The sequence below is a fragment of the Notamacropus eugenii genome, chromosome X (assembly GCF_028372415.1).
Source record: "Notamacropus eugenii isolate mMacEug1 chromosome X, mMacEug1.pri_v2, whole genome shotgun sequence".
Lineage (NCBI taxonomy): Eukaryota > Metazoa > Chordata > Mammalia > Diprotodontia > Macropodidae > Notamacropus > Notamacropus eugenii.
In genome coordinates, this window is record NC_092879.1 from 43,821,608 (window position 1) to 43,893,696 (window position 72,089).

The window sequence follows — 72,089 nt, forward strand, 5'->3', positions numbered from 1 at the left end:
GGGGTCTGTGAACCAGGATAAGGGAACATTACACTTTTCTTTTCACTTACCTTTGGTTTCCTTTATGATCTTTGGTATTTTATTTTATTCATTTACAAACATGACTCCAAAAAGAGGTCCCTAGGCTGTGCCAGAAAGTCAGAGGTGTCCAGGATGTATAAAGGGTTAAGGCCCACCTCCTTCCCTGTCTTAGACCACAAGACAACTATTGAGAGGGAAGACCTGTCCTTATCCACAGTGGAAGGTTATTGAAAGGGGACTTGAAGACAACCACACAGCCACCCCTGCTGCTTCTCCTGCTGTTGAAAGCCAGAGGGGAGACTGCAGGTACTCCTCTAAGTCACAGGGGAAGGAGTTTCTATTTGGAGGGAATGGCTCTGCAGATGGAGAGGACAGCAGCTATATTAGCCACCTTGAACTAGCTCAAAAGACTCCCAAACAGGATTGTCTTTATTTACCTTTTTTAAACTTTCATTTCATTTCATTTCATTTCCATTAATGAGGTATTTATTTTCTTTCCCTCCCACCCTCTCTGAATAAGAATAATCACTGGCATTAGGTAGTACCCATTATGTGCCAGTCATCATGCTAAATACTCTTTACAAATATTATCTCATTTGGTCCTCACAACAACCCTGCAAGGCAGGTGCTGTTAATATTCCCATTTTGCAGATGAGGAAACTGAGGCAAACAGAGGTTAAGTGACTTGCTCTGGGTTAGATGAGGCACATTTGAATTTGGATTTTTCTAATTCTAGGTCCAGCACTGGATCTATGGCGCCACCTAGAGGCCTCTCTGATTGAGAAGGGAAAAAAAAAAACCCTGTAAAAAAGGATATCTAATCAAACAAAACAAATTCCCACATCGACGGAGTCCCAGAATACGGGTCTCATTGTGCATCTTGAATCCATTGTCTCTGTCAGGAGGAACTCGATTTTTCCTTTGATGTGGTATTCACCGACTTCAAGGCTCAAGTTTGACTTCTCAACTTAGGTTTTGGTTTCCTAGGAGCAGCCTACCCTAACACCTAGCTCCCCTCTAGCACAGATAAACCACATGGCTGCGATTGCCTTTATATCTTGTTTTGTCACCCACTTAGAAATGCTTTGCAAGTAATCATGATGATGATGATGGCAATAATAACCACCTTATGTATATATATATATATATAAAATATTTTATTTCTCCTCAAATAATGTTAAAACAATTTTTGAAAACACTTTTTAAAAGTTTTGAGGGGAAAGGAGATGGAGAGAGGAGGGGAAGGGGGAAAATGGAGGAGAGAAGAGGGAAGGGGAGGGGAAAAGAGAAGAAGAGAGGGAAGAAAAGAGAAGAAAGAAGAGGAAAATAGAGGAGAGGGGAAGGGAGGAAGGGGGGGAAAGGAAAGGAGAGGGGAGGGCAGGGGAGGAGAGGAGAAGGGATGGGGAGAGAAGAGGAGAGAGGTGAAGAAAAGAGAAGAAAGAAGAGGAAGAAAGAGGAGAGAAGGGAAGGGAAGGGAAGGGAAGAGAAGGGGAGGGCAGAGGAAAAAAGAGAAAGAAAAGAAAAACTTCCTAACAATTCGCACTGTCTGAAAGTGAAAGGGATCGCCTCAGGAGGTTGATGAATGGTCAGTCCCTCTGGAGCTCTCTAAACATAGGCTGGAAGGGCACTCATTGGCTGTGCTGCGGAGTGTATAAGTGTTCATGTGTGAATTGGACCAAATCAGTCAGTTAACAAACATTTATTAAGCACTTACTATGTGCTAAGCATTGGGGATACAAAGAAAGCCAGAAACATGGTCCCTGCTCTCAAAGAGCTCACATTCTAATGAGGAGAAAGGGAGAAGGGAGAAAAACCTGCCGCAGGCAGCAGGTACATGCAGCCTATCTATCCAGTGTAAGTGAGCCCTCATCTCTGAGGGAAGGCATTAATAAATGGGAGAGTCGGGAAAGGCCTCCTGTAGAAGGTAGGATCTGAGATGGGGCTTTCCAGATGAGCTCTCTTCTCCCTCTGAGATTCTGGGAAATTAGTCATTCTCCCCTCTAGGCCTGAAGGCCCCTTTTCAGTTGCCTTGCTTTTCTCCCACCCCAAACCATTCCAGAAATGGCCTCTGAGATTGAGCGGAGGGCCTGTAGGACCCAGGCAAAGCCTCTTTCCAGCAGAGGGTTATGTGGATTTTTTCACAGACTTCTGAATGTCTTGTTGGATGCAGAAAAGATCTGGGGCCTGCCTCAGAGGACTCCAACACTGAGGACCAAGGGATGGAGGCCCACAGGTGGGGGTCTGGTCTTTCTCCGAAAGTTGCCCATTTCCCCTCCGCTTTCTCCAGGCTGTGATAGTGCCACATTACCTCATGGTTTGGGCCACTTGGGGTCCCAAAAGGAAGCTTTTCATTTCCCTGACACAAAGGCCTTGCAGCTTTCTACACTTAGTTTTAACTCTGCCCCAAGACCCTGCTTTGGGGAGAATTGCTAATGGCCCCACTCTGCCCAAGTCAGCAAGTGGGACCCCACATTGGGTGCCAACTTGATAGAAACACTCTTGACATTAAAAAGGTATCAAGGAAAATTGATTACAGCAGAATTCAGAGGAATTGAATACTTTGGCCAAGGTGGACCCCTACCCTCTTTTCAGGAGGAGGGAGCACTGAATACAGAAGCGAGATGAGCTATATACTGTTCATTCAAGACAGATCCTCCCACCAGGAGATGGATTGATCCATTCTATTAGGTCACCATCTTCTCTGCATGTCCATTACGTAACTCCTCGTTAGTGTGATTCCTCCTCCCAAACATGCTCTAACATAGGACCCATGATCAGAAAATGGAGGGATCATTTTATGCTCAGTATGTCTGCTTATACACATGAGGTTTGTTGCGAAGAAAAGCCTTCTCCAGGTAACTCTAGGTCATTTTTCTTGGCTAGTTCCAGCTAGCTGTAGATTTGTATCTTTATCAAAAACTTTGTAATTTTCTGAAGGCCACTGTCTGTCTTTTGATTGGTTGAGTCCACCTGTAGTCTGCTGGCCTTCTTATTATCTAACTTATTCTCAGTGACTTCATCAATTAACAATAACTTACTGGAAACTTAACTTTTTCTTTCTCTCATACCCTTGTGAGAGCACTTAGGGCAGACCAGGTAGTTTCATGAGGATGGGGGAAGGGGGTCGCTGTCACCAACACTTTCTTCTCAAAATTTGGCTTTTAATTAGGGTAAACAACTTTTCTGGAAACTGATGGGGAAGTGGGGTTTGGGGCTCTCTGTCTTTTAATGGCACATCCTCCTCCACAGAAATTCTGCCTTGGTGCCTTATTATGACACCTATCCTGAGGTACTTAGGTTAGACCACAGCAGCAGGCCTGGCAAGTCCTACCAACCCAATCAAATACTCACTAGGAGTCTGCTTGCCATAGCCTGCATGTGTGTTGTCTAAGCTCAGAGAGGCCCACCACCAAAAGACAGAGTGAGAAGTAGTGGACTTTTCTGTCCACAACAATTCATGCAGGACTTCTAACAGGGAGAGGGGCTGCAATCTGCATTAGGGAAAGGGATATCTCACACATGAAATCACATAGACTTCAAGTAGAATTATATAAACTAAAAGTAAAGGCATTTCTTTCATCCTTCTTACAAGACAATTCTGGAGAAAGAGAGATGAGTCTTGACAAATCCATGAAGAGAGAAAGAGACAGGAACAATGAGACAGAGACAGAGATAGTGAACGAGAGAGAAAGGGGAGGAGAGATAGAGACAGAGAAAAGGGGGAGAGTGAAACAGAGACAGAGGGGGAGAGAGAAAGAGAGAGACAGATACACAAAGAGAATGACACAGGGAGGGAAGAAGAGACAGAGAGAGGAGAGGGAAAGAGAGAGGAAGATGGAGAGAGATAGAGACAGGAGAGAGACAGAGGATGGAGAGGGAAGGGAGAGAGACAGACAGATACACAAAGAGGATGACACAGGGAGGAAGAGAGAAGGAGGAGGAGAGAGAAAGGGAAAGAAAGAGAGGGATAGACAGAGAGGAGAGAGAGACAGAGAAAGGATGGAGAAGGAAGGGGGAGGGGGAGAGAGACAGAAACAGGGATAGACAGAGGTAGAGAAAGAATGAGAGCACCTAAGAACCAACGAGACCTGGGTTCAAGACCTACTTTTGACACAAATTATATCATCTCTCTTCCAGATGACTTGGATTCCCACTTTCTCCCAGTCACCCTCTCATTTCTACCATTGGATTTATTGTGAATTCTGTTATTTTATTCTGCAACAGTTCATGCAAATGTTCCCATTTTTCCCTGAATTCAGCCTTTTGTTCCATTTCTTGTGATGCAATAATAATTCACTGCATTTGCATCCCACAGCTTTTTTCCCCTCAATCATTCTCAATTGATGGACATCATGTGGTTTTTTCTATTAAGCGTGTCTCTCAAATTATTCTATCTTCTTTTATGATAACATGATTACTAAGTGCTATTATAATAAAGTAAGTAGTGCTATTAAAAGGCCCAATCCATGCAAGAAACGAAAGGACAGTAATGAGAAACTCAGAGGAGAAAATTGCTGCCTATAACAAGGTCCCACCCCTACACCAGTCATAGTGAATCTAAAGAGATACAAATGACACTCCAAACCAAGTTTCCAGCCCCTTGAGCTGTAGAGAGGAGAACCAGGTTAGCTTGGAGCCTCCACAGGCCTCTGCTTCTGCTACTGCTTAGGCTTTGTTATGGTTCTCTCCTTTTCCCTCGACTGTCCAACTTCATGATGAATCAACTCTTGCTCCTTTCATTTCCTACCACTGAGTCACTCCTACATGCCTTGTGTTTGGCTTCTAGTACTATTATTTCACTGAAATGGCTCAGAGGATTTTCTTTTTGTATTTTATTTTTTATTTCCCCCAGTTACATGTAAAAAAACCAATTTTTAACATTTGCCTTCAAAACTCTTGAGTTCCAAATTCTCTCCCTTCCTCCCTCCTCATATCCCCACATTGAGAAGACAAGAAATTTGATACCCAATTCACTTTGGAGCTCATAGACTGGAGAACAAGTCCCCACCAACGTAGAACAGAGTGAATGTAATTACTAAATAGTAATCGTTTTTCTTTTACCCAGGAACCTTGAGGGTCTTCCCCTCCCAGTTTGATTCCTTTTTTATTAAAGAGGCCAATCCTTGAGCAGCTACTTAAAGAAGCCTATTCATTGAATGGGTGCATCTCACTCAAAGTGAGAATGTGATAAGACCTTAGCCTGAAAAGGCCAGGGTCTCACATTGCATCCTGGACCATCTCCAGTTGTTCTGATTAATATCAGACCACCGGACTCAGATGGCTCTGGAAGAGAAAGTGGGGCTGGTGACCTGCACAGCCCTCCCTCACTCAGAACAAAGTCAAGTGCAAGTCACATCATTATTTCTCTGATGGCATGGTCTTCTTCAGCAACGAAGGATGAACATACTTATAAATATCATATTTCAAAGCACTTTAAAAATCCTGTAATTAGGCATAGAGATTTAGTCTTCTACAAGTGAAACAGCTTGAGGATTTATGGATGGTTCTAAAGGTGTGGACACTGTGACCTCAGGGACTTCAAAGGTGTTGGTAAGCATTTACCGAGAACATTTTAAAAGCAGCCCAGACCTTAGAGTGAGGCTCAGGATTGTGTAGCTGGGACACTGAGTCCTACAGCTATGCTTCACTTAAAGACAGGGAGGAGATCAGTCTAGGTCTAAGGAGGAGACATTTAGTTTCTTAAAGCATCAACACCAGATGCTCAACAACTATCCTGGGAAGACTTGTATGAACTGATGCAGAGTGGTCAGCAGAACCAGGAGAACAACTTCTATAATAACTGCAAAGCGAAACGATTGGTAAAGACTTAAGAAGGCTGGTGAATGGGATGAGTAAGCACCACTTCCAGAGGACAAATGATGAAACATGTCTCCTGACAGAGAGATAGATGATGGACTCAAGGGACACAGTAAAGCAGATATTTTCAGCCCTGGCCAACACAGAGATTTGTTTTGTTTAACCACACATATTTGCTGCAAGGGTTTGTTTTTTTCTCCCTTTTTCCCCCAATAGAAGGGCAGAGATGGGAGAGAGAGGGGAACTAGTGATAGGATTAGCAAAAGAAAGAAAGAGGGTCATTTAGGCATTTAAAAAATACACAGAAAAGAAGGGGAAATTCAGAAGGATACAGACCAACATGACCACTTTGAAAATTCTATGTTAATTCATTATATATGTTAAAGGAAAAGCACACAGTAAAATCTTTTTCTGTTCTATATAAAAATGTTCATTTTATTTGGTGTTTGATAAGTTTAATGTAATTTTTCTTAAATGGTCCTGGTAAAATAAAAAATAAATTAAAAATGATCCTGAGTTCAGAGTAGTCTGGAGGGATAGGATGATACTGGTTTAGGATCTGAAGGTTATAACAAGGTTGTTTAAAAAATGACTTGCTAAAAAGGACATTAATTATAGTTCAAATAACCCTTACCTGTAAGAAAACCACATGATCTGTATGGAACATAATATAAAGGAATATGAGGACCACAGACGAGCAAGAGGCATCATGGCATAGTGAAGAGAGTACTAGAGGCAGGGAGCTCTGGGTTCAAATCCTGCCTCTGATACTTACTAGTTGTGTGAACCTAAGCAAGTCATTTAACTCAGTCTGAGATTCCTCATCTTTAAAATGAGAAGGTTGGATTCCATGGACTCTGTGGTTCCTTCCGGCTCTCAATCTATGCTCCTACTACAAATGAGTATAGAACTGCATGGGTACTTATAAATAGAGGTCTCTCCTCAGAAGTTTTTCTTTTGAGGGGAAATGTTTTTATATCACTGTCACTTTCCAACAACTTTCCTGCCCTTCCCCCGATAGAACCCCTTCTCTTCTTTGTAACAAAAGAATACAATTAAGCAAAAAAAATTCAACACCTGTCATGTTCAAAAATGTATGCTTCATTCAGTACCTATTGTCCACCTCCTCTCTTCCAAAAGGCAGAAGAGATGCAGTACTCACAGGGTGTTTCTTTTTCAAGATACATCTCTCACCACAAAAAAATATGATGCTAAGATGCGTGCTAAGATTCCGTCCATTCCTTTCATACACTTGAAACAAGGATGCTCAAAATTAAGCCAACCATTCTTACACACACACACACAGCGGCAGCAGACAATAGCAGAAAAAAAGTTAAGCATGTCCCCTAGACTGTTTTATTTTCTTTTAAATTTTTATTACTTCTATATAACATTTGTTTCTGAACACACCCCTCTGCCGAGTAAGTCAGTCCTTTATAACAAAGCATAAAAAATTCTGGTAAGCAACACTAACCAACACACATATAGTATTCCATACCCGTTGGCCCCACCTCTTTTAATGGAAGGAGATAAGTACGTTCTCTCAACTCCTCTCGAGGATCACGCTTGTTCATTATAATTACACAGTATTTTTAAAAATTCTTTCCATTGACATCATTATAATCATTGAGAACGTGGTTTTCAGAGTTCTGTTCATCTCCTTTTGCTTCAGTTATATAAATTTTTCCATATGTCTCTGAATTCTTCATATTCTTCATTACTCATGGTGCCATTTTATTCCATTACATTCGTATTAGTCAAGAAGCATTTACTAAGCGCTTACTATGTGCCAGGTAGTACCACAATTTCTTTACCTATTCCCTAATTAAAGGATATCTTTGTTTCCAAGGTTTGCTATCGCAAAAAAAAAAGGGTGCTATGAATATTTGGAGCACATGGGACCTTTCTTTCTGTCTTTGACCTCCTTGGCCTACCAATGGCATCTCTGGGTCAAATGTAGGGATGGGGAACCTACAGCCTCGAGGCCACATGTGTCCCTCTAGGTCCTCAAGTGTGGCCCCTGGCCAGACTTCACAGAACAAAACTTCACAGAACAAAACTTCACAGAATCGAAACTTCACAGAACAAATTCCCTTAAAAGGATCTGTTCTGTGAAACTTGGACTCAAGCCAAAAAGCCACATCCACCTGTGGGGTCTCACAGCCACCGGTTACCCACTCCTGATAGACACTGTTGTCACCTTTTTTCTTTTAAGCATGATTCCAATCTGCTTTCTTGGAAGGGTCTGACTACTTCACAACAATGCATGTCTTCCAGCAGACCCTCCAACATTGACTATTTTCATCCACTGTCTTCCTTACCAGTTTTCAGGGTGAGAGGTGAAATCTCAGTTTGTTTTTATTTGCATTTCTTTTATTGCTAGTGATTTGGGGTAATTTTTCATATGCTTGTTAATAGTTCAAAATTCTTCCTTTGAGAATTTTTTATTCATGTCCTGGGTGCCCCCAGATCTCTAAGTACAGAAACTTCAAAACAATTTCAGCACTTAAATCATTACTACAATGCTGAGAAAATGCCAAACATCAAAGTAAACTAATTAAAAAAGAAAAAACAAGTACGTCATCATTACCTAATGTTTATTTTTTTAAAATGACCTTTCTCCAAGTCAGAGGATCATATTTATAATCACCCCATGCTACAGTAACCTTAAAATGCTTATTTGATGTTGGCTTCTTAAGCAGCCCCCACCCTCACCTTGCAAAGTGTCCTCTGGACTTTAAAGAAGTCAGGCAGGATCTTCAAGTTGGGTAGGAGCAGGACCATACCGCGGATGGGTTTTGGCAGGGCAAAAAGAGTTCCACTGAATCCCAACTGGGTACAATGGGTAGTCTCTTTCTTTTTTTTTTTTTTTTTTTGTCTAAAAACTCTCCCAGTCTCTTACAATTTCATGTAGCTTCCTAGAATGAAAGGTTGTCCTTCTACATGAATGTGAACTCTTTCACCTTTAATGAGACTCCAAAATATAAAAACCATGAATAGACTTCCAATTGAAATTGCCTTTTCTCCCCATATGCAAATTTAGTGATTGGGACAACCTTGTTACTTAATACACTACATATGAATTTGTATATAAGCATTCTGTGGTAAGAAGATTACAGCCATGATAAAAAAATAAAAAGCCCCCTCAGGTCCCCTGACTTTTCTCTGGACAGAATGCATTGAAATAATGATATTCAAGAGTGTCCAGGAAGACTGTTATTACCTGAAACCACATTGGTCAAGAAGAGTGAACCTGAGTCAGGTCTCAGTTTGTGTTTCTATTTCTGCACTGCATGCTTGGTATTTCCATGGCAATGTGGGCCTCCTGGTCTGGACTAAGGTTCTGAAATGTCTCTCTCTAAAGATAAACCATGCATCAGGTCTGTTAAGGGAGGCTCCATGAATCCATTTGACTTAGATTAGACTAAGATCAGCACATGGAATAAACACAAAATTATTCAACGTACTGAACCCGACAGCTGCTCAAGAAAAACATGGAGCTTGTATCCTTTGTTCTAGAGCCATAAAGAGCCAATCAAAGTGCCTGACTATGGTATACTTTGTCTAAATTTAGCAGATATACATATCTATACAAACATTTTAGTAGCAGCAGAGGTCATCCATCCCTCTAACTAAATCTGGCTGCAAAACCAACTAGATGTCAAAGATCCATCTATATCCTTCTGATTCAGCATTATGTCATTGGCATTAAGATGAACCAGGTGAACAGAGCTGAACATCATTATACAGAATGGGAAACTGAGGCCCAGAGAGATGAAACAACTTAATGTGGTGTAATTCAGGCCTGGAGGTGGGAGTGGGGGTAGGAAAGACCTCAGGTGTCCATGCTGTTCTGACTCAGTTCTGGTCAGTGAGTTATGATTAAAAAAGAAAGTGATACTATCTGCTAGTTTCTATCTAAAATGAAGCTGAGATACATAACTCCTGTTCTGAAGTTCTGAAGTCTCTTAAAAGATCACAATTTGTAAATAAAATTCAATTATTTGGGGGATGTATCTGTGACAATTTCCTGAGTATGACTTTTCCTGTCTTTTTTTAAAGTAGACTTTTATCACTATCATTATTAGTAATTGTTTCTTGTGAGAAACGATGAGGAAATATCCTTCCTTTCTTTCACTGGAGAAGTGGAGGATTATGGGTGCAGTCTGTTGCATACTCTGTTAGAACTTGGTCGCTGTACCAGCTGATTTTACTTAATTATTTTTCTTTACAAGGAAAGGCTCACTGCCTGGATCTGGGGGTGGGCAGTGGGGTGGGTAATACATCCAAAAATGGCTGTGATGTGAAAGCAAAAAGCATCATTTCCCTCCTTTCATTGGAGAACTGGAGGACTCTGAGTTTGGAATGTGACATACAATATTAAATACAGTGGTTAGCTACAAGAGACTCTGGATTTGGGTGGGAGGAGGAGAAAGTAGAGTCCGTCTAGAAATCATTGTGGTATAAAAAACAAGGCATAAACAAAACTTTTTTAAATCATCAATATAATTTTTTAAAAAATTTAATTTTCATTTTTAAAATTTTGAGTTCCAAATTCTCTCCCTCCCTTTGAAAGGGCAAGCATTAGGATCCCCAGCATCCAAATAACATTTTTGAAAGTTTTATCAACGTCAAAAGATGATTTTATTAATCTCGTTTCTAGGACACCTGTGACATATATATTTGCTGAAACTGTGCTATCATGTTGACCAAAACCCTTAGCATCTTCCTCAAAAGGAGGCTTCTGAGGAAATAATTCTTTATATCCATGCACTGGCAAGACAGATGCTGAAATCAGTAAGCCATAGCTAGAGTGTTCTAAAGGAGATATAATTAAACAAGCTAATGTTCTGTCCTAAATTGGGAAGTAGGCCTTTAAAGGGTATAAGCCAAGCAAAGCAGCAGAGAAAGATGCCTGAGAAACTCTGTGGGTTTTTTAGCGGGGGAAGAAACCATTTCCATAACCTCAACAGTTGACAAATGTTTTTAGAACTGATTAATGGTGGAAATAAAAGGGTGACTGTATGCAGTGTGGACTTATATGAAAGGTAAAGTTCAATTCTGTCTCTAAACCAAGAGAAAACCCAGTGGAGTCATCTTCAGGGCTTTTTTGGTCCTGAATTACCCACAGAGAGGTATCTTAGTTAAACAAACATCCTCCTTGTGCTACTGTTAGACAGGCAAAGTGGTCCTATTAGCACTAATTTAGACCTGAAAGGGTTCTTGAAAGTCATCCAGTTCAATTCCATTATTTTACAGAATGGGAAACTGAGGCCCATAGAGATGAAACAACCCAATGTGGTATAATTCAATTCAACATTTATTAAGTACCTACAGTGTGCCAGGTACTGTTCTAAGCACTGGGGATACAAAGACAAAAAAACAAACAGCCCCTGCCCCCAAGGAGCGTACATTCTACTGGGAGGAGATAATATGGACACAGATAAATATGAAGTATATATATACAAAGTAATTTTAGGAAAGGGGAGAGTGCTAATAACTGGGGGCATCAGGAAAGGCCTCAGGTGGCACCTGAGTTGTGCTTAGAAGGAAGCTTGGGATTCCAAGAGGTGAAGGTGAGAAGGGAGTGCATTCTAGACATGGGGGACAGCGGATGCAAAGGCTTAGAGGTGGGAAATGAAACCTTGTGCCAGTGTCACTAGAATGGAGAGTACATTTAAAAAGCATCCAAAGCTCTACAAGTTTGCATGTGGTTGGGAATTTATGGGAGGATATAGACAGAAGCTGCGCAGTCCAAGAACATGTGAAAGGAGTGTGTTCTGTACGATAGCAGGATGATAAGGCAAGGGAAACTTATAGGGATAAGGTAGTAATCTATCAGTCAAGCAAATAAGGGGCTGGGAGTACCTTACCCCAAGGCTGGAGCCAAATGGGGTTGCTGCAGGGATATCTATCAAGTGAAACAAATTTCCAGGACAGCCGGGTCCTGTCTAAATAGGGACAATCTAAAGTAGATGTCATCCTTAGAATTAGCACTAGCTGCTTAAAGAAAGGAAACCAAAACACACACACACACACACACACACACACACACACACACACACACATGCAGGCCCTGAATAAAACAACTATTTGGATATAGAGAATTACATATACATGAACCACTGTATAAATTGAGAGAAGGGGGTACTCAGCTTTCTGAGTAAGATGGGGTTCCAGGGAAATAGACTGCCTAAAAAATCAACAAAGGTCATTCTTTATTCATTGTTCTGCCCAAGGGTCAAGTGTGAGATAATAAATTTATTCTGTATTAAGTAGGGCATAATTTTCCTTATTAGAGAATATAGTAATAAGTCAATGTTTATTTAAAATAATAATAATAAATGGATAACAGATCATAGTAAGAAAGAAAATAACCAGGCTTTTGCTATCAATCATAATATAATGGCCAATATTTCATTAATGGAAAAATAGCAATGATCTTCTTGGGGGTGGGGAGGGAATCACTCATTGTCATAAAGTCTAACCCCAATGAAATTGACCATATTTCATTTTTTCCCTGCAATAACAATTTTGTAACAGCATTCCTGCTCATTGTGGAGAGGGGAGTGTCAAAGTGTGTTGGGAAAAGTAATGAGATTTAAGTAGAACCATGAAATATTCACTTTAAGGGATCATCAGATATAGTTCCTTCATTTTACACATAGGGAAACTGAGGCTTAGAAAAGTGAAATGACTTGATCCAAGTACACATGGCTAATAAGTGTCTGAGGTGGGATTTGCACTCACCTTCCCTAACTCCAAATCTAGTCCTCTTTATACCATCCCACACTGACTCATTTCCTCTTTGTGGGCTTAAGTATCCTCATCGGTAAGATGAAAAGGTTGGACTCAATGACCTTGAAGGTCCCTTCCACCCTTAACTCTATAATCCATTAGAATATGAGTTTCTTAAGGGCAGGGACTGGTATGTTTGCCTTTCTTTGCATCACTACTAGCCTAGCACCATTGCCTGGCACATAGTAAGTGCTTAATAAAATGCCTGTGGAGAAACTGACTTAAGAGCTTAAATCTGCATTTAAGCTTCTGGATCAAATTTGGGAAAATGTGCCAGCTTTCAGTGACTCCAAGCTTCGCTCTGAAATGAAACCCCATCTTCTTAATACCGATGCATTCTGATAGTGAAGCATGTAATCAATCAATCTCCAAGAAATCAGAATTGAGGGTCAACCAAAGGGGAATGGAGAGACAGACACAGAGTGGGTATAAATGGGTCACAGCACATTGTGAGCGATGAATTACATGCACAAAGCTGTGTAAAAGATGAAATGAAAGAGATGGAGAATTGGAAAAGGAGATGGGCTGAGTATCCAGCAAGAAGGAGGGATAAGTGATGGTGTTGCCTAATGTGGAGAGCCAGCGTGTTGGATGGACCCCGTTTAGATTGGCGGAGGCACCTGGACAAGAGTCATGCATTGGAGCTCTGCAATACCGGAGAATGCATCCATCCACAAGATCCATAAGAGACAATATTTTAAGGAGTAAATCTTTCCTTCTGTAATTACATTCCAGCTTGGACAGAAAGAACCCATCCATTTTTGGACAAGGCTCACTCATCCTAAAGCTGGCTAGTAGCTCATGGTAGGGAAGAAATTTTGACTAAAAAAACAACAACAACCACTGCACCATGTAGCAAACACATTACTTTGGTTGGTTAGAAATGAAAGCCAATGAAGTATGAAGTGATTACACAGACTGATAGCCAGTGTGGCTTTTCCTTCTTCCAATTATATAGGAGATAAAGACAAGAATTATAAGGAAGCCAAGGGCCACACCCACTGCGACTGGAATAAGAAAGTTCAGGTCAGAGTCAGCAAAGCATTCTTGGGCTGTTGAAAAAGAACAAACAGAAAGCAAGGAAAGGACATTAGTAAAAAACCTAAGCATTTGAGCAATTAACGCAGGAAGAAATATGCTGAGATTAATCTTTAACAACCTTGCAGCCTTTCCCTTTTTCTCAAATCAGGTCGTTCCATTTGCTCCTGTTCTTATATCACACACACACACACACACACACACACACACACACACACACACACACACACACACACACACACACACACCCCCCCCCCTAATCTCCATCCTGGTTGATTGTGTTCCATTTCCCACCTCCTGCATCCACCCCGCCCTACCCCTCTTTCCAAACCAAATCAAAAACCACACAACCCAACAAGTCCCACCACAGCCAGTCTCCACTATACAGAAAGGATGATTTCAAGTGGCCATGCATACTAAAGCTTTGCTTAGCTCACATTGGTCAGCGTCCTGTTTCTGACCACAGACACTGAAGAAGACTCATCACCTACACTCCATTTCCTTACCCACCATGGCCCCCACCAAAATACAACATAGGGACAACATGAGGGTTCAAAATAAGAGCTCCTGTAAGAAAGAAACTTGAAAAAGACAAGACAGGTTTATTTACACAAGGATTGCTACTCTGACCAGTTTTGACCACGTGGCTACTGGGTGAATGTATCCAGCCACGTTGGATTGCTGACTTGGTTGATTTCACACTCCTCAGTGGGGCACTGAAGGCCCTCCACAATCTGACAATTTTGCCTTCTGGGACTTATTTTATGCTACTTCCTCTCTTGTATTTTACATTTTAGCCAAATTCGGCAATGTGATGTAACGGAGACAGTATAGACTTGGAGTCAGGAAAACCTGAGTTCAAATCCTGCCTCAATCACTAGCTGTGTGATCCTGAGTAAGTCGCTTAACCAGCTTCTCTGTGCCTCAGTTTCCTCATCTGTTAGTGTTGGACTCAACCTCTGATGTGCCTTAACACTCTAGATCTAGGATTCTATGACTATCAGCCATTTTTTTGAATTTGTCCTGTCCTATCTCATATCTCCCCATCTCCAGCTGCTGACATCTTTTTCTTCTTCAAGGCCTAACTCAGGGAATACCTCCTCCATGAAGTCCGCCCTAATTCCTATCAGCTAAAATCAAAATCTTCCTCATTATCTTCCTATCTTATGAAGCACTTTGGTATGGTGGGCAGTGTGCCCACTATGAAATCAGGAAGACCCGAGTTCCAAAACCTGCCTCAGAAATTTAACAGCTGTGTGACTTCAGGCAAATTACTTAACCTCCCTGTGCCTCAGTTTTCTCATCTGTAAAAGAAGGATAATAGTAGTACCTTCCTCACAATGTTGTGAGGATGATGTATATAAAGCAATTTGCAGACCTTAAAAAGTGATTATTATAATAACACATCTATTTTGAGTTTAAAACCTTGAAAGGGCTGTGGTGCTTTTCATCTTTGTATAGCCAATACAGGGCACAGATCGTATGTGTAGTAACCACTCGATAAATGTCATAGGATACATAGATACTTTCAGTAATAAAACAGACTCTGGCATGCCGTATGTCATGCTTGAAGCCCAGCCAAAAAGTACCTACACGGCACTGTCAGCAGGCAATGTCCTATGGGAGAAGAGGCCAGTGTTCCAACTAGGCCCCAGTGTGTTAACATTATACAAAGCCGCCAGACCCTGTAGCACTTTGTAGTGATTATTGTGCTGGCAAGAAAGGCAACGTGCCCAATTCTGCTTTTATCATGTAAAAGCAAAAACTAGTGGATCATCTTCCTTGAGTGATTCTTAACCTTAACTACCCCCAACCAAACACAGGACAAGTATGGTGAGACAAGCTGGCAGGACAAGCTCCCAGAGAGCTGCTTCTTGCCACTCTCTAGGCAGCCCATTACATTTTTGGACAGCCTCAACCGTGAGGAAGCTTGCCCTGACACAAAACCTCAGTGGACCTCTTTGCAGCAACCCTTCCCTGCTCCCATTTCTGAACTTTACGGCCCAGCACCGAGGAGACACTTTACTAATTGCTTATCGAGGGCCATTCCAGTCCTAAATGGTCATGTCACACAGAATGTAAGGAGGGTTCCAAAGAGGGGGTGATTGACTTCTGTTGCTTTATCTCATTCATCACAGGGTTGGACCAGATGGCCCTTGAGGTCCCTGGCAGGGATCTAGACCCTAGGCCAAAGGTCATTAACATGGCAGCAGTGAACTCAGGTTTTTTTTTGATAACCATATTTCAATATAATAGGTTTCCTTTGCTAAAAAATTTTGAGAAATATAAATGGTTGTTGAACTCAATTTCAGCCAAATATCAATAACGTAACTAAGAAAAAAAAACAGGGACACATAAGTTGGTTTATACATGGGCAATAAACTTGCCACCCCTGCTCCTTGCTATTTTAAACTCACAGTCTCCACTTGTATTTTAATTAGAAAGGCAGATGCTAAAGGACTCTGTCTGGGTTTGCAGTGTGAATCTCAATAAATTATTAAAAGGAATTATAGGACCTCCTGCCCTTCATTAAGGCCAAATGAGATGCCAAACCAATAATCAGTTAGTAAAATGATAATTCTTTACTGCTAGTGTCTCAGAAAACTAAACAAAAAAGATCAAATATCTACAATTTTCTGAAAACAGGCCAGTATCTTTCCACTTACTAAAATGGATATTAATAAAATGGTAAAGCAAGTCAATTTGTGTCTCTTCCCAATTCAACACCCTGCTGCTCATCAAACACATACATCTACTCTCTTTGAAAGAGAAAATTCATATATTCCAAGCCCTGACCTCCCCCCCCTTCTTTTTATAGAAGAGGAAGTCAAGTCCCTGAGGAGAAAGACACTTGGCCAACCTCATGCTGTACAGTGGGCCAAATTTGGAGGCTGCTTCCTAATTCAATGGCCTGCCTATCACACTGTGTTGCCTCTTGCAGTCAGGGAATAGTGAAAAAGGGGACATTTTCCAGCCCATTTTAGCATCAGGAGCTTCTAGCTACACCTGGCCAACGCCCAACCCTGCCTATATCTTGCATCTTTAAGCAGCTAGAGTATGGCTGCTAGGTTTGGGGATGGTGGGGAGAGAGTCTCCCTCCAGAAGCTGCTTGGTGCCCAAGGAAAACAAGCAACCTTGAACAAAATTTAATCTGCTAGAGATCACTCAAGTAAATGGAAAGAAATACAATTATCACAGAATGCCAGGGCTAGAAGAGACCTCTACCATCATCTCAGGCAATCCTCCCAATTAACTACCTGACAAGTGTACTTATCTTCCCATCTCATAGGAAGACCTTTGGGGGCCTGATCCCACTACATTCCCCCCACCCCATGACAGTCCTTTCCACTTTTGGACAACCCTGTTAGGAAGTTTTCCCTGACACAAAGTCTAATTTTTACTCTTCTCAGCTTCAGCTCCCTGTTCCTGATTCTTCTGCTCCCTGGATCCAAGTAGCAAATCTATTCCCTCTTGTTTGTGATGGCCTTTCAAATTCTCCAAGACAGCTCTCATCACTTATGCAGATTAAATCTTCCCAGTCCTTCACCTGATCCTTATATAGCATGGTCTCAAGGCATTCCACCGTCCTCCAGCTCAGACTTTATTTGGCCTCCTTGGTGGGATTTCTCCTGGACAAGATGGTAAGGCTAGCTTCATCCTTACTAGGGTTATCTCCTTGTTAACCTAGAACAATCTCAGCTGCTATTTCTTTAAGATCCTGAGATTTTCAAAACTTTGACATTTCAAATGAGGCAGAGAGTGGTTCAATTGCCCTCATTTTAGAGGGGGCAAAAGAGAGGCTCAAAGCAGTTGAGAGACTTTCCTAGGTCACACAACTAATAAAAAGAAAGTTCCCAAGTCCAAGTTTGGTATTCCCAGTCACCCCCCACTTCCTGACAGCTGTCTCTGTTAAACAAAGGCAACCAGTATAATGGTCCTGTATTCCTTTGAATGCCAGCTGGTCTTAGGACCAGCATCTCTTATTTACTCAATGGAAACCCAAAGGTTGATGATATCTGATAGGCACTTGGGCCACATCAGCAATATTTATTGTAATGAACAGTATACAGAAGGCATGGTGATAAAGCTTTAATCACAAGTGTTTAGACATCAGAACATCAAAATGCTGGCAGGAAAACAAGTCCATCATTTTATTTACACACAAGTACATATTTTATTCAAATGGTGCCCACGTTCATAATAGGTTAAGGCACTTGAACTTCTGGTCAAAGCTTGGCTAAGATTGCAGAAGGGTTCCTTTCAGTGTTGAATGTAGACAAACTGCAGAACTCGAGCTCTTAGCTAAGGGCCAGTGAAGGCACAATTCTGATTTGCAGTTTTACAAACAGTACAGCTTTCACTGGAAATGTTCCCTTTTAAAATGCTAGGTCTGTTATTTATCCCTAAAAATAACTTGAACTAATAATCACTTAAGAAACCACTTTATTTTGATTATGTGGCAAACATGCTGCTACACCGGAGCAGGGTCAGTCCCGGTGCTAAAAGTGCTCATAGTTGATACTGTGGCATCTGTGAAAAATGTAAGCCAACAGCAACAGTATAAGTAATACTCCCAATGATGTTCCTACTGCTGTGGGCAGAGCGTAGTGGTCAGGGTCATGGTCTGTGCGGCATTCTTCAGCTAGATGGGGAAAAAGGGCAAATTGGAGACAAAAAGAAATAACTGAAAACCAATCAAAATTAAGATTAAATGAAAAGTTGTCAAATCATGTCAGAATACTCAATTTCTTTTTAACTTTAATTTTAAAAATAGGTTTTATTGATGTCTTTTGGTTTGTGGGGTTTTTGCGCTCCCCCTTCTTTTAAACAACAGTTTAAATACAGGACCCTACTCTGCCCCCACTTTTTTTCACTGCAAACAACACAGATACAGCCACTATGTTGGTCGCTTGCTGTCTTAGTTCCTCTCCCTGTCTCTCTCTGGAGAAGAGGGAAGTGTTTTATCACCTCTTCTTGGGTTTTCCTGACCTCATTATGGAATAAATTGTTTCAACATAAGTGAATTTTCTCAGATAACCAAGTGAAACATAGACCTATAAGCAGCACATCTTTTAAAAAAAATTGTCTACATTGGATTGGAAATTTTCCACAATGCATTTATCCTCTTCCCTGCCTTATTAAAAGGAAAACTGACAGTAACCGAACTTTTTTGGGAGGTTATCTTTTATCATGAATACCAAGTACTGTCCTGGGTTGTAACACAACAATGCCCATAGGGACCACTGAGGTCTTCAGGACCCCTGTACTAAATGGCACCTGATTACTATACAGTGGGAATTCCTGCCTCCTTCTATATTAGGTTGTCAAATGCCAGTTTTCCCGGCCTTCAGTTTGTTTCTAACAACCCTTCCAGTCACTTCTAATCTGCTTCATCTTGAAAACCAAATAACAAAGTTTGTTAGAATTATCAAAAAAACTAGAAGCAATCAGTGTCATCTACTTCACTCCTAGAAATCAAGTGTGTGTGACCTTGAAAACTGCCTTCCTTCTCGTCTATATCCAGATAAACTATGGGTGTCAGAAGAGTGAAATGCTGTTGAGCCCCGTATCTTCTCTACTCCTTCCCTTACCCAAATTCGCACTCAGCAGCTTGCTACCATCTACCTATACATTGTTTTCCTGTCATAAAGCACCAGACTTGAGTTGTGATACAATCTGAATTCTTTTGCTTTGGTGGCAAAATGAGGTGCCAAACTGGAGTCTGGCTCATATTAATCTTCCTCCAAAATTAGATATTTTTTACTCATAATGACACCTAATTTAATAAATATTACCAATTTGGTTTTCATCAAAAGCCATAAATGAGTAAAGTGAATCAAAAAGGTAATTCAGGCAACAAGGCATCAAGAAAGAACTTCGTCGCCTACTTCAAATGCTCTCAACTAGTAGAAAAAACTAATTTCGAGTAGCTCTTGACTCAAGGGAAAATACTTCATTAGAATCTGATATTTTATTAGACATGATTCAAATTTACTTTTGTACTTCTATAAGCAATGGAAAGGTCATGATTTTAACAAGACTGCAACCTAAATCAAAGTTAATTTCATTCTGAAAGTCTCTGGACGACCCGTCACCTAGGGAGGGCTTAACACCACCTAGTGTTGAAAAGAAAAAAAATTATTTTGGGATTAATTTTAAAATCACAAAAGCAGCACAGATTTCTCTGTTTCCAAAAAGCAAAGTTATAGGGCAAAGGTGAATAGAATGTTATTAGAAAAGGTCCAACAGAATACCTGGGCAAGGCAGAAAAATTTTGCAGCTGAGATTTAAAGACAACTTTTAACTAGATTCTTCAAACTGTTATTCCTAAAATGCTAGACAATTAAAGAATACTTCAAATCAAGTTTCAACATGACTGCTGTGATGCAAACCTACACTTGGAATATGCTTTTTGCTCAACTAGAAGAAGGGACCATTCTGTTCTGAATTTGTTACAGAGCCCCAAATCCCCTCAAACCAATTACAAGCCCATCTCTGATACCAAGCTCTCCTTGAGAAAATAGCATTAAAAATTACATTTTGGTGTGATAGTTTCACATATATTATTATCAGCCTGTTCTTAGGACATCTGTCCTATCACTTAAACTGGAAAAAAAATAACTTGATACCAGTTCAGTTCTATCCTGGTACCTAAGAAGAAAATTGCATTTTATTGATGGATGCAAACAGTTCATGATAAAGAAAGCAAGAGGGCTGAAATGTCCTTCTTAGAGAAAGATGAAGAGATGAGATATTGGAATAATCAATTTGTGAAACAGTAAGAGATTGAAGATGCTGCCTTGTCTTGTTGCATCATGTTAGAAAACAAAGGATAAGTCACTAGATATCTAGTTAGGGTTTAGAATGCTCAAGTGTTTGGCTGGTTCATAGTTACTCAGTTGTTTCAGTCATGTCTGACTCTTCATGACCCATTTGGGGTTTTCCTGGCAAAGATACTGGAGTGACTTGCTATTTCCTTCTCTAGCTCATTTTACAGATAACAAAACTGAGGCCAACAGAGTTAAGTGATTTGCCCAGGGTCACACAGCTAGTTAAGTGTCTGAGGCCAGATTTGAACTAAGGAAGATGATGCTCTCCACTGTACTGCCTAGCTGCCCTGTGGGGGATTCATACTTCAATGAAAATAAAATATCCCACAAAGCCCAAGGAAAATCAAAGACTCAGAGTTGGAAGGGGGAGCAAAGAGATCATTTATTTAGTCCAGTCTCTCATTTTGCAGGAGGGGAAACTGAGGACCCGAGCGGGCAAAGTGATTTATCCAAAGTCAAACAGTTGGTTGGTACAGAGTCAGTAGTCACAATGATCAACACTTCATAAAAGGCTTGGTTATAGCAAAATGGAGAAAATTAAATCAATTGAGTTATGGAGAAAATGTCTCTCGTGATCAAATGATCTATCAAGATAATAATTTTCTTATCTCAAACTTAGAGGGTTCCATTATTTTAAAAAGAAGTGAGAAGTGAATTATAATTATATGTGCAATACAGAAATGAAGACTACTTAAGGAGAGCACCTGTGGTTCCAACCCACCTTGAGCTTCTGAGCAAGTGGTTCTCCTTTGACACTAAAGACCCATACTCAAATCTTTGAACTCAGAAGAGAGGCTAGGTAAACTCAGAAGATCTACCTTTGGCCTAAGGTGTACACAAACTCTAGACACTGGAAGAAAAACACAGTTTGCAGTTTGTCCAGTTGTAGACCAACACAGCTAACCCTTGAAAGAGCCTTTGGCTTTTGATAAACCTAAGTGGTGGAGTAGAGAATGCAGAACAGTACCAGCACCTCTTGGGTTTTGAAAAGGTTCACAAGATGATAGGCTCAGAGATTTGGGATCACAGATTTAGAGCTGGAAGGAACTTTCATGGTTATCTAGTCCAAAGGCAAAAAATTCAATGCCAAGAAGCCTACTCACTCCCAGGGTTCCTCACACCCTAGCCTCCCCCCTCTTCCCCCAATACACATCTTGCCACCAACAAATTCTCCCTGCTTTGTAACTTTATCCATTGGTATAAGGAACGTAGAAACTCCCTTCACCAGGCAACTCACCAATAACATGATGAAAGCATGAATGGGAAGGGGGTGAGGGAAAGGAAGTGGGAGCCAGGGACAAAATAATTTGATCTCACTTCCACTAACAGAGTGTCCAAGTTTCTCCTTTAGAAAGAAAATTACACAGTGTGAGAAATCTTGGCTTGAACCATTTAAACAAAATGTGACCAAGTTTCCTTAAGAAAGAAAAAAAAGTTTTATTTTGTAAAGCAATATGTGGATTAAATTGACAGTGGTTCAAACAATTTTAAGCAGAAACACATGAGCAAATATTGACATAGACCAGTTTTTCCTCTTGTAAACTCTCTTTTAACTACTGGTAAGTTATCATGAAGGTATTTACTATCCTCGGATTTGGCATTCAGTTCAACCTTGTGGTGTGAATGAGCCTCACACAAGGTGTAAAGGACGCACAGCTATACAAAATAACAGCCAAAACAGCTATATATAAACCAATCCACATAAAAGAAGCGTGTCAATGAAACTGCAAATCAGCCCTTCTACAAAACAGTGGTAATTAGAGGTATTTTTAAAATACAAGGCAGGTATATAATCTGGAGATCGAAATCTTGGTTCAACTGTGTTGAGTTCCATGCCTCACTCCTGTGCTCCCAATTTACAAGAGCTTCAGTTTGGAATTGAAGGCCCTAAGCCTTTTGTGCATTATCTTTCCTTATTGTGCCACCAATACTAAAACCTAATTGGAAACTAAGAACTCTCGATAGCCTTTCCAGATTTCTTTTCATGCTCAACAAATGACGAAAGTAGTCATCTACAATCTTTGCTACCAAGTTTATAATTCATCTTTAGGAAGTGTTTGAACACCATGGTCCTATGGCTCTGTACAGCCCTCAGCTAAGTACCAAGCCAATTCTGTACCAGCTGAGTGAAAGCACCAAATAACCAAAGGCAGAGGGCTGGTGAACAATAGCCATCATTCCAACAGGTTTGTTAGAGCTAGACCAAATACGCATGGGCATTGTGTAGGTGTCTGGGAAAATCTCTCATTCTCAAGTTCTTTCTCACTCTCTCTCAAATCTCCTCTCTCAATCTGTTCCTCAGTCTCAAACTCTCAGTCTCCTAATCTCTCAATCTCTCCCTACTCCCTCTCCATAGACAGAAGGTCCAAAAAGTTTGTGCTGTTTTCATCTACTTAAAACTGCACAGACTTTTGGGTATATATAGTGTATATATAGTGCAGTCAAGATTTGTGGCATGTAAGTGCCCACCCGTATCACAATTTACAATGACTGGATTGCAAAAAAATCAAAATCTCCATGATAATAGTAGTTTATCAGCATCATCAAAGTGTCTCCTTCCCTCTTCTAGAAAACAAAACAAGGAAAAAGGATGCTCTGCTTTGACCATCAACTTATATCCTCTCTGCCACCCACCAAACCCCAATGTTTTGCTCTACCCCAAAGCATCTGTTCCACCCAAATCATTCTTCATAACCATTAGGTGCTGCCTATGAAAGGATAACGAGCACATCTTGCCACAAGGCACACAAGGCAGTACAAAATAGACCAACGGACCCTGCCATCAGAAACAACCACAATGCAAGTTCTAATTAGCACAGAACCATTTCAATGGGGGAAAGGAAGAGCAGTAAAAAAAAAAAAAAGTCAGGCAGCAAGTCATGCCGGCTCAGAAAGAGAGATGAGAGCATTTTGGGAACGAGCATTGCTCCAAGAAGACAGTGACATTCGGGCCCTGCACAGAACACTATACATACACAGATAAGTGCCCTTCATCATCTAGATGTCAAACTAATTAATCAACTGGGCATTCCCTTTTTCAACCCAATACCAGCAAGGATGCTCTAATAGTCAAAAAGAAACTTCTGTTAGTTTTATGACTGCAGATACAAGAAGTCAGTCTACAGAGAGTTCACCAATGAATATCATGACAGTCTGTGAGCTAAAGGACTTAGAAATGTAATTGAAAGCATTCAGTTGGGATTCTGTGCTTTCAACACTATCCAGTAGTTTGTTTGTTTAAAACCAAAGAGAAGCCACAGTAATAAAGGGAGAAGTGGGAGGGGAGGGAGGGAAAGTGGGAAGAGGAGAAAAAGACATTTTTCTGTAACTCTGGGCTTCACAGCTACAGCAAACAAACACATTCAAGATGCTTTAAAGGGAGCATCCAGTACTAAGAACGAGAAACCACTTGGCACTGGCCAAATCCATTCTCAAGTACTTCTAAGAGCAAGACGGACAGAATTAGCAAAGGTTGCGTTAAGTTTGTCTTCCAAACAGGTCATTGTAAAAACACAGAAGAAGCAAGTACAAATTTCAGTGGGAAGGGGAAGGGGAGAAGGAAAAATGCCCCAGCTTGCTATGTGTACGTAATTTCTTTTATTATTAAACATTTTCCTTATCTCTTGTCATAGGAGTATAAAACTCAAATGCTGAAATAGTAAAAAGAGCACAAAAATGAGATCTTTAATCCATTTGGTTATGAATCTCTCTCTCTCTGCCTCCCTCCCTCCCTCTCCCTTTTTTTGGGGGTAAGGGGAATTGAAGAATGGAGACCCAATGAGTTTACTACTTAGTTGGGAAAGTAAAGCCACATGACCATGCATTTGATTTTGTGTTTTTTTTTATTGTTGCTGTTTCATTTGCTGTTGTTGTTTCTGGTTTCAATTCCCACATCTCCACATCCCCTAGGTTCTAGGGTATTTTAATTGAATGGTGTTTAATTTTGGAACTTGCACTTGCTTCATCAAACGGTAAACAGTGACTCCGTTTACAAGGTCTGATATCCAGCACGGATTTTTCTTCTGCCAATTATGTAAGCAACCATTATAATGACAATCAAGCCTGCAAGCCCGACACCAACTATCACTGGTATTACAATGTTGTCATCATCCAGTGAGTACTCCAGGGCTGTAGACAGAAAAAGTGTACGACAAATGGTAAATACAAGCAAAATCCTTCATTCATCTGTAACTGATAATACTTAAAAAAAAATTTGCTTAGTTTTCAAAAGGCAAGTTGTTTTAAGCAAGCAACTTTTTGAGCCAGATGAAAGTCCCAGAGAATGGGAGATGACCCCAAGTAAGGAGTTGGCAAACACAGGCCCAAGACCCACCCTCAAGGTCATCTTTACAGGAAATGAATGGGGCCCACAGAACCGGAATGGAAGCTGGATGGGAGGGTGAATGTCTCCAGATGGAGTCACTTTTCCTTGAGGTTGGGTGACTTGGGGACTCCAGAGGAGGTGAAGAAAGTGATACTCCCTCCCAACTCACAGATGGGAGCCACATCCCTCAACTGTTTACTTGGGATCAGGGCTGGAAATTGCCAGAAGTGTTGGACCAGAGCAGCTTAGGCTGCCAGGTCTCGTCTTTCCCACAGAAACAAACAACGGACTATACCACAAATACCCAGGAGTCAAAAAGATGGGCTGTTTCATCCTACTCCCCAAGTCACAGAGAAAAGTTCTGGCTTCAGAGGCTCCTAGATCAAGAGCTAGATAGGACTTAAGGAGCCGTTTAGTTCAATACTCTCATGTTACAGGTGAGGAAACAGAGGCCCACAGAAAAGAATTGACTTGCCCAAGGTTACACCATAGGATCACAAAACTATAGCAGCGGGAAGGGACCTCAGAGGACAGTTAGTCCAACTACCTCATTTTATAGAGGAGGAAACTGAGGCCCAGGGGAAGAGAAGTAAATTGCTGAAGATGACACAGGTAGTCGAATAGAGCTAAGACTCGTACTTAGGGCTTTTGCCTCCAAATCTAGGACTCTCTTCTACCATATACCACACTGCTCCTTCTGTGATCAATGCACATTCCCCATTTTCCACCCCAGTTCCTACATCTTGCCCTACTTGTCCAAGCATACCTGGTGTGATTTTAGGTACCTGTGGACAAGAGTCTGTGAATGGATTAATATAGCATGGTATATCAGTTTACCAGGTTGTATGGTTAAAAAAAAGATGGGTATTCTTAAACCTTTGCACATGCAAGGCCAGAGTTCCAAATGAGAAGAAAACAGCTCATTTCTATTATAAATAATTGAGGAATAAACACATTTGAATAGATTCAAACCCTCAATGGAAATCTGAAACCAAAAGCAAGGTTAGTAACACAGGTCAGAAAACAATACCCAAAATGAAGTTCTCAAAGAATCCAAACCATCGAAGGACTGACAAGAGGGAAAAAATTAATTTCAGAAGTAAACATTTAGGTTGCAGTGATGTGAAAAGCTTAATTTTCACAGAATGAAATTAAAATCAAAATTCAACCCCATTACAAAATCACTGAATGGCATGGCTAGTTTTATTTGCAATATACTCTAAGGCTTATGGGTTGTATTTAACTATGAGAATTCTGTATGCAGAAGATGGGAATAACTGATATGGTCTATTTATCCCTGGTTGCAAAACAAAACTAAATAGAGAGAAAAGGCATTTTAGTGAAAGAAACATGTGCATGACTTAGAATTTGCCATAGTGAATAATCCCACAATGCTATTAATGTTACTTTTTTTTTTAATACGTCTATAAAGCTGACATTGCTTTTAGGATCACTATATGTAAGAATATGCTGTTTAGCACTGGGGGCACTCCCCAAAGCTTCCCTGTGCCCAGGCACACATCATTTCAAATCCTGTGCTTTGTTGAAGTGGGCAAGATAGTGCAAATTTACCATATTTTTCAAAGACCTCCAGTTAAACTGGTCACTTGAAGTTTGAAAAATAAAACTAAAAACTGGATTTCTCAATCGTATAGGTATTATAAGGAATGAAGGGAGATTTAAGCTATCCCTTTCTGTTGTCCTTAGTTATCATGTTGTTATCACATACTAAAACTTGTCCTCAAAAAAGGGGAGGCGGTGGGCTAGCCCTAGGGTCAGCAAACCATGGCCTATGGACAAATCCGGCCTATTGCCTGTTCAGTTTTTACATTTTGAAATCCAATTAAATTTTATTTTAAAATGTAAAAACCATTCTTAGCTCACAGACTGTACAAAAACAGACCTGCGTAGTTTGCCAACCTGTAGTCTAACCCGTTAACTAAGCTGACTAAAGACGCTCTCCTTTTTCTCAATCATTTTCTTCTTTGTGTTTAGCTCTTCTTGATAGTTTGACTGAGTCCGAGCAAAGTGAGTACAAATTTCAGTCCTGTCTGCAGTTTGACCTTTGCCTGAGACCCAGAAGAGTGCCTGCTTTCTCTGTGAGACTACTGGGTTCACGGCTTCTGTGATAACGTGTCCACAGAAGAAAGTTTGAACAAAATCTGGCTTATTCTTACCTGTAGAATACTTTCCTTTCACCACATTGAACGGCTGCACCCTTAGATCAAAAGTATTTATCTGAAAGGTGTCAGAAACTGCAACGACATCTTCTTTGTTGCACATGTAAGAGCTTCCTATTGGGGCGTCCCAATAGCTAAGGTTGTTATTTGCGGCAACGAAATCTTTAAAGAAAGATAAAAGTTAATTATTTCTTTAAATATCAACTTAGAGCTTATGGAAGGTCTTAAGATTCTCACTTAAATGTGCTAGCTCGGGACTCACAGAACTGCTTTTCATAATTTATTATTTGTGATAGCTATTGGGTTTACTAAATATCTTTAATATTCTCCTCAGAATCATAGACCTGGAGCTGGAAGGGACCCCGAGGGCCATTTTTTTCAAACCCCCTCATTTTACAAAGGAGAAAACTGAGGCCCATAAAGGGGAAGGGACTTGCTCAAGGGCACATAAAATAAGAGAGTTAGAGATGGAACACGGAGCCTCATAGGTCATCTAGTCCGACCCTCTCATTTTACAGAGGAGGAAACTGAGGCCCAGGGAAGGGAAGGGATTTGCCCAAGATCAGACATGGAATCACAAAGCTGGAGATGGAAGGAATCTCAAGGGCTGTCTAGTTCAAGCACCTCATTTTACTGAAGGGGGAACTGAGACCCAGTAAAGTGAAGTGCCTTGCCTAAGGCGGGTCCTCTGACTCAAAGTCTGATGCCCTTGTCACTCCACCACTCTTAGCTTTTAGACTTTAGTCCAAATGTGTCTGATCCTTTTGAGCCATATTATGAGATAATATTTGTAAAAAGTGGTTAGCACAATGCCTGGCACATAGTAGGTATCATAGAAATGCTTATTCCCTTCCTCTTCCTCTTCCCTACTTTGAAAGGACTTACTACTCTGCTTATCTTGGAGTTCCATCCATAAACTTTAATTAAGCAAGATTCCAAATTTTAGATATGACTTCATTTCCAACAATAAACTAGCCTTTGGTCTCAAGGGAAACATTAGAAGAACTTGAAATAGTTAAGTATTTGCTAAATATAGCTAACCCAAGGTCAAGTGCCAGGTTCCTAGTAACCCTCAGTTATCCTCTCCCTCTGGAGCCCCCCTCCCCTCCCCAAATTGGGAGGACCCAGCTTGGCTTACCAGAACCGTTTACAAAAGTCAAGCTGACATTCACCCCTTTCAGATAGAACCGGCTGCCATTTTTCTGTTTGAAGAAAGCTTTCAGTTAAACAATACATAGAAGCATCTCACAACTGTCTATAGAGAACATTAAACATCCAGAGGGAAAGAGACAGGCCAAGGCCCAAGGTAACGGAGCAGGTTAAAGCCAAGCACAGATCAATATTGTTGAAGAAAAACAGAAACTGATGGGTGGAAATGTGTGGTGAGGTAGGCCACTACAGCAGTGGAGTGGGGCACCCCCCCCACCAACATGAGATCCTGAATCCATGGGACCAATTGGATATAAGGACAGGGAGTGGGTCTAGGATTTTATTGGCCTGAGAAACTTTCAGCTGAAGAAATACCTTCTACCAATGTAGGTTGGAAACTTCTCTGCAATTTTTAGGCTTCCAGAGTTACCTAGGACATTGAGAGGTGATTCGCCCAGGGTCGCATAACAGGTGTATATCAGAGGCAAGACTTGAACCTGGGTCTTTTTGGCTCTCTATCTACTACCCCATGCTATCTCTCCTAAGAGACCTCAAAAGAAGTACCAAAGCCTTTTCATCCATATTCCTACTCCTTTCTCACCACAGTTTCGATCACATGGCCCTAGGCCACTTAAGATTCCCTAGATAATTCTAATTAGCATTATAGGGTAAATAAATAGGATTAAAAAAACACAACACCATTCTTTCCTTTATGGAGCTAAATGAATTAAGTCTGAAGGTGGTATAGACCACAAATAGGTCTTATGGTGTGGATATAACTGTGGGGTTTTTAAATGTTATTGCATTATTCAAAGGGCTTTATTGGGAGTGGTTTTTTTTAAATTTTTTTTTTATACCAAAATGGTTTTAAACTTCATTTTCCTAGGACAGTCAGTTCTGATTGTTGTAAGAAGCCATACGTACTTTAAACATATGGTAACACTGGACAAATCAAGCAAAAATTCACTCAAAAAAATTTTTATAATAAAACCCTAATGACTGTCCTGTTATCAGACCCAAAGAATATACCTTTTACACCTGGCCCATCAAGCTTAGTTCTATGTGTGTTAACAAAAAAAAAGCAAAACTAAACATCATAGGAAAACAATATTTAAAGGTAAGTTTAAAAATACTTGATCTACTTTAAATCACAACAGACATGAAAATGAATCTAGAGGTAGCCTATATAACTTTACACAAATGAGTCAACATGGCCAGGGCCACCAATGCTAAGCTTAATGAGTAATTTTGAATACAATTAATATAGTCAAAGATAAGCCAAATCACGAGGACAAATTTCAATAAAGGGAGAAAAGGTATATTCTTATCCAACTGATTCCTATCTAATTTAATAGTTAATCTACGATGAGTCCTCAGACTAGTTTACAAACAACCATCACTCTGTTGGGGAAGGCTGGAAGGCTACAGATTAGAGCTCCAATAAGAACCAATTTGTGGAGTGGAGTGGGGGGCTTGGTCAGAATCCGGGATGTCTTCTGGAACTCTGGCAAGTCAGCCACTGAGTCTTAGACAGTTGCCTAGGTCACGGAGAGGTTAAGGGACTTGACCACAGTCATTCTGGTATGTGTCAGAGACAGCACTAGAACCCACTTCTTCCTGACTCCAAGATCAGCGCTACATTAGATTAGCTCTACAAAAGTGGGAACAGTGGCCTTAAAAATAACCCCTAATCTGAAAACTGCTCTTCTATATTGATAGCTCTCAAATGATCTCTGTGCACAGACCACTCCAGAGAATGACAAGACTCTCAAAGACTACTGATTCCCACTTGCCACAGGACTGCCAAAGTTCATGGGAATTCTAGAATATGTGCTAGAAGGGACCTTAAAGGTCATCAAGTCCAAGCCTCTCATTTTACAGATGAGGACACCAAGGCACAGAGAGGATACGTCATCTAAACTGGCACTAAGACTCTGAGAATACCCTGCAGGTACAGTTAACACCCACCCAAAAGTAAAGAGCAGGGTGGCCAGCCTATACAGCCTTCTGAACTGTGCGTGTGGCCCTTGAAGTTAGCAGAGGGAGTTAGGGCATAGCCATCATGGGCTGCATTGAGGTTAGGATCAAAAGTAAAAGTGTCCTTTGAAAGGCCTAATATATTTCTAGAGAACATAATGGGGTTCTAACTAGCAATATTAAAAACACGTGTGCTTAGCAAAGGCATTTAGAAAAAAAGACATCTGGAGTATTTTGGGAGTTCCTGGCGCCTCCCCTTTACCCAGGTGGTTACCTTTAGCATGAAGCTTACCCTAAGCATCCATGGTCAAGAGACCAGCTCAGAGACTCCTTAAAAGACCCCCACAGGCCACATTTTGGGGAGGAGCTGGAATAGAAGGGTCCCCTTAAAGGCCTCCTCCTCTGATGCCTCCTTGTTGTGGCGTATGGGACACCCTGGGTTCTTGATGTCTGTGCCAGTGGAATGCAAGCTCTGAAGGACCTTATACCAAGCTGGACAGACTCGGCATGAGGTGATTTGCCTGTTGTTCCAGGACAAGCCACTCATCACCAGAGTGGCTATGAAGGGGACAAATCTTTTGGCCAGAGCAGTTCTCAAAGATGGTCTACTAAACGGGAATTTGTACCAGTGGAGGGAAAACCCACACTGACAGACACAGATACTTGCACAGACCTAGCACTGGAGCTCGCAGATAAAGGTGAAAACCAGAAAAACTGAAAGGGAAAGCTTTTACTTGGTCCAACCTAAGTCTCCAGGAGAAATGAATTACATTTTGATAGAAATGCCTTGAAGGCAGGGACTGTTTTGGTTTTGTCTCGGTATCCCCAGCATCTAGTACAATGCGTAGCACATAGTATGCACTATGACAAGCTTGTTGATTGATGCTCTTCCCACCCCACCCCCCAGGAGAACATAAGCTCCCTGAGGACAGAAACTCTTTTGGTTTGAGCTCTGTATCCCCAGTGTCTAGCATACAGCATACACTTAATACATGCTTGTCAAACAACTGGGAACCAGGAAATTCATGCAAAACTGTTACTTACCACAGCGAAGAGAAATTCAAGATAACTGCTGTTGTCATTCAACCAAAGCATGGCTGATTCCTTAAGACACTCGCCATGATAATCCGTTGTATTGGGGTTAATGTTCAAAAGTGAAGTTTCCTTTAGGGAAAGGAAGAAGGTACTAAGGCCTTATAGTATCTTTGAGGTTGAACAAAATAACATTTGCCTGGATTCTGACAATTTTTTTTTAAAAATTTGGATCATTATATTTTAATATATTTAGGTTTTTTTGTAATCCTATGTATTTTACTTTATTTATTGAAAAACCTTATTCTGAGAAGAGGTTCACAGGCCTCACCAGGCTACCCAAAGAGTCCAGGACAAAACAAAAAACAAATGGATAAGAAATCCTGTTCTAATTAAATCTAAGTTTTTTTAAGGCTGTTCTGGGCTTGTGAGCCACAATTCAGAAATCTACTTTTACGTCATAGCACAGGAAGTGTTCCTTAAAAAAAAAGTTTCTTCAATAAAAAGCTAAGGGAGTACACCCTTTTTTTCTGGAGTACAAGAGCTCCATCCACCTGGCTTGCTTTTCACACAGAACTCTGGGCATAAGAATCATTATCCAGTAGTCCTGCAGCACCAGACGATGCATTGGAGTAGAGTTCACCAATCTATGCCTAATACTCTATATGTCAACCCCCTGCTAATCTAGAGATCAATGCTCTGGATGAAGACCTAAGATTAGACATTAGCTGCCTGGAAATAAGGACTAACTATTTATCCTCTGAGTTGGCAATGCAGAATCACAGCAACTAAGCCATTTTTAAGACTAAGAAGGATTCTTACTACTCAAGAGATGAAGGTATGTTGGACATTATACTTTTCCAAGTTATATTAACCCTTCTTCATGTCAAATGGTAATCGATTCAAATAAAAGCTAAAAGACAAATGCCAGGGAGCCTTTTGAAGTTCACATGATTCCAGGGTCAAAATGTCAGAGGTTGAAAGTAAAATGGCCTATTAAGGACAGAAGTCAGGGGCAACAAGAGCAGACAATTGTACCTTATCGTTGGTGATGTTCAGCTGCAGCCCCATGGTAGCCAAGAGACAAATATCACTCCCATTTTTAACAGAATAGGTACCGGGATGGGGTTTTTCTTTTGGAACAGGTTTCGTAGGAGGAACAGGCACAGCAGTAAGGGCGGTCTTTGGTGTAATTAAAGTATCTTTGTCCCAGAAGTACTCTGAAGGGGAAAGAAAAAGAAGATGACTTTACCTTGGTGTTGTCTTAACCTTGAAGGCTAGGAAAAAAGAAAAGGTTTCTTCCTATAAAAGCTCAAGTGACTTCTAGGATCATAGATGTGGAGCAGAGGTCATCAAGCTACTCATTTTACACATGAGGAAAATGAGGCCTAGGGAGGAGTGAAGTGACTTGTCCAAAGTCGCACATATTATTAAAGATATAGAGCTGGAAGGGACCTCAAAGGTCATCTAGTTTTGGCAAAGGAGGAAACTGAGGCCCAGGGAGGAGAAGGGACTTGCCCAAGGTCATACAAGGTATCAAATGGCAGAGCCAGAATGTAAATCTGGGAGTTATCCACAAGAAAATGAGCAATTATATGGCTAGGGAATTTCATGAACTACCAAGTCAATGACAAAAAGAGATACTGAAGGGCAGTGAGGTGGTACAATGGAAAGGGCACTCCCTGGAGTCAGGAGGACCTGAGTTCAAATGCAGCCTCAGATTCTTACTGGTTGTGTGACTCCAGGCAAGTCACTTAACCCCGACTGCCTCCAAATAAACAAAACAAAACAAAAAATCAGATATGGAAATTTAGAAAGTCAAGATCAAGGAAGCCTTATAGTGTGCTGAAGGGTCAACAGTACCACTGCAGCATCTGCCAGAGTCAGCTAAAACATTACCTAGAAATAATTAAATTTTTATTGAGCCCATCACAAACTAGACTCCATGAGTTTTTAGGGTCACAAGTATCAGGATAATGATTACCGATGGAAAAACTTTAAGTGTTGAAGATAACAGGCTAAGGACTGGGAATATGGAATTCCCAGATGAGGAAACTCCCTCTACCAAAGCAGGGCAGCGCCTTCTCTCCAATTTCTAGACACAGAAAGATGCTTGGAACAGTGAGAGATTAATTGACTCACCCACAGTCACACAAGCCATACTTGTCAGAAGTGGGACATGAATCCGGCTCTCCGTTTACTATGGATCCATCTCTAGGATAAGAGGTCTTAAGAAATGCTTTCAAATAATGAATCTAATGAAAGTCTTCAGTTTCAAAGCATCCTATGATGTGCTTTTGGCATGTTACCTGTGGTGCTGACTGTGTTGTTCTCGATAAAAACTTCTAAAGCGATATCCCAATAGTTGTGGGTGACATTTGCTTCTGTTACCGTTATTACTTCATGGCATTCAAGGACTTGGTTGAATGGAATCTCAATTTCCTCGACCTCAAAAGTGGCGTTAACTTTGCCTACAAAAGAAGATGGATTAGTCTGGACATCAGTTTTCTACCATGTAAAAAAGACAATATATTGCCAGAATTCTGAAGTAACATATGCCTACAAGTTATAGAAGACCTCCATTTTATCAGGGTGTCTTCAAAATCTATTAACATCTGTTAACAAGAACAAATACTCAAATAACAAAGAAAATCAAAATGACTGTGGGTGAAGCCATGAACTTGCTTGAAAAAAATCTGTTTATTAACTTTAACAACTAAGAGCTAACATTGAGATAGTACTTTACATTTTACAAAGTTTATCACTTATCTCTTTTTTTAAAAAAGTATGCAATATTTTATTTTCCCCCAATTACATGTTAAAGAAATTTTAAACTTTTTTACTTAACAGTATTTTTTTCCCAATTAAATGTAAAGATAGTTTTCAAAATTCATTTTTGTAAGAGTTTGAGTTCCAAATTTTTCTCCCTCCCTCCCTAACTCCACCCCCTCCCCAAGATGGCAAGCAATCTGATATAGGTTATACCTATACAGTCATGTTCAACACTTTTTTAAAGTTTTGAGTTCCAAATTCTATCCCTCCCTCCTTCACTTCCCCCTCCCTGAGATGATAAGCAATCTGATATAGTTTAAATACGTTCATCACTTTTCTCAATCCAACTTGGCAACAATCTGGTGAAGCAGGCCCTGGGATTATCTCCATTTTACAGATGAGAAAATGGAGGCTGAGATAAATTTAGTAATTTAACCCGGTTACAAAGATACTAAGTGTCTGAGGTAGGATTCGAACCTAAGTCTTCCTAAAAAAATTCAGTGTTCTATCTACTACTCTAATTCACTACCTGATAGGTTTCTCTGTATTAGCAAAAAAAAAAAATTTTTTCTCCAACCTTCACAACATAAATTATGTTAAACATAGTGACCTTAAAGGAATCTCTCATATACAGGATTTTTTTTCCTGATGGAAAATGCTATCACACTTATCCCTAGTCAGGAGTGGGGAACCTGTGGCCTCGAGGCCACATGTGGCCCTCTAGCAAAAGGATTTGTTGTGTCAAACTTGAACTCAGTCAAAAGGCTGCACCCGAGGACCTAGAGGGCCACATGTGACTTCGAGGACACAAGTTCCTCACCCCTGCCCTAGATAGATCCCTAGAGATGCTTTAGCTTTTTCAAGATTAGGGATTCTTAAACTGGAATTCAGCGACCCAGTCTGTGGACAGATTTCAAGGGATCTGTGAACCTGGATAGAAAAAAAATTGAACCTTTATTTTTACTAGCATCTAACTGAAATTTAGAAAGTTCCTTCCATTATTAAAAAAAAACATTATCCTGAGAAAGGACCCATTGGCTTTACTAGACTGTAACCAAAGGGCAAGCCCTCTGATTAAGATGAAGAACTACTGGTCTACATTACCACTACCAGGTCTATATCCCAAAGAGATCAAAGAAAAAGGAAAAAGATCTATTTGTGCAAAAATATTTATAGCAGCTCTTTTTGTAGTTGCAAAGAACTGAAAATTGAGGGGATGCCCGTCAATTGTGGAATAGCTGAACAAATTGTGGTCTGTGATTGTGATGGAAGACTATTGTGCTATAAGAAATGATGAGCAGGATGCTCTCAGAAAACCTGGAAAGACTTACATGAACTGAAGCAAAGTGAAATGAGCAGAACCAGGAAAACACTGTACAGCAATATTATATGATGATCAACTCTGAATGACTCAGCTCTTCTCAGTGATACAATGATCCAAGACAATTCCAAACGACTCATGATGGAAATTGCTATCTGCCTCCAGAGAAAGAACTGATGGAGGCTGACTGCAGATCAAAGGATACTCTTTAAAACTTTCTTTATCTTCCTTGGGTTTGTTTTTTTGTTTTTGTTTTTTGCTTTGTGTTTTCTTTCACAATACAGATAATATGGAAATACATTTTGCATGACTGCACCTATATAATCTATATCTAATTGCTTGCTCCCTCATGGAGGGGAGAGAAGGAAAGAATTTAGAACTCAAAATTTAAAAAAACCAAAAGTTAAAAATTGTTTTTACATTTTTATTTTAAATATAAAATATGAAAATTTTTACACTAAAAAAAACCGCACTGCTCTAGATGGAAGGAAGAATCAATAGAATATGGCAGCAACATATGAGTGCCATTTCTATATGCCCACATACAAGATCATGCAAACCTTTGCTATATAGAATGTGCTACACAGCCATCTGGCAAAGCAACCAATGAATGGGGCTGTGACCACATTAATGAGCAGAAAGGGAAATAGTTAGAACAAGAATAATTCTCCTAAACTAGTCACTGAAATATTTCAATTACTAAGTGACTTAAATGACAGAATGGTGACTTAGTACACTGCTTCTATGTAAAAAGAATTTGAAAAACCATTTTAAGCCCCAAATAGTTTTAAGTACCTTCCCATAATAGTTATAAGCCTTACATCTTTCCTTCTGGAAAATTAGAACTGTTAAGTGCTAAGTTTTTTAAAGCCCAGATTTTCTTCTTTCATAACATGTCTTAGTTATTACTTATTCGTTCCATACTGCTCCCCTTCCCTTACTCTGTGGTCAAGCCAAACTGGCCTTTTCTCTATTCCATCTTCCATCTCCTTGCCACTGGACAGTGGCAGGACTATACATCATATCCCTACCATTTTACCATTTTTACCTATCTCAAAGTCCTATGGAGACAGGCAAGGGATGAAGCAGCAGGTGCAGATACACTGAGAGCTGTAGCCACAACCCTGAACACAGATGGCACAGGCCATGGAGTCATCTTTTCACTGGAAGTAGCAGTGGGATTTGGCAGCCCCTTGGGTGTCTGAGCAGCCTTTTAAGGACCACACTGCTCACCTCCTGGTGTGAGGAAGGAGCTAGAAAAGGAACCCTAAAAACTGCCTGCTTAACCAACCTTGGCCTATTTACTACAGCTGGTGGGGATTCCACTGTGTGGTTGAAACACACAAAAAAATTACAAAAAACTTCTGCAAAGCTGATTCCACTCATCATCGGTACATGAAATGTGCATACACTATAGATACCACAAAATCCAGTAGACCTGAAAGAACTACTAGATGTGCAAAATTAGAGAATCCATACCAAATGCTCACATGGATTGTGTGGAGCATTCTGAGCTTGTATTGCTCTGATCAGACCCATTGTACCTTGACTCTAACACAGTGATGTCATTTTGATCCTCTTTGGGACCGCTTCCCCAACTACTAGTGTCCTCTAGCCCTGTATAACCTCCATTTTGGTGTTTATTTTATATTTCTTCTCTTTATGTGTATTCTGTAAATACTTCTTTATTAAGCACTTGTTATCTCCCTAGTTATAATTTGTAAGCTCCTTGAGGGCAAGGGCTGTTTCATTTTCTTGCCTTTGTATCCCAATGAATGAATGAAAACACCTGTATTAAGTACTTAATATGTACAATTTGATAAATGTTTATTGACTGATTTACCCTCTCTTCTCCATTCCTACTACCCTATTTCCAAGCCCTTGGTCCTTTGGCCCTTGGCTGGTATCCCTGCTTCTAGTGCTCCCATTTACAAACTCATCCTCCATATTCAATTCTGCTCTTGCCATGTCAACTCCTATGCTTAGGAATCCTCTATGGCTCCCTATGACTTACATATAACAAGCTTAAACTACTCTCTCTAGCTTTTGAGGCCCTCTAGCAGTAGCAACAACGATGATAATAATAGCTAACATTTATATGACATTTACTATGTGCTGAACTCTGAGCTAAGCAGTTTACAAATATTATCTCATTTGATCCTCACAACAACCCTGGGAGGTAGATGCTGTTATAATTAGCCCCATTTTACAGATGAGGAAACTGAGGCAAACAGGGGTTAAGTAAGTTGCTCAGGACTACACAGCTAGTAAGTGTCAGAGACTAGACTTGAACTCAGGTCTTCCTGACTCCAGACCTAGCGCTCTATCCACTTTGACTATGCCCCATCTACCTATCCAATACACATCTTTCAACTACACTCAGGTAAACTTCTTGCACACACCATGCTCACGGCTGCCTTCCTCCAGCTGCTCTCAACGTATGTGGGCCTCTGTCTCCCTAGCTAAGTTCTACCTTCTCAGTGAAGCACCAACCCACACTCACCTTCCATTTTCTGCCACTGGTTTTCTCCATAAATTACACAACTATTTTATCTAGCTATCCCTAGCTAAGTTGCTTGAAAACAAAGACAAGTATCTCAGGAATTTTCCCCCTGACACCCAGAGCACTTGCTAGGCACATAGGAGATGCTGAAAAAGTATCTGCCATTTTAGGAGTCTAGAAACTCTGACTTAATAAAGAACACTCAGACTGAGGAGGTTAAGACAGAGGCTGAGCAAAGAGATTTTCAGTGTCTAGTTTGTCATCCCCTTCAGACCTTTATACTCAGATCAGTCACGTCTAGATCTCAGGAAGAACAGCTCTGTAGACTAGAGGCAACTATGAATTATTCATTAGCAAATCTAAATAAAAAGACTGCTTCCAGATGGCCATTATGGCGAACAAAATGAAGCGTTTGCTATGTCTGAGAAAAACAAAAATATTGCCCCCAAAACATGCGAGAGCAAATCATGAGGTCTGAGCTCTGGAGCCAGAAGGGACCTCACAGGCCATCAATTTATAGAGGCAGAAACTGAGGCCCAGGGAAATGAAGGGACTTGTCCAAGGTCACAGGAGTCATAAGGATAAGAAGGAAGATTTATACCCTGCTCTACTGACTCTAATAGCAGTGGTTCTCCACCCTACCCCCCACTGCCACCTCCTCCCCATTGCACCATAGTGCTTCAGGGGCAGCTAGGTGATACTGCAGTGGAAAGAATGCTGGGCCTGGAGTCAGGAAGACTCCTCTTTCCTGAGTTTAAATCTGGCCTCAGACACTTCCTGGCTGTGTGACCCTGGGCAAGTCACTTCACCCTGTTTGCCTCAGTTTCCTCATCTGTAAAATGAGCTGGAGAAGGAAATGACAAATCACTCCAGTATCTCTGCCAAGAAAAACTCAAATGAAGGTGAAGAAGAGCTGGACATTACTGAAAAACAATTAAACAACAACAGCCACAGTACCTCACTCCTTTCAGTTTAGTAGAAGTTTCAGTTCACGTACAAACTATTTTTCATTAATGTTATCATTCCATCCTGCATACAAGTCTGGCTGAAATGTGGGCCACAGGTGAAATTTCAAACAATCACTCCTTTAAAATACCAGGAACTTCTTTTAGTTCTAGGGATTAAGTCATTCCAAATTGGACTGCTCTTTTAACAACTCACAAATGCTACATCTACTCTACAAGTCTTTCTCAGTTAATTTTGGCTCCATAGGGCTTCCAACAGCAAGAGGGGATGGGGTGGAGGCTGAGCATCTGATCGGTCATCATTCAATGCCTAAAGTTTTGGTAAAAATGCTACTGGAATGGCCCAAGAGGTCAAAGACAACTATACCCAACCTATCTGATTCTTTTCAAAAGAAGGAAACCCTAAGCATCCATTACCTTTCATTTTGGCATCAGGAAAGGTGTTATTGTCACTGGTATCATAGGAAAAGGAGATGAATTCAATGGCATAAGCAGAAGTCTCTCTGGTAAAGTTCACATTCCAAAAGAAACCCGATCCAAAATGGATTTTAACTTGGATGAGATTGCCATCAGCACCGCAATCACTTCCGTCGAATGTTACATCACTGGGGACATCAATTGTTACATTTTTCTAAAATAAAATATAAATATAGATATAAAATATAAATACAATAAGAGCAGAAAAGTATTGGGGGAAAGAAATGTATATATGACATATAATATATAATATAAAAGTATAAAATATAACATAAAAGCCTTTCTCCAAGTTTTGGAATTTAATATTAAGACTCTCATGCCTTCTGTACCTGTTTACCTTTCCCTAGCCTGCTCAGTTTAAAAAAAGGGGGTAAGGGGTGGGGCTCAGGTGTTTTCATATTTTTTACTCCTCTTGGGAAATCACAAAACTGATTATGGGTCAAGATCAGCAAATGTTGTTTAGCAGACAGATCTGTCTTTGTCCTCCCCTTCCCCACGCCCCACCCCCCAGCTGCATGTTGGTAGAGAGACTTCCAATAGATAGAGAGCAGGCTTCAGGTTGAGGTTCAAGTGATACTTTTTGATGCCCACTGGCTGAGTAAATCAGTGGGAAGAGAGGTGGGGTTTGGGGGAACCACATCTCCAACACTGGTCATTGGAGAGCAGGTGTTAATCTCTACTGGCAAATTAAGATGAAAGCATGGGTCTAATAAAAAAAAAAAGAGTATGGGAAGAGGGAGATGAGGAAAGGGAGGGAGAAAAATAACCCTTAACCAACAAGTAAGGAAATAAGAGAAGCCAAGGATGGAGGGTGAAGATGAGAAAGGGTAAATGTTCAAATGAAGAGTATTCATCAAATGCTAAATAATTAGAAAGAAGTAGCTTACTCATCATCTTCCCTTAATCAGTTCTGAGAAACCCAAACAATTCCTGACCTCAGAGAAGTAAAATTCATAAAACCACAAAAATTAAATGCCCTCAAGTACATAGAAAAAAACATGGGCAGACTAAGAGGTAAGTCAATCAACTTCTGAGACTTTGTAGGGGAGGTAGGGCTAACACAAGCACAAAATCAGAGCTAGATGATAACGAGAGATTCCCAGTCATCTGCCCAATGTTTACTTACAAGGCCATGGTTTACAGTTTCATATCTGATTGTGAAATTCATCTGCCATTGAGCCTGCAGACAAGTGACATTGTCGGAGTTTTTCAAAACAAGACTCAATGCATCAACCTCAAAAGTTCCTGGAATTAAAAAACAAAAACAAAACAAAATAACATTTTACAAAATGAGATCATAACTGCAAAAGGCACATTTGTAAATACAAATCCCAGGTGATGCTTGGGGACTCAAGCTCAATCCCTCCTGGGAGACCATACAATTGTGTCCCTCTGTCAGTGGGGCTCCTCTGTCCTTGCTTTCCTATACATTTGAAGGAAGGCTGGAATAACCATAAAAACATGACATTTTTGAGCAAGATGGAAATTCAGAGACTATCTGACCCAAATTATTTCAGTCACCAAAATAGTCGAGGAAGCCTGGTAGAGAGAGCCAGCCTTGAAGTCAGGAGAATGTAGATTCAAGCCCTCCCTCAGACTCAGCCTGGCTGTGTGAACCTGGACAAATCACTTAATTTGCTAGTGCTCTAGTCTAGGCAACTCTCAAGTTGCTGACCTGCATTGAAAAAGAGAGATTCCTCACTTGAACATTGCCGAGACCAGTGAAATCTCAAATCCAGTCCTCTGCCCCCTAAATTCTTACAAAGTCTCCTTAGCTAATTTCTCTCCCAGCATCTACCTATGCCAAGTCATCCTGGCAGATTTCTCTTCCTTAAAGTACTTTTTTTCAAATTATTTCCTTTCTTAAAAACTATCAATGACTTCATGTCCCTCTGCTGGGCCTTGAAGGCCCTCCTTAATACTTCCCTACTTTTCATATCCCCCCCAAGTACCAACCTGTCTTCTAATCAGGCTGGCCTCCTCACTGTCCCCTAAACACGTGATGCTCATTTCTTCCTCTACAGCATCCCTTTCTGTGGTTATTTCTCGCTAGGGGGAATGGTTGTCCTTCTATGGAAATTCTCTCCATCCTTCAAGGCTCAGCTCATCCCAGAAACCTTTACTGAGTAAGCTTTACTTAAACTCATCATAGCCCATAATATGCTGTCATGATCCGACAGCATTATTACATAGGGGCACCAATTTGGAACCTCAGAATTCACTTTGGAAATGCAAATGACTTGTTTAGAGTCACCTACATAAGCATCCGAAGTGGGATATGAACCCACGTCTTCCTGGCACAAAGGCCTTCTCTACTACATCAACAGGACATTTGTCTCAACCTAGGTTCCACAACTATCAACTGCTCAAGTACAGAAGCCCTATCTCTCCCTAATGTTGCAGCCTCTGGGTACAGTATTAGCACAGGATTAAGTGAGAAATAGGCCCTTGAATATCTCTTCATTGATTTTATCACAGTAACCATAATATCAATCCCTATCTTGATCTGAAACCAGCAAATTAAGTGATCAGTTATTTCTATATTTCAGTCAAGTCTCTAATGGGATGATTCTCAATGTATCATACTTTGTTCTCAGCACGTTTTCTTCTCCAAAAAGATAATGCATACACGCACACATTTCTAATCAATTTTCTTGTCTTTATTTCACCTCCATTTGCCAATGTATCCCTCCCAGGGAGCCGTCCCTTATAACAAAAGATAAAATGGAAAACCAAAACAATTCAGCAAAAACAAAAGTCTCATGATACTATATATGCAGTAATCCACACCCATTGCCCCCCTCCTCTGCAAAGAAGCCAAGGGAAGTGCAGTGGATAGAGTCAGGATGACCTGAGTTCAAATGCAGGCTCAGACATTTGACATTTACTAGCTGTATGACCCTTGATTGCCCCTGAAAAAAGCAAACAAAATTATGAACATAGCCTGGGAGGGTACTAAAGTCAAAGGTTGGAATGATAGCTCTAAGGGAGTCAAAGGAAGCATGCTTTCAAATCAGGGGTTTGCAAACTTATTTCCCCTTCAAAACCCAGTATTTGAAAAGACTTTTTACAAAGTAAATCTGCACAAGCCTTTTTTAGTATCTCTAACTCTCTGTTCTCCACTTCCATCCCCATTAAGATTACTTAGGGATCTAAGGTCAATTTCCCACCTCCATACTCCAGGACAGCAAGCAAACTGTAACCCATACAACTATTCCAACATTGTCCTTTTTATTTTCTAATTAGAAAAAAAAGAGGAGTAGGCAAAGACGAAGAAACAGTAAAGGGAGAGGAGCTTTTAAAAACATTTAAAAATCAAATTACAATATGAATTTCTCAAAAGATATCTTTCAGAAATATAAGTCTTTCATAGTTTCTAGAGCAGGGATGGGGAACCTGCAGCCTCGAGGCTACATGTGGCTCTCTAGGTCCCATCTCTGCTCTAGAGACTATAGAAAAACTAGAAATGGAGGCAGAAGAAGATCCTCTGTAGCAAATCTCTACTGGGTTATTCTGATTTACTCCATGGTACCAACTCCTCAAAGGCAACTTTGCTGCTAACAATTGTTCTTTTGCCCCAAAGCCTAGGATTCTTGCCCCAAGCCGACGTTAACTTTGATATATGATGAGAAATCATAAAGGATCTTTGACTCTACTGACATGTGATTCCCCATCTGATTAATCTTCAATCAAAAGAGAGAAAGTTTCTCCATGAGAGAATTAACTAGTGCCCTTTCACTCACTGTCAGGACTGTACCCACATCCCAGGGACTGACACATTTGTTAGGTGTTTTATGATTGAAGCTTGAATAGCAGTATGATTTTAAAAATGCAGAGTTTAAAAGTCTTTTTTTTTTTTCAATCAAATATTTGTTCATTCTGAGAAACAGCAAAAGAAAGAAACCCACACCATGCGAAGAGTCCTCCATTTGGTCAACCTCCAGGGCAATCTACTTCAAGACAGCTTTGACTCCCTCAGATAGCATACCATTTCATATCAGTACAATCTTTAATCATTTGAATATAAGATTATGAAAGGAAGGTTTTGCCCATGTCAGAGGCGCCAGGAACCAAGGTCTAGAAGTATAATCTATTGCAATATCGCAAAGTGGATCCACAGGAAGCAGGGTGGGAGGGAAGAAAGGGCAGGATAGCTTTATTATAAGGAATTTATGGGGTGGGGGTGGGGGACCCAGCACAAATAAAAGAATGCTTATATATGAAGGCACAATCTTGGCAAAAGTTTAGTTATACTGGGATGATTTATGTTGCTTTGTCTCACTTATTGAAGTTAAAATGATTCATCAACAAAAAAAAAAGCTAATAAAAAATTTTTAAACCTTACAAACACATACAAGATATGAGGATTAAATGATTACTTGACTAAATAATAAACAAGTCATTTCAAATGCCTATGTTCCAAAAGGAATTCAAGCAAATCATTGGAAAAGAAATTCACTTTATGAAGACCATAAAGTACTCATTCATGTCCAAAGTCTTTCTAGAAAATTCATCATGATAATTCTTAGCTATTGTCATACCTAAGAATTGATATGAGGACCTACATATCAGTGCCTACATATTCATTAATCCCTCTAACTGCATATTCCTAAGGAAACATCTATGACCACCCCAGTATTCAACTAGATGGGAGTATATGTCTCCCATCCAAATTGGCTTTACAGAGATCTTTGTCAGTGAGCATTTTTGTGAAGTTCTGAATTCAAAGTCCTTGGAACTGCTCATCTAAAACAGTTTAAATTTCATAGAACTTGGATGCTCCATCCTAAGGCTTACAGGAGAGTTTAGAAAGTGAGGGGAAAGAAGAGATTGGGACTTTTCTGGGGGCAAATGAAGAGAGGGCTAAACAGGTTGAACAACAAGATTAATTCTTCAAAAAAAAGATTAATTCTTCTACCAGTAAAATACATATACAAAATTTATTATGGCAACTTTGTTTTTTTTCCCCTCCAACCCTCATTTAAAAACCAACTTACACCCTCCTCTATATGAGGCTGTCTGTGCTAAGTTAGTTATGGAATTCTGGAATGCTTTCCTCATAAAGTATCCCTGGGAGATAATAATAGCATGAGGGGGGGGGAGGGTGAAAAGAGACAGATAGACTGAGAACCCAGGTAGCAGATAGGGTCCCTAAATTCAACTCAAGTTAGGGGAAACCACCTCAACTGAGTTCAAGGTGGAGTGTTTCCTTTCCTAGCCACTGAAGAATTCACTTCACACTAAAGTCTCCTCAGTTTCAGGATCTGGGTTCAAATTGGTCCTAGTGTTGTGACCACCATACCATTTTTCCACCAGGTCCAAGTCCCCCTTGAATTAACATCTCACTCATACTTTGTTCACTCCTTGGCCCCCTAACCCCTCCTCCCCCATTCTACCTACATCATTCTTCAGTCCCCTGATACCTTCCATTCCGATTTTGGTCATTCCTCTGCTTCCCCCCAGACACACACATCAAGGTTAGTCCAAAGCCCCCAGCCTCATCTCTCTCCTAGGTCACCACTCAATTGTACACCTCTCTCCCTCCCCCCTCCCTTCCATTCCCATCTAGGTCACTCCTATGATCGCGTCCCCCCCTTCACCCTGGTCACTCTTTAAGCCACCCAGTAGCCCCCTATCCCATGAGGTCACTCCTTACCCACCCTCACCACCGAGGTTACTCTTTCACGACAGCCCCTCCCCTCTCACCATAGTTACTCGGCCCCCCCCCCAACCCACCCCCATTCTTATTCACTCTTCAGTAGCCGCCCTCCCTCATCCCACAAGCTCCTTTTCTCCCCTGTTCCAAAGGGCCAGGTCGCTCCCCCCACCCCGGGTTCCCTCTGGTCCCGGTCCCGGCCCCAGCCCCCCTCCCCAAGCACTATCCTCGCTGTCGAGCAACCGCGCCTCGGCCTCGGACCCAGAGCCAGGGTAAGCGCTGGGCCCGGTCCCCACAAACTCCTAGCCAGCCGCCACTCACCCAGCAAGAGGCAAAGCAAAGCAAAGGCCGAACCCCGGTTGAGAGGGGAGAGGGGAAGGCGGCAGGTGCGCGACATGGTCCCGGCCCCGGGGAGGCGGCAGCAGCAACCAAACTCCCCGCAGCGCAGCGTCGTATGGTCGAAAGCCAGGAGGCAGCCGGGCTATAAGACAGAGATGCTCGACCCCGGCTCTTATGACGAAGTAGGGCGAGGCTCTACCGTCGACCAATCAGCAGGCAGGAGAACAGTGGTGGGTGGGGCTAAGGCGGGGCTTAGACTACGGGGCGGGGCTTAGGCTGTGGGTGGGCTGAGCTAGGGAGGGAGGGGAGGCCCTGAGGGGGGGGGGGGCAGGGAGACCGTGGAGAGCGCCCTCTAGCGTCTAGACAGCAGACCGGCAGTTGGACTGCAGGTCCGCTGCGCCAGTGTAAATGGCGGGGGAGAGGCAGAGGGGCGGGGGGCGGCAGGAAGAGGGAGGGCCGGAAAGAAAGACTGGAGCCAGGAGGGGGAATGATCGAAGGATGGATTAATTTACCACCACCTCGCCTTTGTGTCCCGCACCTAGTCTAGTGCCTGGTACCTGGTAGCCGCTTAATAAATGTGTATTGTGAATGATTAACTGTGGGAGGCAAGAGGAAGAGGGGTGCCTTAGTGTAGTGAGTTCCACAACCCAGCTCTAGTGGAAATCTTTGATGGGTCTTAGGTCTCCGTTTCCTCTCTTGCTCCAGAGTCTAATTAGACTAGCGCTTACCTTCAAATGGCCTCCTCCCACCAGCTCCATCTATGCCTCTTTAGGAGTGTAGTGGAAAAAGCAGTGAACTTTAGAGGCAGAAAACCTGGGTTCAAATTTGAGCTCTTCTAGTTGCTAGCTGTTAACCCTTGGGCCAATCACCTCCCCTCCCTGGGCCTCAGTTTCCTCAGCTGTCAAATGAAGAGGTTGGACCATATGACCTCTGAGGTCCCTTCAGCTCTAGACCTAGGGTCCCAGGTGTGACCTTGGACCAATCACTTCAACTCTCCAGGCCTCAGTTACTCATCATCTGTAAAGGATGGGGCCAGACTGATGAGCTCCAAGGAGGCTTGCAGCTCTAGATCAAACGAGACAATATTTGTAAAGCACTCAGCACAGTGCCTGGCACAAAGTAGGCACTTCATAAGGGCTTCTTCCCATCCTCCTCCCTTTACTGTTGGATAGGTTTGGCCAGTTCCCACATTTTTTATTTTATTTTTTTGATTGGTGGGTTGGTAGATTTTTTCTTTATATCATAGTCATTTTCTTACATATTTCTCCTCCCCACCCTGCGTTGAGCCCTCCCTTGCAACAAAGAAGAGCACTTAAACAAAACTCACAAAGCAACCACAAACTTGTACAATACCCTCTCTGGAGGAGAGAAGTGTCTTTCATCTTCTGTTGCCTTGAATCAAAATTATTCGTTGCAATTGTTTATATCAAAGATACAGAGATAGAAAGACCTCAGAGAGCATCTAGTCCAGTCTCCTGATGAGGAAACTGAGGCCAGGAGAAAAGTGACTTACCTCAGCTTACACAAATAGTTAAGTATCCGAGGTGAGATTTGAACCCAGGTTCTCTGACACAAAAGCCAGTGCTCTCTATTCCGTAGCCCAGATGTGCTCATCGAGGAACACTTTTTTCCTCTCCTCATATGCAATGTCTATATGATTGTGTAGTAGAGTTATCTGGGTTCATATTTGAGCATCACTAATGAACTGTGAACCCACAGGAAAAGAATTGTGTCATTTATCTCTATATCTCCTTCAGAGCCCAGTAGCATGCCCTATACTTGATACAAACTCAATAAATGTTTGTTGACTGGGGGAATCGATCAATAAAATCCACTGGTAGGCACTTAATATGTGGCAAAGCAGGTCTTCTTTCAGGTCTACTGGATTTTGTGCTGTCTATTAGTGTGCGCATGTTCCATGCGCCGATGGTGAGTGGAATCATCTTTGCAGATGTTTTCATACATTTTGTACATTTTTTTGTGTTTTGACTGCATAGTGGGATTCCCTGCCTGCCACGGTAATCAGGCGAGGGTTGGATAAGCAGATAATGTTTAAGGCACCTTTTGTAGCCACTTCTTCACACCAGGAGGTGAGCAGTGTGATCCTTAAAAGGCTGCTCAGACATCCAGGGAGCTGCCGAGTTCCATGGCTGCTTCCAGTGAGAAACAACCCTGTGGCCTGGGCCATCTGTGTGCAGGGTTGTGATTACAGCTCCCAGTGTATCCACATCTGCTGCTTTATCACTTGCCTGTCGCCACAGGACTTTGAAGCATAATAGTGAAATGGTATGGGTGATGTCTTTTGATTAGTGCGTAAATTGGATTTAAGTGAGGCAGAATTGCACGGTAATCAGCCTCACTCTCTCCAGTGTCAAGATGACTGGCCATGGCTCAGGATGCAGTGGACGACCTTGTTGTCTTCAGCGTCTAACCAAGCTCTAAGGGCTCCACATCACCTGCTTCATCTGCCTTCATGGCCGTTGGAACAAACTGTTCTCATTCACCCACTCCACCAGAGGGAGTATTCACACGCTTGGGGTAGACACCCCACCTAACTCACTAATGGGTTTGAGAACCCTTAATTACCCCCAACCTGGTTTGACCCATCTGCCAAAACAGTTTACCTGTGTGTGGCTGCTGCGCGTGCTGCAGCTTCTTGGAGCCACAGGTGAGAGTTAGGTGGAACAGGTGAACACCAAAGGTGGAAAGAGCCCCAGAAAGGGTTCGGCAGCCATCACACCAAGGTACTGGTCCTCCCTGAACACACCCTACATCCCACTGGAGAATATAACAAAAGGGAAAATGCAGTTCCTGCTCTCTGAAAGCTCGAAGTCTAATGGGGGGGAGAATGTGCAAACAGCTGAGTACAAACAAGCTACAGATAGGATTAATCAGAGGTAATGTTCAGGTAGTACCTAGATGGCACTACAGTGGATGGGGAACTGGAGTCAACAAGACCCTAAGTTCAAATCCTGCCCCAGGCACTTACTAGCTGAGATACCATGGGCAAGTCATTAACCTCTGTCTGCCTTAGTTTCCTCAACTGTAAAATGGGGATAATAATAGTACTTACCTCCTAGGGTTGTTATGAAGATCAAAAGAGATAAGGATTATGAAGTACTTAGTACCATGCCTGACATGTTATATAACATATATAAAATGTTAATTATTATTAATGATTACTATTATGATCTCAGAAGAATATAGGATTCTTATAGAAGGTAAGATTTTAGCTGGGACTTGAGGAGCTGAGATGAGGAGGGAGAATGTTTTAGGCATGAAGGACAATCAGAGAGAATGTACAGAATCCAGAAATTGAATGTCATATACAAGATACAACAAGGAGGCCGATGCCACTGTTCGTAGGGATAAGTAAAATTAAGAAGACTGGGAAGGGCGGAGGTGGGGGGATGGGAGACGTAGGAACAGGTTGTGAAGAGCTTTGTAAAATAAACAGAGGATTTTATATTTGGACCTGGAAGTTATAAGGAATCACTGGAGTTTACTGAATGGGGGGAGGTGAAACCTCTACTTTAAATTAAATTGTCAGCTGAGATGGACTTGAAGCTGGGAGACCAATATATGCTATTGAAGTAGTCCAAGTGTGAGGTGTTGTTTTAAGTTGTTGTTAAGTAATTTTTCAGCCATGTCCTTCTTTTCATGACCCCATGTGGGGTTTTCTTGGCAGAGATACTGGTGAGGTTTGTCATTTCCTTCTCCAGCTCATTTTACAGATGAGGAAATTGAGGTAAACAGAGTGAAGTGACTTACCCAAGGTCACACAGCTAGTAAGTGTTTGAAGTCAGATTTGAACTCAGGAAGTTGAGCAGTCCTGACTAGAGGCCCAGCCCTCTATCCACTGCAGCACCACCTAGCAGAGTATTAATTTACTATTAATTCTAGCTGAGGAGTGGCTAGAACAACAAAACTGGAATAGCTCTTAGAAACCATTGGTCCCCAACCCTCACTTTATGAAAGAGGCAACTGAGGCCCAGAATGGAAAAAATTGTACCCAACCTAAGTGCCATTTAGGCAGTTCAATAAATGACTAGAGCACGGAGTGTAGAATCAGAAAGAGATGAGTTCAAATTCTATTGCAGATAATTGCTAGCTATATAATCCTGGGCAAGTCACTGTATTCCAGATTCCTCAGCAGTGAAAGGAGGAGGCTAGACTCAGTCAATTCATATAAATCTCCCCATGTTTCTCTTGAGTTCTTCATATCTGTCATTTCTTACTGTACAACAATATTCTATTACATTCAAATGCCATTGGTTTTTCAAGCATGCCCCAATCATTGGGCTCTCATATTTTATTTCTAGTCCACAAGAAGTGCTGCTGTTATTGTTTTGTTAGATATTGGGCCTTTGTTTCTGTCTGACTACTTTGGAGTATGAGCCAGTAGTGAGATCTGAGAATCAAAGGGTATGGGCCAGGATGGGGAACCTGCAGCCTCTAGGCTACATGTGGCCTTCTAGGTCCTCAGCCTTTTGACTGAGTCCAAGTTTGACAGAACAAATCCAAACAGGGATTTGTTCTGCGAAATTTGGATTCAAAGGGCCACCCTTAAGGACCTAGAAGGCCGCATGTGGCCTCAAGGCCACAGATTCCTCACCCCAGAATGGGAATTTTTAGTAACTTTCCTGAAATAATTTCAAATTGAAATCCAAGTTCACAGCTGCACCAAGAATGTCTTGATGGCTCTATCTTCCCACAGTCCCTCCAATGTTGACTGTTCCCATTGTCTGACATCTTTGTCAGTCTTCCCAGGCAAGGCAAAACCTCAGAGTTGATGGAATATGTTTTTGTGTGATCATTTAGAATTTATAATTCTTTTTTGGAAATCCCTTTATTTGATTATTTGACCAGTATACCAAATACATATATATACATGACACGGTGGGTGAGAAATTAGATAAATATAATGTATGAAACTGACGTGTATATAATGTACAAAATCATATGACTATTTCTAATGTTGCTTTATTAGCAAAGATTGGCCATTTAGTTAATACAGTCTTTAGTGTTCTCCTTGTGGTCAGAAGGCATCACATTAATAACATTACTTTTTAATATGGATCCTTAACAAAAAATACCTAAGAGAGAATGTGTCAGTGTTTGGAAACCTGGATTCTGGAAACCCTAGGTTCAACTACTACTGACCTATCCTGGCTGTATGGTCTTGGGCAAGTTACTTAATCTCACAGTAAATATCTCAGTGTCTAAGCTGCTTAGAAGGTACCAAACTGCATTGGTGGAAGGAATTTCCTCACCTGGGAGTTCTCTGTACCAATGAAATCACAGGTGAGATAAAAAGAATCAGAAATGTCTAAGAAAACATTGTGATGTAAAACCAACTATATTTCACTGGTGAAAGCCATTTTGTTTTTTTATCTGATTAATTTTTGTAAAGTGAGAAAGTGGAGAAGGAGGGAATAAGCATTTATATGGGGCCTATGTGTCAGGTACTTTATAAGTATTATCTCATTTGATCCTCACAACTCTGGAAGGTAGGTGCTATTATTATTCTCATTTTACAGTTGAAGAAACTGAGGCAAGAAGAGGTTAAGTGACTTGCCCAGGGTCACACAGCTGTAAAATATCTGAGGTCACATTTGAACTTGGGTCTTCCTGACTCCAGGTCCAGCACTCTATCCACTGGGGAATATACATGTTTCCAACTGGGAAAAGGAGATGTCCTTACTGTTTATTAACTGTGTGAGCTTAGGCAAGTTGCTTCACCTCTCTGGAACTCATTTTTCTCCTCTGCAAAATGAGAAAGTCAGACTCCATTATACAGGCAGAGAGAGCTCTGGGCCTGGAGTTAGGAAGCTGTTGTTCAGTCATGTTCAACTCCTCATGACCCCATTTGGGGTTTTCCTGGTAAAGATCCTGGAGTGGTTTGCCATTTCCTTCTTCAGCTCATTTAATAGATGAGGAAACTGAGGCAAGCAGAGGTTAAGTGGCTTGCCCAAGGTCACACAGCTACTAAGTGTCTGAGGCCAGATTTGAACTCAGCAAGATGAGTCTTCCCAACTCCAGGCCCAGCACTCTATCCACTACAGCACTCCCTAGCCACCTTACTAGGTGCTTAGTAAGTGTTTGTTGAATGGTTCATGCTTCTTTCTGTCCCACCCTAGAAAATATTTCCTAGTCCCTTCACCCAGATACATGAAAGCAGTATCCTAAATTATCTGAAGGCCTACGAGCCTTCCACAGACAGATTCATCTAAATTAATCCCTGAAAAACAGGCAGGATAAAAAGAATGAAGTAAATCAACAACATTAACTAAAACACTGTGTTCCTTCTTATCGTGATGCCTGACCTGTGCATGGACATTGAGGCGCCGTTAGCACACATGCCCCTTACCTAACACATAGTCAATGTTCCATAAATTCCCTTTAACTAAGTCATTCTGTTCTCAGTGCTGTACTGAGTTGTGCAGTACTGCATCATGGAAAAAAAAACTATTTTATAAATGAGCTTCTCTTAGTAGTTCAGGAACTAAACTCTATGGATATGTCAGGTGCTGTGCTAAGCATTTTACAAATATCTCATTTTATCCTTACAGTGTGAGATGGGTTGCTGTCATGAACTCCATTTTACAGATGAGGAAACTGAGGGAGACAGAGGTTAACTGACTTGCCTAGGATCACATAAATAATAAGTGTCTGAGTGAGCCTCCTGACTCTAGGCCCAGTCCTTTGTCCACTGAGAAACCTAGAGGCCTCTGGAACAGAGATCCAAGTCTCTTGATTGTTGTCATCATTTCTCTGGTCTGAAATTGGGCCCAACATAGTTCCATGTGTGATTTACTCCTGAATGAGGAGGCAGAGCTACTCCCCTCTTATTCTGTCTCCCTTTTGTCTAGTAAGGAGAATGATCTTTGTATTAGAAGGGCAGAACAGCAAAATAAGACCAACGTGGTTGCTGTGCCACTTTTTTCAGTTGGATCCAACTCTTCCTGACCTGGTTTAGGGTTTTCTTTTTTTCTTTTTTTTTATTCTAATATATAATTTATTTATTTTTCAGTTCTTAATATTCACTTCCATAAGAATTTGAATTCAAAATTTTCTCCCCATCTCTCCCCACCCCCTATTTCAGGACAGCATTCACCCCATCCACCTCTTCCTCCAGTCTGTCCTCCCTTCTATTACTCAGCCTTCTTCCATCCCCTTTCCCCTCTATTTTCCTGTAGGGCAAAATAGATTTCTATGCTCCATTTCCTATATAGCTTAATTTCCAGTTGCATGCTAAAACAATTTTTAACATTCATTCTTAAAGCTTTGAATTCCATATTCTCTCCCTCCCTCCCTACCCACCCTCATTGAGATAACAAGCAATTCAATATAGGTCATGCATGTGTAACAATGCAAAGCACTTCCATAATAGTTATGTTGTAAAAGACTAACCACATTTCCCTCTGTCCTATCCTGCCCTTCATTTATTCCATTCTCTCCCTTGACCTGTCCTCCCACAATAATGTTTGCTTCTGATTATCCCTTTCCCCAATTTGCTGTCCCTTCTATTATCTTCCCTCTCCTGTCCCCTTCCCCCTTGCCTTCCTGCAGCATAAAACAGATTTCCATATCCAGTGGAGTGTGTGTTATTCCCTCCTTAAGCCAAATCACATGAGAGTAAGCTTCAATTATTTGCATGCCATAATGGGGAGGGAGAGAAAATTTAAAATTTATGGAAGTGATTGTTGAAAACAAAGTAAATAAATTAATAAATGTGACTTTACCAGGGTCACGCAGCTAGTAAGTGTCTGAGGCTGGATTTGAATTCACAAAGATGAGTCTTCCTGGCTCCAGGCCTGCCATTCTCTTCACTGAAGTACTACCTAAGAGTACCTAGCTGCCCTACATGAAAGTAAGTCCCCAGACCCAGATGAGCCACACCCTAGGGCCCTGAAACAAATGGCCCACTGGCAGAGGCATTTGAAAGATTGTGGAGAGCAAGGGAGACCCTACTGAAGAAAAGCAGAGTTGCAGTTTTTTAAAAAAGAAGAAAGTGGAGTCTGCAAACTGGAGGCCAATGAGCTTGATTTCAATTTCTGGCAAAAGTCTATTACATATTATTAAAGAGATAGTAAGCTTCTAAAAGAAGAAGCAGTGATCATAGAGAGCCAGGCCCACATTTCAAACTTGTGATGAAATACATGTGTCTCCCCTTGGCATGGAGGTGGGGGTCTACAGGAGATGCATTGTGTAAACACAGAAGGGTAATTGCAAGTTTTGACTAAGTAGGTTGAGTTTATATCTTGATTTCTTTTCAAAGAATCCCAGAATTTGAGAGTTGGGAGGGGCCTCAGTGTCCAACCTATTCATTAACAGAACCTCTGCTATGTTGTAGCCCAGCCTCTGCAGGTGGTCCATCCCACTCATGGACAGTTCTCCCTGTTAACAGACATATAGCCCACATTGACTTCCCTGTAACTTCTGCCCATTGCTCCTGGTTCTGGCCTCTAGGGCAAAGGAAACAAGGCTCTTCAGATATGTGAAGACAGTTCTCCTGTCCTTCAGTCTTCTCTAGCTTAAGCGGCCCCTGTTCCTTCAACCAATTATCACAGGACACCATTTCAGGTACCCTCCTTGGGACACCCTCCAGTTTATCACGTCCTTCTTAAACTGTAGTGGCCAGAACTGGTCTGACCAAGGCCAAATACAATGGGAGTTATACCTCTTGACTGGAGTGGGAGCAGACTACTGACTCTTCATGTCTTTTCATTGTGTGAGAGTATTGACATTATATATGGGCAGGCAGTATAGTAGAAAGAGCATGGCTCTAAGGTCAAAGGACCTGAGTTCACATCCTGGTTCTGCCACTTAATACTTGTGTGACCTTGGCCAAGTTTCTCCCTCTCTGTGGGCCTCAGTTTACTCCTCTGCTAAATGTGGGGACTGGACTAGATGACCCCCAAAGTTTCTTCTAATTCATGATCTAGGATCCTATAAGTGTCCTCGGGCAAATTTCTTCACCTTTCTGGGCCTCAGTTTCCTCCTCTGTAAAATGAGGGGGCTGGACTAGAGCTTGACTTCTGAGATCTCTTCCAGCTCTAGATCTAGGGTCTTATGTATGACCTTAGACAAGTCCCTTTCCCTCCTGGTCTTCAGTTTCCCTATCTGTAAAATGAGGGTGTTGGACTGGAGGGTCTGTGATCTTCTGATCCTTCCACAAGTCCTCAAAATGGTAGCTACTCAAAGTACTCTAGGCCTTCCTCTGGGTCTTTCAGTGTTTCATGGATATCAGTGCTATGCTTGGGTTCTTATCCCTTCCTCATTCTCCCGTCATACATGTCCTTGAGCTTATCTCTTGGGCCACTTCTCATGAGCCCACTCCTCATCCCCTCCCCATTCATGTCTTTCCATTGCTCTTTGTGTGATTGCTGTTTGGAATTCTCCTAAGATCATGGTGTTCCATGATTTGCAGCTACCCAGCCTCCTAGAGGAATAGCTGCTGTTGTTGAAGAGATGTCTCTTACAGTCACAGAAAAGTGTGGGATCACTACAGATGTTGTGCAGTTTCCCCAGTGTGATCCAGCTGTCTCCTGCAGCTTTGTTCTGGGCCCAGCTCATTGTACCACATTGCTTTGCAGTATTTCGGGGTTCAAGGCAATTAATATCATGTCATCTGTTGAACATCATGAATAAAGAGGCAGACACCTGGGGTGAACATATATTTTATACCTATTGGCACCTGCCCTGGAAGTAAGTTTTCAGTGGAATATTGAACTGTTACCTCCACAATCGCATTTATCATGGCATATAATTTTGACATGTATTGGATATACTTTGGGGAAAACCTTCAAGTTCGACCAAATTTAATACCTAAAAAAAATTCCAAAAGTAATAAACACAGCTGAACCTTCCATTTCCCACATCCTCAGACATTTGCGTGACCATGAAGTTGGAGTCTTCTACAGAAATTAGACTGCAAAAGTTTACCTGTTCCCTTCTCATGTTCTCATAAAGGATACTCTCAATACACACATAGACTATTCTCTTAAAGTTGTCTAAGCATGAAAAAGCAAGCATATGGGTCAGTAACTGCCAATGTCTTCTCAGTCGTCCAGAAACCACCTCAGCCAGCAAACATTTAATCTCCTTGCCAAACAGAGACACATGGCGGCCAAGGACAACACCAGTCTAGAGTAACAGCTGATTGTCAAAATATTATAGAGGAGGATGCTAGAAGATTATGACAAGCATGCTTCAAGGAACTGTTGTGAATACAGTGTTTTGCAAACCTTAAACTGCTATAAAAATGTGAGTTCTCATGGCTCTTTTCAATCGTCTATTTATTTATCTAATTGCTACCATTCCTTCAAGGTATGGCAACCCCTCCATAGCTATACCCTCAGTGCAGTGAGCCCTCCCTCCTCGAACCTCTGATAGCATTATCCTAGGGCTTCTCTTAATGAGCTTTCACATTTTCCTTGTGTTACAGTTATGTGTGTATGTATCTTCTCTCGCAAAGTCTTAGAGGGCAGGGACCATAATCATTGGCATCTTTTTATTGCTTAAAATACCTACCACAGGGGCTTGAACGCTGTTATTCAGTCGTCTTAGTCGTGTCTGACTCCTCATGACCCCATTTGGGGTTTTCCTGGTAAAGATCCTGGAGTGGTTTGCCATTTCCTTCTTCAGCTCATTTAATAGATGAGGAAACTGAGGCAAGCAGAGGTTAAGTGGCTTGCCCAAGGTCACACAGCTACTAAGTGTCTGAGGCCAGATTTGAACTCAGCAAGATGAGTCTTCCCAACTCCAGGCCCAGCACTCTATCCACTACAGCACTCCCTAGCCACCTTACTAGGTGCTTAGTAAGTGTTTGTTGAATGGTTCATGCTTCTTTCTGTCCCACCCTAGAAAATATTTCCTAGTCCCTTCACCCAGATACATGAAAGCAGTATCCTAAATTATCTGAAGGCCTACGAGCCTTCCACAGACAGATTCATCTAAATTAATCCCTGAAAAACAGGCAGGATAAAAAGAATGAAGTAAATCAACAACATTAACTAAAACACTGTGTTCCTTCTTATCGTGATGCCTGACCTGTGCATGGACATTGAGGCGCCGTTAGCACACATGCCCCTTACCTAACACATAGTCAATGTTCCATAAATTCCCTTTAACTAAGTCATTCTGTTCTCAGTGCTTCATTGTGCAGTACTGCATCATGGAAAAAAAACTATTTTATAAATGAGCTTCTCTTAGTAGTTCAGGAAGGAAACTCTATGAATATTGTTCAAGATGGGCTTATCCATACTGAAATATGTTCCATGATGAATAATTTATATATTTAAAAATTGACAATAACAGCTCAAATTAGAATCATTCCATCCCTATCAACTCTGAAATGTACAATTGGAGTTGGAATCAGGGGACGTGGCTTTGAAACCTAGATCTGCTACTTACTAGTAGCATCCTAGCTTCCCTAGTACCTGGTCATCCAGCCTGTAGCCATTTGGCCTGGCTTTTCTACCCTTATCCAAAGTCTTTCAATATGTACCCAAGAAGTTATGCCTGGCAAGTCTCTTCTGATTAGTTCAGACCTTATCAGTTTCCAATGTCTCCCCACACAGAGTCTGATTATAGATTGCTAGGAATTGTTTAGGTTTTATCTCCCCAACTGAATTATAAACTCTTTCAGAGCAAGGAATGTCTATATCTTCAAAGGATTTAATGTATTTGGAAGGTCATAGGATTTAGACCTAGAAGTCTAACCCCCTCTTTTAACAGAGAAAAGTTACATAACTTACCCAAGATCATGTAGCCAGGAATTGGCAGACCTAGATTTGAAATCAGTTCAGACTCAAAATTCAGTGCTCTTTTTCAATTGTGACTTCATCAATGTAAAAAACTTCTTTTGGAGAATTTCTTCTGCCGGCATAGATCAGCACCTGCTCTGTAACTGCTAGTATTAGAGCAGATGTTAACCTTTCTTTGTGTCGTGGACCCCTTTAGCAATCTGATGAAACCTAGGGAACTCCTCAAAATAATGTAATTGAGGGAAATGCTAAATTTCAATTACTGCTTAGTGGGGAAAGAAAGGGAACAAGCTTTTATTAAACATCTACTAAGTGCCAGGAGGCAGTTAGATGGCTTAGTGGATGGAGTGCTGGTTCTGGAGTCAGGAAGACCTGAGTTCAAATCTTGCCTCAGACACTCACCAAATGTGTGACCCTGGGCAAGTCCCTTAACCTCTGTTTGCCTTAATCCACCAGAGAAGGAAATGGTAAATCACTCCATTATCTTCACCAAGAAAACACCATACAGATTCATAAAGAGTCAACATGATTAAGCAACAAAAACATCAAGCCCCTGTCCTAAGTGCTTTACAATTCTCTCATTTGTTCCTCACAACTCTGAAGTAAATGCTGTTATTATCTCAATTTTACAGATGAGAAAACTGTGGCAGACAGAGATTAAATGACTTGCCCAGGGTCACACAGCTAGTAAGTGTCTAAGGCTGGATTAGAATTCAGGTCCCCCTGACTCTAGGTCCAGCACTCTCACCTAGGTGCCTCTAGTTAGTGGAAATAAAGATGTAGGGTTTTTCCCATCCAAATTAATAGACCCCTTGAAATCTAACCATGGACCCTTTAACCCCTAAGTTAAGGACTCCTGTCTTAGTGAGTTACTTAGAGCAATGAGAGGTTAAGTGACTTGCCCAGAGTCACACAGTCAGGCTATTCCTCTCTCCAATTTTTTTTCTACTGTATCATGCTCTCTAATATACTTTTATAGGGACCTACAAATACAAAAGACTTACAATCTAAGGCTGAAAAGGGTTTTAGAGATCTTTAACTTTATCCTTTTTTAACAGAAAAGGAATTGGAGGCCCCCAAAGACCATTTGACTGGTTCAGGAACTCACAGCTAGGAAGAAGCAGAGACTGAATTCCAACCCAAGCTCTACTTGCTTTCCAACTTCCAGAATTCCTCATTAGGAAACCCAAAAGACACAGGTGGCACAGGTGCCAACAAAGGTATATGATTCTCTGCATCCATTTCTCAATGTTTTCACCCAGTATTTCACCCAGCATTTTCTTTGAGTTGATTCCTTAGTTTGTCATCTTGGATTTTCTCTGAAAATTCCAGGATCTAGAGTGTCTCTCTCTTTTGATCATTGCCACTAGAATTTCTCAACTGCTTCCCTTACTAGAAAAAGCAAACAAAATTATAATAAATTCATTCAACCAACCAGCTTCATGGCTTTGGAAGATTATGAAATGTTCGATGAGCTGATAAAGTGATTTCCTTCTCCCTGACTCCCACCCACTGAAGAGACTCCCCTTCCCTCAGTCCCCTCCATTAGTAGCACATAAAGTTCCACATATTCTACAAAGGATAACCCCCTTGGTAGTCATAGCCCTGGATGGCCCCATACCCACATCCTTTACCTGGAAAGTGACCAAATTTTGCCTCTGAAAATACTAGCTGACTGAGTGTACATCCCTTTACAAAACAGCTAGACTTCCAAATGTTATGTGGGTTTGGGAGTTTTGTAAGTCATATCCGTTTTTGAAATAGACCTGCCTGCTCAAAGAAGGCCATGAGGGAATCCTTTCTGTGAAATGAAGGGGGATTTTGCCAAGTGAATACTCACTGCATAGTGAATCAATAGCATCAGTGGGGATGGCAAGCGGATAGCTCCAGTGTTACCCTGGTTCTTACAAAGTGGCACAAGACCTAGAGGAGGGCTTCCTCCTCCATGAAAGACATAGACAAGAATCCCATAGCATGAGCAGGTATGGATGGGTGGCAATCTGCAACACTGGAGGGGGTCCCCCATCAAGGAGACCCCATCAGATCCACTGAAGCATTGAAGAGCTTAAGGTAAGACATACTCAAGTTAACTCTTTGTTAACGTTGTCAGGAGCCAAGGTTAAAGCTTCCCATCTACATTTGTGTAAAAACAAACAACTACCATATCTTCTGGAAAATTGGCTTTCCCCAGGGCAGAGCCAAGATGGCAGAGTAGAAAGACACACTTACGCTAGCTCTGAACTCACAGCCCATAAAATATCTGTAAAAAAGAACTCCCAACAAATTCTGGATCAGCAGAAGCCACAGAACAACAGAGCAGACGAGATTTCTGTTCCAGAAAGGCTGAAAATCTCTCACGAAAGGTCCATAGTGCTGCGGACCTGGGGCCAAGCCCAGCCCTGCCTTGGCCATGCAGCACCGAGAGGAGCAGATCCGAGCAGGCTTCAGGGACAGAATCTCCAGCGGCCACGCAGGTCCCTCCACCCATGGGCCCCAAAGGTTGGTGAGAGGGTCTTCTTGGCTTGCTGAGAGGGGAGTGGGGTGCCCCCATAACTCAGGCCCCCTTGGGAGGCAGCAGCAGAGGCGGGAGCAGACCAGGGCTCCCTAAGCAGGCAGGAGCTAGGATCCATTGTTGAAGGTCTCTGCATAAACCCCCTGAGAGAACTGAGCCCGTGAGGCAGCCCTGCCCCCACCCCAGCACCTGAACTTGATCTCACACTGAATAGCAGCCCTGCGCCCGCCAAAAGCCCTGAGGCTGGGGAGCAACATTTGAATCTCAGACCCCAAGTGCTGGCTGGGAGGATCTGGAGGCAAAGTGGGTGTGAAGAGAATACTCAGAAGTCAAGTCACTGGCTGGGAAAATGCCTAGAAAAAGGAAAAAAAAATAAGACTATAGAAGGTTACTTTCTTGGAGAACAGGCATTTCCTCCCTTCCTTTCTGATGAGGAAGAACAATGCTTACCATCAGGCAAAGACACAGAAGTCAAGGCTTCTGTATCCCAGCCCACTCAATGGGCTTAGGCCATGGAAGAGCTCAAAAAAGATTTTGAAAATCAAGTTAGAGAGGTGAAGGAAAAACTGGGAAGAGAAATGAGTGAGATGCAAGCAAAGCATGAAAACAAGTAAACACCCTGCTAAAGGAAACCCAAAAAAATGCTGAAGAAAATAACACCTTGAAAAATAGGCTAACTCAATTGGCAAAAGAGGTTCAAAAAGCCAATGAGGAGAAGAATGCTTTCAAAAGCAGAATTAGCCAAATGGAAAAGGAGATTCAAAAGCTCACTGAAGAAAATAGTTCTTTCAAAATTAGAATGGAACAGATGGAGGCTAATGACTTTATGAAAAGACAAAACAAAACCAAAAGAATGAAAAAATGGAAGATAATGTGAAATATCTCATTGGAAAAACAACTGACCTGGAAAATAGATCCAGGAGACAATTTAAAAATTATGGGCCTACCTGAAAGCCATGATCAAAAAAAGAGCTTAGACATCATCTTTCATGAAATCATCAAGGAAAACTGCCCTGAGATTCTAGAACCAGAGGGCAAAATAAGTATTCAAAGAATCCACAGATCACTGCCTGAAAGAGATCCAAAAAGAGAAATTCCTAGGAACATTGTGGTCAAATTCCAGAGTTCCCAGGTCAAGGAGAAAATATTGCAAGCAGCTAGAAAGAAACAATTCAAGTATTGTGGAAATACAATCAGGATAACACAAGATCTAGCAGCTTCTACATTAAGGGATCGAAGGGCCTGGAATAGGATATTCCAGAAGTCAAAGGAACTAGGACTAAAACCAAGAATCACCTACCCAGCAAAACTGAGTATAATACTTCAGGGGAAAAATTGGTCTTTCAATGAAATAGAGGACTTTCAAGCATTCTTGATGAAAAGACCAGAGCTGAAAAGAAAATTTGACTTTCAAACGTAAGAATGAAGAGAAGCATGAAAAGGTAAATAGCAAAGAGAAGTCATAAGGGACTTACTAAAGTTGAACTGTTTACATTCCTACATGGAAAGACAATATTTGTAACTCTTGAAACTTTTCAGTATCTGGGTACTGGGTGGGATTACACACACACACATACGCACATGCACATGCACACACACATAGAGACAGAGTGCACAGAGTGAATTGAAGAGGATGGGATCATATCTTAAAAAAATGAAATTAAGGGGTGACAGAGAAATATATTGGGAGGAGAAAGGGAGAAATGGAATGGGGCAAATTATCTCTCATAAAAGAGGCAAGCAAAAGACTTTTCAGTGGAGGGAAAAAGAGGGGAGGTGAGAGAAAAACATGAAGCTTACTCTCATCACATTCCACTAAAGGAAGGAATAAAGTGCACACTCATTTTGGTATGAAAACCTATCTTACAATACAGGAAAGTGGGGGATAAGGGGATAAGCAGGGTGGGGGGGATGATGGAAGGGAGGGCATGGGGAGGAGGGAGCAATTTGAGGTCAACACTCATGGGGAGGGACAGGATCAAAAGAGAGAATAGAAGTAATGGGGGACAGGATAGGATGGAGGGAAATATAGTTAGTCTTATACAACATGACTATTATGGAAGTCATTTGCAAAACTACACAGATATGGCCTATATTGAATTGCTTGCCTTCCAAAGGGAAGGGGTGGGGAGGGAGGGTGGAAGAGAAGTTGGAACTCAAAGTTTTAGGAACAACTGTCGAGTACTGTTCTTGCTACTAGGAAACAAGAAATACAGGTAAAGGGATATAGAAAGTTATTTGGCCCTACAGGACAAAAGAGAAGATGGAGACAAGGGCAGAGATGGATGATAGAAGAGAGGGCAGATTGATGATAGGGGCAATTAAAATGCTCGGTGTTTTGGGGTGGGGGGAGGGGACAAAAGGGGAGAAAATTTGGAGCCCAAAATTTTGTGAAAATGAATGTTAAAAGTTAAATAAAATAAAATAAAACTCTCAAAAAAAAAGAAAGAAAATTGTCTTTCCCAACCCAGGCTCAGAGAAACACAGAGTTTTAAAGATGGAAAGAAGCCAGTTAGTCCAATTCCTAGTTGAAAGGTATCCCTACTGATGAGTGGCTCTTCAGCTTCTATTTGCATACCACCCTTGATGGGGAGATCACTCCCTTCCCCACCCATTCCACTTTAAAGACACCTCAGAGTTAGAAAGGACAGGCTGCATTCTCCTCTTTATAGTTCTTTCCTCCCTTTCCCCTTGCCACAACCCCCTTCCCCCACCATTGCTCCCAGTTCTGCCTTCTGGGGTCATAGAGAACAAAGATTTGAACATATTCTCATGTCTCCAGGTTAAACACCCCCAATTTCTTCAAGCACTCCTCACTGGAGTGAGACTCAAGGTCCTTTACCATCCTTGTTGCTCCCCTCTGGATGCTGTCTACCTTAGAAATGGTTATGGGTTAGTCAATTAACCTTTTTTAAGGTGTGGTCCCCCAAGGCAGAGGGACTATCACGTCCTTGTTCCAGGAAGCTTGTTCTTGTTGTTCAGTTGTGTCCAGCTCTTTGTGATCTCATTTGGGGGTTTCTTGGCAAGAATACTAGAGTATTTTGCCATTTCTTCCTCCAGCTCATTTCACAGATGAGGAAACTGAGGCAAACAAGGTAAAGTGACTTACCCAGGGTCACAAAGCTAAGAAGTGTCTGAGGCAGGATTTGAACCCAGGCTGTCCTGATTCTCAGACCCAAATTCTATCCACTGAGCCACCTTTGGGAAGCTAGACCTCCTTTAACGCTGCCCAAGATCACGAGTTCTCCTTTGTCTGTCACAAAACACTTGTAAGTATGGTAATCCTTTCTAAGACAAACTGCTGGCTGATTAGGCTTCCCCCATTCCACACTTGTGAGTTCAAGTGTCAGACTATATTTATCCACACTGAATCGCATCACGCTAGATTCAGCCCTATACTCTAGCCTGCCAAGATCTTTTCAGATCTTGACTCTATCATCTGATGGGGTCAGTGGTCCTTCCCAACATTGTATCATGTGCAAATTTTAGGATACCTCTATCCAAGTCATCAATAAAATTGTTAAATAGCTCAGGGTCCAGCACTGATCCCTAGGGCACTCTACTAAAGACCTCCTTCCAAGGTGACATTGACCTATTAGTAAATGATGACTCTGAACCAGACCATTCAGCCAATTGTGAATCCATTTTTCAGTATTTTCACCTAACTCAAATTTCCCCATCTTTTCTTCATGTATAGGAAGGTCTGAACTGCTTTGCTAAAATCCAGGTAAACTGCTCCTAATTATGCCCCTGATCCATATGACCTTATTAACCCTCTCAAAAAAGTAAATAAAGCCAGTCTGTCTTTGCTAAATAAATCTGCCCTTGGGGTTTATGTTGCTAAAATACCCCCTCCCCTCCCCAGTTCACAAACTGCACCCTGCATGGGCTGTCCTAGAATTTCCCCAGGATTGGAAGGCAAGCTTACCAGCCTATAATTTGCATTCTGATTTCTTCTTCCTTTCTCCCCCTCTCAGTTTCAGCATTTGCTCTTTTCCGATGCATCGGCACTTCTCCCACTTCCCCCGATATTTTACATAACCCTGAAATTGACCCAACCATCCTACCTGCCAGTTCTTTCTGAACTCAAGGATGGCCTTCCTCTGGGTCAGGTGACTTCAGCTCATCAGAGATGATCTTTAAGCACACCTCCTGGGGCAAATGACTATGAAGTTCTGGGAGCTCTGCAGCAGATTTGCCTAGCTAGTGGCAAGGAGTTAAAAGAGGTTATTGAAGCTCAGCAAGCCTTCTCACCCCCCTGCCCCACCAGGACCTAGATTCTGCTCCTGGGAGGGGGAGCCTGGAGAAGTGATTTTCACCTTAGTGTGCCCAGAATCAGGCCTCCAGGTCATTCCCTAGAAATTTCCAAACCATGCCATTGCATGCTTAACTCCTCTTCCCTCTTTATGCTTTGCTTTGGGTCATTAGAAGATAAAATTCTTGAAGGTAGGCACTGTCTTATTTGGTTGTTTTTGTATCCACAGCATTATTCCAGCAGCACTCCCTTGGAAGCACATGAAGAGCTAGTTGTTGTGTGTGTGTGTGTGTGTGTGTGTGTGTGTGTGTGTGTGTGTGTGTGTGTGCGCGTGCGCGGGCACAGATGCTCCCATGAAATGGAATACAGCACCCCCCACACACTCCTTTACATAAATCCAGAAAATTTTTCAGGGAGAGGAAACTAACCCAATCACAAAAGGTTTCTCCCATAAGATGGTAGTGGAGCTGAGTATGGAAGGAAGACCAGGATTCTAAGAGGATGACATGAGAGGGGAACACATTGTACATGGAAGTGGGAAACTTAATGCCATATACAGGGGACAGCAAGCTGGCATGTTTGGCTGGAACATAAAGTATATGAAGAGAAGTGATGTGAAATATCTGGGAAGACAGACTAGATTCACAATGTGAAGGGTTTTACATATCAAACAGAGAGGCTATTTTATCCCAGCAGTCACAGAGAGTCATCGAGGTTTTTTAAGCAAAGGAGTGACTTGGTCACACTTGTGCTTTAATAATATCAATTTATCACTTTTATTTTTTGCCTTTGCATTTTAAAAAATCAATTTCATAGAATCTCAAAATTAGAAGGATCCAAGGTTGGACTGTTCAGTTCAATCCCTTGTCCAGTGCAGGAAATCCCCTATATACCTAAGTATGCCTGATAGTTAATCTGCCATTGCTTGAATACTTCTAGTGACAAAGAGCTCACTACCTTGCAAGGCAGCCCATTCTTCCTCAAAACTACTTCAATTGTTAGGATGCTTTTCCTTACAGTGATTACTTAATTGAGCTGAATTCAGCCATTCCTAATAATGTTTTCCAGAAGCCACACAGTAAGTCTCTAGTCTGTCAATGTCTTTCTTAAACATCAGAATTGAACACAATACTTTCACATATAATTTAACAATGCCAGGGGAAGCAAGACTATTTCCTCCCTTATAATTCTGGGTGACTTTAATGCTAGAGTAGGCTCAGATTATGAGACTTGGTAGGTGATCCTAGGGAGGAATGGAGTTGGAAACAGCAACAACAATGGTCATATACTGCTGAAGACTTGTGCATCACATGACCTTCTTATCAACATAGTTTTCCGTTTACCAAAATGCAATAAAACTTCATGGATGCACCCTCGCAGCAAACATTGGCATCTAATAGACTATGTGATTGTAAGGAGAAGAGGCAGACGATGTCAGAGTGACAAAGGCAATGTGTGGTACAGAGTGCTGGACTGATCATAGATTTATCCTTTCCAAGCTAAATATTCACATTCATCAAAAATGCTGCCCCCAAGGCAAAATGACTACCAGAAGAATTAATGACAACAAATTAGCGTTCTTCACTGAGTGGGAACAGTTTGTTGCTAACTTGGAGGGAAAGTTGAGCCAACACATAGTTGACAACAGTGGAGCAGAAAAGGAATGAGTAGCTTTTGGAAATTTGGTGTACAGCACTGCATTTGCTTATCTGGGTCAGAACACTTGCAAACACCAAGACTGGCTTAATGAAAATGATGGGGAAATTCAGAAGTTGCTAAAGGAAAAATGAGAATTCCACAGGACATAGCAGCAGGATAGTTCATCCACCTCTAAGAAGGCAGCATTTAATTCCATCAAAAGCAAAGTACTAGCAAAGCTTAGAGAGATGCAGGATTCCTGGCTCAGTAAGAAGGCAGATGAAATTCAGTTGTATGCTGATAGTAACAATCCAAAGTGCTTGTATGATTCCCTGAAAGCTATTTATGGGCCAAAAACCTGTGGTACATCACAACTACTCAGTGCTGATGGAGCCACATTGATTACTGATAAGGATATGATCCCAGAGAGATGGGCTGAACACTTCCATAGTGTTCTCAACACACCATCATCAATCAATGCAGAGGCTATTGACCGTTTACCTCAGGTTGAAGTCAATCCCTCCTTAGCTGAACTTCCAACTGAAGAAGAGGTTTTAAGTCCATTAGGCTCCTTTCATGTGGCAAAGCACCTGGTGCTGATTCTATTCCAGCTGAGATTTACAAGGTAGGGGGACCATTGCTCACACAAAAGCTGACTGAAACTTTCCAGGTTATATGGCAAGAAGAAGTTATCCCCCAGGAGTTCAAGGTCCATCTCTATAAGGGTAAAGGGAATTGATTGTCCTGGGACAGTCACAGGAGGGGATCTCTTTCTTGGTCATTGCTGGCAAAATTCTTAATAGGCTGATTCTTCGCCTGAAAGATGATCATCTTCCTGAGAGCCAGTAATGCTTCAGAAAGGGTTGAGGAACAGTTAATATGGTGTTTGCTGCTCGACAACTCCAGGAGAAATTCCAGGAACAGAACAGAGGTCTGTATACAACATTTGTAGATCTGATCAAGGCCTTTGACAGTGTTAGTCATGAGGGCTTATGGAAAATTATGTCGGGGGGTGAAGCCAAGATGGCAGAGTAGAAAGACGCACATACACATAGCTCTGAACCCACAACCCATAGAACATCTGTAAATAGCAACTCACTGCGAATTCTGCAGCAACAGAGGCCACAGAACATTGGAGCGAAGGCGATTTCTGTTCCAGAGGGACCTGCAAACCTCTCGCAAAAGGTCCTTTGCCCCACGGACTGGGCGCCGGGGACTGGGAGCCAAGCACAGCCCTGCCGTGGCTGCGGCACCAAGAAGAGCAGATCCAAGCAGGCTTCAGGGACGGGATCTCCAGCAGCCGCATGGGTCCCTCCACCCACAGGTGACGGGGGTCGGTGAGAGGGTCTCCTTGGAGGGTCGAGAGGGGAGCGGGGTGCCCCCATAACTCAGGGCCCCTCGGGAAGCAGCAGCGGAGGTGGGAGCAGACCTGGGCTCCCCAAGCAGGCAGGAGCCTGGATCCATTGTTGAAGGTCTCTGCATAACCCCCCTGAGGAAACTGAGCCCGTGAGACAGCCCTGCCCCCACCTGAGCACCTGAACTTAATCTCACACTGAATAGCAGCCCTGCCCCCGCCAAAAGCCCTGAGGCTGGGAAGCAGCATTTGAATCTCAGACCCCAAGTGCTGGCTGGGAGGATCTGGAGGCAAAGTGGATGTGAAGAGAATATTCAGAAGTCAAGTCACTGGCTGGGAAAATGCCCAGAAAAGGGAAAAGAAATAAGACTATAGAAGGTTACTTTCTTGGTGAACAGGCAATTCCTCCCTTCCTTTCTGATGAGGAAGAACAATGCTTACCATCAGGCAAAGACACAGAAGTCAAGGCTTCTGTATCCCAGCCCACTCAATGGGCTCAGGCCATGGAAGAGCTCAAAAAGGATTTTGAAAATCAAGTTAGAGAGGTGGAGGAAAAGCTGGGAAGAGAAATGAGAGACATGCAGTCAAAGCATGAACAGCAGGTCAGCACCCTGCTAAAGGAAACCCAAAAAAATGCTGAAGAAAATAACACCTTGAAAAATAGGCTAACTCAATTGGCAAAAGAGGTTCAAAAAGCCAATGAGGAGAAGAATGCTTTCAAAAGCAGAATTAGCCAAATGGAAAAGGAGATTCAAAAGCTCACTGAAGAAAATAGTTCTTTCAAAATTAGATTGGAACAGATGGAGGCTAATGACTTTATGAGAAACCAAGAAATCACAAAACAAAACCAAAAGAATGAAAAAATGGAAGATAATGTGAAATATCTCATTGGAAGAACAACTGACCTGGAGAATAGATCCAGGAGAGACAATTTAAAAATTATGGGCCTACCTGAAAGCCATGATCAAAAAAAGAGCTTAGACATCATCTTTCATGAAATTATCAAGGAAAACTGTCCTGAGATTCTAGAACCAGAGGGCAAAATAAATATTCAAGGAATCCACAGATCACCGCCTGAAAGAGATCCAAAAAGAGAAATGCCTAGGAACATTGTGGCCAAATTCCAGAGTTCCCAGGTCAAGGAGAAAATATTGCAAGCAGCTAGAAAGAAACAATTCAAGTATTGTGGAAATACAATCAGGATAACACAAGATCTAGCAGCTTCTACATTAAGGGATCGAAGGGCCTGGAATAGGATATTCCAGAAGTCAAAGGAACTAGGACTAAAACCAAGAATCACCTACCCAGCAAAACTGAGTATAATACTTCAGGGGAAAAATTGGTCTTTCAATGAAATAGAGGACTTTCAAGCATTCTTGATGAAAAGACCAGAGCTGAAAAGAAAATTTGACTTTCAAACACAAGAATGAAGAGAAGCATGAAAAGGTGAACAGCAAAGAGAAGTCATAATGGACTTACTAAAGTTGAATTGTTTACATTCCTACATGGAAAGACAATATTTGTAACTCTTGAAACTTTTCAGTATCTGGGTACTGGGTGGGATTACACACACACACATGCACATACACACATGCACATACACACACACACATAGAGACAGAGTGCACAGAGTGAATTGAAGAGGATGGGTTCATATCTTAAAAAAATGAAATCAAGCAGTAAGAGAGAAATATATTGGGAGGAGAAAGGGAGAAATGGAATGGGGCAAATTATCTCTCATAAAAGAGGCAAGCAAAAGACTTATTAGTGGAGGGATAAAGAGAGGAGGTGAAAGAAAAACATGACGTGTACTCTCATCACATTCCACTAAAGGAAGGAATAAAATGCACACTCATTTTGGTATGAAAACCTATCTTACAATACAGGAAAGTGGGGGATAAGGGGATAAGCAGGGTGGGGGGGATGATGGAAGGGAGGGCATGGGGAGGAGGGAGCAATTTGAGGTCAACACTCATGGGGAGGGACAGGATCAAAAGAGAATAGAAGTAATGGGGGACAGGATAGGATGGAGGGAAATATAGTTAGTCTTATACAACACAACCATTATGGAAGTCATTTGCAAAACTACACAGATTTGGCCTATATTGAATTGCTTGCCCTCCAAAGGGAAGGGGTGGGGAGGGAAGGAGGTAAAGAAGTTGGAACTCAAAGTGTTAGGAACAACTGTCGAGTAATGTTCTTGCCACTAGGAAATAAGAAATACAAGTAAAGGGGTATAGAAAGTTATCTGGCCCTACAGGACAAAAGAGAAGATGGAGACAAGGGCAGAGAGGGATGATAGAAGAGAGAGCAGATTGGTCACAGGGGCAATTAGAATGCTTGGTGTTTGGGGGGGGAGGGGACAAAAGGGGAGAAAATTTGGAACCCAAAATTTTGTTAAAATGAATGTTAAAAGTTAAATAAATTAATTAATAAAAAAAATTAAAAAAAAAAAAAGGAAAATTATGTCAAGATTTGGTTGCCCAGAGAAGTTCATCAATATTGTATACCAATTTCATGATGGCATATTGGCCCGGGTTCTGGATAGTGGACAATGCTCTCATACCTTCCCATTCACAAATGGAGTGAAACAGGATGTGTGGTTACTCCCATGCTTTTTAACATGATGTTTTCAGCGATGTTGTCAAATGCTTTCAACGAAGATATACAAGGCATCAAGGTCAGCTTGGTAAATTCTTCAATTTGAAAAGGCTACAAGCCAAGACCAAAGTGGAGGGAGTGTTGATGCATGATTTTCTGTCTGCAGATCATTCTGCACTCAATGCAGACTCTGAAGCTGAGATGTAACAAAGTATCGGATCAATTCTCTGCTGCCTAATTTTTGGCCTAATAAATAACACCAAGAAAACACAGGTGCTCCATCAGCCACCACCACACCATCTATACGTGCAACCATCGGTTACAACAAATGGAGAACTTTTGAATGCTGTGGATAAGTTCACTTACCTTGGTAGTGTACTTTCCAGGGATGTACACATTGACAATGAGGTTGATGCATGCATTGCCAGAACTAGCTCGGTGTTTGGGAGGCTCTGAAGAAAAGTTTGGGAGAGAAGAGGTATTAGACTGACTACCAAACTGAAGGTCTACAGAGCTGTTGTGCTGACCTCATTGTTATATGCTTGTGAAACATGAACAGTCTCCCAGTGCTATGCCAGGAAACTGAATTGCTTCCATCTGAACTGTCTTAGGAAGATTCTGAGGATCACCTGGCAGGATAAAGTACCAGACACTGAAGACCTTGCTTGAGCTGAACTGCCAAGCATTCAAACTATGCTTCAGAGAGCGCAACTCTGATGGGTTGGTCACATTGTTCGAATGCAAAATGTACACTTACCAAAAAGACTATTTTATGGAGAACTCACATGGGGCAGGTGATCACGTGATAGCCAGAAGAAGCGATACAAGGACACTCTCAAAGTCTCTCTCAAGAACTTTGGATTTGACTGTGCAACATGGAAGACACTGGCACAGGACCGCTCAGCATGGCATGCCCACATCAGAAAGGGTGCTGTGCTCTATGAACAAAGCAGAATTGAGACAGCACAAAGTAAACATAGGATGTACAAATTTAGAGTATCCACTCCAAATATTCACATGGACTATCTGTGCTCTCAACCTGTGGTAGAGCATTCTGAGCTCAGATTGGTCTGATCAGTCACAGTTGGACACTGAAATTTCACTTTATCTTGGTGATGTCATTTTGGTCCTCTTTGAAAACTAAGGACAACAACCAACCAACAATGCCAGGGGCAGAAAGACTATCTCCTCCCTTTATCTGAACACTAGATTTCTCTCACTAAAACTAACATTGTACTGGTAAGTTTTTTAACAGTCATGTTGTGATTGAGAAGCAGGGTGATGGAATGAATTGTAGCACCAGTGCAATATTCACAGTGCCCACGGAAGCCATGAATATCATGGCACAATTCACAATCATGAAATATCACAGACTCTCCACTTAGAAGGCAGAATCAAAACATTTATTCAGACTCAAATCCATCACAGAAACAAAAATCCATACACAATAACAATTATAGAGAACAATACCATCCCCAAGACTTCCCCTTACTAGGCTTCCCACAAACCAGGTCCATTAAGCAAATCACAAGCAGGCTATCTTAAACAAAATCCCACTCACAAAATCACTCACACTACCCAGGAGCCTGCATCCTTCCTAGCTCTGACTCCTCTCAAGACTAACTTCCTCTCCACTCTGCTCTAGCTTGATCTCTTCCTGCTCCATCCATTGAGCAAACTCCTCCCAGCACCTGCTTTATGTGACTTAATGGGCCTAGTAATGAATAGGAAAGATTTTCCAATTCAAATTACCATTACATAAATCAAGACAGAAAGATCTGGGTTCAAATTCCATCTCATATGATTACTACTTATGTGACCCTGAGTGCTTGGTCTCTCTGGGCCTCAGTTTCCTCCTCCTTATAATGAAGTTGTTGGATTCAGCCTCGAAGGTCACTTCCAGTTCTAAATTTATGATCCTGTAATCTTATACCAGTAAGATTATATTGAGCTCACTGAAGTCTTATATCGAGCTTGTGGTGACTAAAATCCTCTTTACAATAAATGTTATCCACAAGTAGATCAAGTTGCCTTGAGAGGTAGCAGATTCTATTTTAGCAGGCTTCAAACTAACACTAGATGACCACTTGTCTGGTATCTTAGAAACTCTTATTCAGTCTATTTTTTGAGCCTGAATGCAAAACTTTACATTTAACTATATGAAATTATGTCTTGGGGAGCTGCACAGCCAGACCTGAAGCCAGAAAGACTCTTCTTCCTGATTTCAAATCTGGCCTCTGATACGTACTAGCTGTGTGACCTTGGGCAAGTCACTCAACCCTGTTTGCCTCAGTTCCTCACCTGTAAAATAAGCTGGAGAAGGAAACAGCCAAGCACTTCAGTATCTTTGCCAAGAAAACTCGAACTGAAATGAACAATAACAAATTACATTGTAGTTTAGATGCATCATTCTAAATTGTTGGCACATGTTTGGATGCTGCTTTTGTTACCCAATATCCCCCACAAATCTGATGCCCACTGGACCTGTGATTTCGCTGGCATAGGGAACTCTTGAAAAGGAAACCCCTTCTACTCACTAAACTGTTTAAATTGAAATGTTATGTATTTAATCAGCTCCATAATAAAAATAAAGACATCTGCCACTAGCAACTAACAAATAACTCCAATGCTTATGACTGTACACTAATGTTTTATAGAGTACACTAATGTTTTTATGTATATTTCTGCATTCTCTGCACGGTCACCCCACTGGACAGTGGCTCTCATTAGCTATGTGACCTCATTTCTTACCTAACATT

At 41.6% G+C, this 72,089-nt stretch overlaps 1 protein-coding gene across 2 annotated transcripts; it reads right to left on the minus strand.

Annotated features, from left to right (window-relative positions):
* Window positions 1-17,748: 17,748 nt before the first annotated feature.
* Window positions 17,749-45,385, minus strand: LAMP2 (lysosomal associated membrane protein 2). 2 transcript variants are annotated; one of them, XM_072626875.1, is made up of 9 exons: window positions 45,182-45,366; window positions 40,331-40,449; window positions 39,145-39,358; window positions 33,476-33,637; window positions 32,205-32,386; window positions 31,179-31,298; window positions 28,147-28,210; window positions 27,006-27,170; window positions 17,749-18,316 (listed from the first exon to the last, which is right to left on the minus strand). In XM_072626875.1, the coding sequence occupies exons 1-9, from the start codon at window positions 45,255-45,257 to the stop codon at window positions 18,174-18,176; spliced, it is 1,245 nt and encodes a 414-aa protein (XP_072482976.1). In that variant the 5' UTR covers window positions 45,258-45,366; the 3' UTR covers window positions 17,749-18,173. The 2 variants fall into 2 exon arrangements, with proteins under 2 accessions (XP_072482976.1, XP_072482977.1); XM_072626876.1 differs by lacking the exon at window positions 17,749-18,316 and adding an exon at window positions 24,328-24,632 and having other exon boundaries at window positions 45,182-45,385.
* Between the last annotated feature and the right edge of the window lie 26,704 nt (window positions 45,386-72,089).

Coding starts and splice junctions, on each gene's coding strand:
- LAMP2 (XM_072626875.1), bottom strand. CDS start 45,257: ATGTCGCGCACCTGCCGCCTTCCCCTCTCCCCTCTCAACCGGGGTTCG. Junction 40,450..45,181: donor TTTGCTTTGCCTCTTGCTGG/GTGAGTGGCGGC, acceptor TTTTAATTCCAG/GAACTTTTGAGGTTGATGCA. Junction 31,299..32,204: donor TGAACATCACCAACGATAAG/GTACAATTGTCT, acceptor CTTTCCCTAAAG/GAAACTTCACTTTTGAACAT.